This window comes from Dendronephthya gigantea, unplaced genomic scaffold (assembly GCF_004324835.1).
Source record: "Dendronephthya gigantea isolate DGI-Jeju-01 unplaced genomic scaffold, DenGig_1.0 000300F, whole genome shotgun sequence".
NCBI lineage: Eukaryota > Metazoa > Cnidaria > Anthozoa > Malacalcyonacea > Nephtheidae > Dendronephthya > Dendronephthya gigantea.
Window position 1 is genome coordinate 4,101 of NW_021163310.1, and position 72,089 is coordinate 76,189.

At 34.6% G+C, this 72,089-nt stretch overlaps 3 protein-coding genes and 1 pseudogene across 3 annotated transcripts; 2 read left to right on the forward strand and 2 right to left on the reverse strand.

Moving 5' to 3' along the window:
• The first annotated feature begins 20,983 nt into the window (after window positions 1-20,983).
• On the forward strand, window positions 20,984-22,442 carry LOC114541652 (annotated as a pseudogene).
• Window positions 22,443-22,750: 308 nt separating this feature from the next.
• On the reverse strand, window positions 22,751-23,860 carry LOC114541653. Its single transcript, XM_028561449.1, has one exon. The coding sequence runs from the start codon at window positions 23,741-23,743 to the stop codon at window positions 22,751-22,753; it is 993 nt and encodes a 330-aa protein (XP_028417250.1). The 5' UTR covers window positions 23,744-23,860.
• Window positions 23,861-23,882: 22 nt separating this feature from the next.
• Window positions 23,883-24,975, reverse strand: LOC114541655. The gene is made up of 4 exons (XM_028561450.1): window positions 24,563-24,975; window positions 24,282-24,437; window positions 24,077-24,207; window positions 23,883-23,932 (listed from the first exon to the last, which is right to left on the reverse strand). The coding sequence occupies exons 1-4, from the start codon at window positions 24,973-24,975 to the stop codon at window positions 23,883-23,885; spliced, it is 750 nt and encodes a 249-aa protein (XP_028417251.1).
• Window positions 24,976-37,280: 12,305 nt separating this feature from the next.
• On the forward strand, window positions 37,281-40,723 carry LOC114541656. Its single transcript, XM_028561451.1, has 2 exons — window positions 37,281-37,677; window positions 39,900-40,723. The coding sequence occupies exons 1-2, from the start codon at window positions 37,281-37,283 to the stop codon at window positions 40,721-40,723; spliced, it is 1,221 nt and encodes a 406-aa protein (XP_028417252.1).
• The last annotated feature ends 31,366 nt before the right edge of the window (window positions 40,724-72,089 follow it).

Below are 72,089 nucleotides of genomic sequence, written 5' to 3' on the forward strand. Positions count from 1 at the left end.
ACAAAATAAACCACATTGAGAAAGATGCATGTATAAACAAACGACATCCGAGCATGATTTTTGTAAAATTGTCAAGGATTAGCGATTTGGCCGTTGACTTACGCACGCGACCGTTATCTTTAAAAACCATGATTTTCACCACTGTAGATTCTTTAGCTAAGAAAAAAAGCTTGTGGCTGAACAATGACGTTAATGTAACGCATTCATAATGAGATAATCCAAGAAAAACAATATGGACATACAGAAAAAACAACAATTTATGGAAGTTTAAAAACATCCGCTTAACCGCCATCGCTGATGACATGCTAAATATGATCAAAATGATCATAATGAAAATTATGGTTGCTATGGTAACCATCATTTATCATGAATAATATGCTAAATATGATCAAGATCATCATAATGAAAATTATGGTTGCCATAGCAACCATCTTTTATTATGTAGAATATAATAAATATGACCAAGATCATCATAATGAAAAGCATTATTGCCATGGTAACCATAATTTATAATAATTGATATGTTAATTTTAATCATTATCATCAAAATGATCATCATTATCATCAAAATGATGATAATGGTTGCCATAACAACCATCATTTATCATGAACAATATGCTAAATATGATCAAGATCATCATAATGAAAATTATGGTTGCCATAACAACCATCATTTATCATGAATAATATGCTAAACATGATCAAGATCATCATAATGAAAATTATGGTTGCCATGGCAACCATGATTTATCATGAATAATATACTAAATATGATCAAGATCATCATAATGATCATCATGGTTGCAATTGCAAACATAATTTATTATGATTGATATGTGTAATTTTGATCATTATCATCAAAATGATGATAATGGTTGTCATAGCAAACATCATTTATCATGAATAATATGCTAAATATCACCAAGATCATCATAATGAAAATTATGGTTGCCATGGTAACCATAATTTATTAGAAATTTTTACACTAATGATGATCAAGATCATAACAATGATCATCATGGTTGCAATTGCAACTATAATTTATTTTGATTGATATGTTAATTTTGATCATTATCATCAATATGATGATAATAGTTGCCATGGCAAATATCATTTATCTTGAATAATATGCTAAATATGATCAAGATCATCATAATGAAATTATGGTCGCCTTGGCAACCGTCATTTATCATGAATAATATGCTAAATGTGATCAAGATCATCATAATTAAAATTATGGTTGCCATGGTAACCATCATTTATCATGAATAATATGCTAAATATGATCAAGATCATCATAATGAAAAGCATAGTTCCCATGGTAACTATCATTTATTATGATAGATATGTTAATTTTATCATTATCATCAAAATGATAATAATGGTTGCCATAGCAACCATCATTTATCATGAATAATATGCTAAATATGATCAAGATCATCATAATGAAAATTATGGATGCAATGGTAACCATGATTTATCATGAATAATATGCTAAATATGATCAAGATCATCATGAAAATTTTGGTTACAATAGCAACCATCATTTATCATGAATAATATGCTAAATGTGATCAAGATCATCATAATGAAAAGCATGGTTGCCATGGTAACCATCATTTATTACGATTGGTATATTAATTTTGAACAAATATATTAATATCATCAAAATTATTACGATTGATATATTAATTTCGATTAAATATATTAATATCATCAAAATGATGATAATGGTTGCCATTACAACCATCATTTATCATGAATAATATACAAAATATGATCAAGATCATCATAATGAAAATTATGGTTGCTATGGTAACTATCATTTATTATGATCATTATAACAATGATGATCAAGATCATCATAATGATCATCATGGTTGCAATTGCAAGCATAATTTATTATGATTGATATGTTATTTTTGATCATTATCATCAAAATTATGATAATGGTTGTCATGGCAACCATCATTTATCCTGAATAATAGGCTAAATATGATCAAGATCATCTTAATGAAAATTATGGTTGCAATTGCAACCATCATTTATTATAAATAATATGCTAAACATGACCAAGATCATCATAATGAAAAGCATGGTTGCCATGGTAACTATAATTTGTTATGATTGATATGTTAATTTTGATCATTATCATCAAAATTATGATAATGGTTGCCATGGCAACCATCATTTATCATGAATAATATGCTAAATACGATCTAGGTCATCATAATAAAAATTATGGATACTATGCTAACCATGATTTATCATGAATAATATGCTAAATATGATCAAGATCATCATAATGAAAATTATGGTTAACATGGCAACCATCATTTATCAAGAATAATAGGCTAAATATGATCAAGATCATCATAATGAAAAGCATGGTTGGCGTGGTAACCATAATTTATTAGGATTGATATGTTATATCTGATCATTATCATCAAAATGATGATAATGGTTGCCATGATTACCATCATTTATCATGAATAATACGCTAATTATGATCAAGATCAAAATAATGAAAATTATAGTTGCCATGGTATCCATCATTTATTATGATTATTATACTAATGATGATCAAGATCATCATAATGATCATCATGGTTGCAATTGCAACCATAATTTATCATCATGGATATGTTAATTTTGATCATTATCATAAAAATGATGATAATGGTTGTCATAGCAACCATCATTTATCATGAATAATATGCTAAATATCACCAAGATCATCATAATGAAAACTATTGTCGCAATTGCAACCATCATTTGTTATGATTGATATGTTAATTTTGATCACTATCATCAATATGATAATAAAGGTTGTTATGGCAACCATCATTTACCATGAATAATATGCTAAATATGATCAAGATCATCATAAAGAAAATTATGGTTGCCATCGTAACCATCATTTATCATGAATAATATGCTAAATATGATAAGGATCATCATATTGAAAATAATTGTTGCTATAATAACCATCATTTATTATGATTGATATGTTAGTTTTGATTATTATCATAAAAATCATGATAATGGTTACCATGGTAACCATCATTTATCATGAATAATATGATAAATATGATCACGATTATCATAATGATCATTATGGTTGCAATTGCAGCTATAATTTACATGATTGATATGTTATATTTGATGATTATCATCAAAATGATGATAAAGGTTACCATGGTAACCATCATATATCATGAATAATATGCTAAGTATCATCAAGATCATCATAGTGAAAATTATAGTTGCAATTGCAACCATCATTTATTATGATTGATATGTTAATATTGTCATTATCATCAAAATGATAATTATGGTTGCAATGGCAACCATCATTTATCATAAATAATAAACTAAATATGATCAAGATCATCATAATTAAAACTATGGTTGCAATTGCAACCATAATTTATTATGATTGATATGTTAATTTTGATCACTATCATCAAAATGATGATAAAGGTTGTTATGGCAACCATCATTTATCATGAATATTATGCTAAATATGATCAAGATCATCCTAAAGAAAATTATGGTTGCCATCGTAACCATCATTTATCATGAATAATATGCTAAATAAGATCAAGATCATATTGAAAATTATTGTTGCTAAAATAACCATCATTTATTATGATTGATATGTTAGTTTTGATCATTGTCATCAAAATCATGATAATGATTACCATGGTAACCATCATTTATCATGAATAATATGCTAAATATGATCAAGATTATCATAATGAAAATTATGGTTGCCATGGTACCCATAATTTATTATGAATATTACACTAATGATGATCAAGATCATCATAATGATCATCATGGTTGCAATTGCAGCAATATTTTATTATGATTGCTATGTTAATTTTGATCATTATCATCAAAATGATGATAATTGTTGCCATAGCTACCATCATTTATCATGAATAATATGCTAAATATGAACAAGATCATCATAATGAAAATTATGGTTGCCATAGCAACAATCATTTATCATAAATAATATGCTAAATATGATCAAGATCATCATAATGAAAATTAAGGTTGGTATGGTAACCATGATTAATCATGAATAATATGTTAAATATGATCACGATCATTATAATGATCATTATGGTTGCAATTGCAACCATAATTTATTATGATTGATACGTTAATTTTGATCATTATCATCGAAATAATTATAATGGTTGTCATGGCAATCACCATTTATCATGAGTAATATGCTAAATATGACCAATCATCATAATGAAAACTATGTTTGAACTTGCCACCGTCATTTATTATGATCGATATGTTAATTTTGATCATTATCATCAAAATGATGATAAGGGTTGTCATGGCAACCATCAATCAACCTGAATAATATGCTAAATATCATCAAGATCATCATAATGAAAATTATGGTTGCCAAAGCAACCATGATTTATCATGAATAATATACTAAATATGATCAAGATCATCATAATGATCATCATGGTTGCAATTGCAACCATAATTTATCATGATTGATATGTTAATTTTGATCACTATCATCAAAATGATGATAAAGGTTGTTATGGCAACCATCATTTATCATGAATATTATGCTAAATATGATCAAGATCATCCTAAAGAAAATTATGGTTGCCATCGTAACCATCATTTATCATGAATAATATGCTAAATATGATCAAGATCATATTGAAAATTATTGTTGCTAAAATAACCATCATTTATTATGATTGATATGTTAGTTTTGATCATTATCATCAAAATCATGATAATGATTACCATGGTAACCATTATTTATCATGAATAATATGCTAAATATGATCAAGATTATCATAATGAAAATTATGGTTGCCATGGTAACCATAATTTATTATGAATATTACACTAATGATGATCAAGATCATCATAATGATCATCATGGTTGCAATTGCAGCAATATTTTATTATGATTGCTATGTTAATTTTAATCATTATCATCAAAATGATAATAATGGTTGTAATGGCAACCATCATTTATCATGAACAATATGCTCAATACGACCAAGATCATCAGAATGAAAATTATGGTTGCCATAGCAACCATCATTTATCATGAATAATATGCTAAATATGATCAAGATCATCATAATAAAAATTATGGCTGCAATAGCAACAATCATTTATCATGAATAATATGCTAAATATGATCAAGATCATCATAATGAAAATTATGGTTGCTATGGTAACCATGATTTATCATGAATAATATGCTAAATATGGTCAAGATCATCATAATAATCATCATGGTTGCAGTTGCAAAAAAAATTTATTATGATTGATATGTTAATTTTGATCATTATCATCAAAATAATGATAATGGTTGTCGTGGCAACCATCATTTATCATGAATAATATGCTAAATATGACCAAGATCATCATAATGAAAACTGTGGTTTAATTTGCAACAATCATTTATTATGATCGATATGTTAATTTTGATCATTATCATCAAAATGATTATAAAGGTTGCCATGTCAATTATCATTCATCATGAATAATATACTAAATATGATCAAGATCATCTTAATGATCATCATGGTTGCAATTGGAACCATAATTTATTATGATTTATATGTTAATTTTGATCATTATCATCAAAATAATGACAATGGTTGTCATAGCAACCATCATTTATCATGAATAATATGCTAAATATGACCAAGATCATCGTAATGAAAACTATCGTTGCAATTGCAACCATCATTTATTATGATTGATATGTTATTTTGATTACTATCATAAAAATGTTGATAAAGGTTGCCATAGCAACCATCATTTATCATGAATAATATGCTAAATATGGTCAAGATCATCATAATGAAAATTATGGTTGCCATGGCAACCATAATTTATCATGATTGACATGTTAATTTTGATCATTATCATCAAAATGATGATAATGGTTGTCATGGCAACCATCATTTATCCTGAATAATATGCTTAATTTGACCAAGATCATCATAATGAAAATTATGGTTGCCATGGCAACCATGATTTATCATGAATAATATGCTAAATATGATTAAGATCATCATAATGAAAATTATGGTTGCCATGGCAACAATCATTCATCATGAATAATTTGCTAAATATGATCAAGATCATCATTATGAAAATTATACTTGCCATGGCAACCATGAATTATCATGAATAATATGCTAAATATGATCAAGATCATCATAATGAAAAGCATTGTTGCCATGGTAATTATCATTTATTATGATTGATATGTTTATTTTGATCATTATCATCAAAATGATGATGATGGTTGCCATAGCAACCATCATTTATTATGAATAATATGCTAAATATGATCAAGATCATCATAATGAAAATTATAGTTACCTTGGTAAACAGCATTTAATATGATTATTATACTAATGATGATCAAGATCATAGTGATCATCATGGTTGCAATGCAGCCATCATTTATTATGATTGATATGTTAATTTTGTTCATTATCATCAAAATATTGATAATGGTTGCCATAGCAACCATCATTTATAATGAATAATATGCTAAATATGATCAAGATCATCATAATGAAAATTATAGTTGCCATGGTAAACAGCATTTATTATGATTATTATACTAATGATGATCAAGATCATCATAGTGATCATCATGGTTGCAATTGCAGCCATAATTTATCCTGATTGATATGTAAATTTTTATCATTATAATCAAAATGATGATAATGGTTGTCATGGCAACCATCATTTATCATGAATAATATGCTAAATAAGACTAAGATTATCATAAATAAAACTACGGTTGCGATTGCAACCATCATTTATAGACCTTTCTTATAATTCTGGCGTCAGCATAAATAATGCTCTCTCGTGACGTCAAACGCAGATAAACTAAATCGCTTTGCGTTTCTTCCGCTTCCTGTTTGATTTGTTTTGATGAGGGAAAACCCTGCAAAAATGGTAAGTTTCGCTAATATTTTCATTTATTTTGTGTTTGTGTGCAAGACATGATGATTTCATTTAAATATGTGATAAAATTTACAAGATATATCCATCTTATACGCTGTAAATACGACTGAGCAGCAAAGCTGCTATGGCTACAGATACAATAACAAAAACTAGTAGGGTCTGGTTGGTTGTTGAGTTAAAGCCCATGTCTTCGTATTTTAAGACATTTTTTTGTATTTTACTAAAACTCAATAGTCTAACCACTGTGTATGTGCTGTGCCATACTGCAAATCCACTGGAAAATGCTATAACTCTAAGACGAAAAAGAAAATATCTTACCACAAATTTCCTGCTGACGGCAAACTCAAACGAAAATGGCTTGCAAACATTAGGCGAGATGAAAATAGATATTTTCAGGTATCTCAGAGTTTTTATCGTTATAAGGTATTGTTAGATATATGCTTTTTGGATATCTTTACCAGATTGAAAATGGAAATCTATCCTAGGTTTTAGCCCTGTGTTACCTGTACGTGGATAAACGCATTTAGGATATGGGGATAGATATATTGTGATATATTTGCACATTATTATGGTATACGAGAGTATACAATAATACAATATCACAATATATAAGAAAGGAGAAACATTGCCAATCTGGTTAAAACTATAGATTGAATACTGTCAACTATTGGCAAATTTACTTCACTTGGATATATCAAGTCTCAAAGGAATGTGGTCCATACTCTAATGGCATTCTTATTACTATTAGGTAAAAGACCACACTACTGTATGTTCAGAGCACTTTAAAGATGAAGATATTGAGTACCATCAATTCAGCAAACGCTCACGCTTAAACCCAGAAGCCATCCCATCCATTTCAATTGTTGGAAAGATCTTCCCCAAGGCAAAGTGAACAAAAGCAATGAAAATATCCAGAGACCTCCAAATAAGTTCACAGCAAAATAAACTTTGTCAAGTGACTTGGGTCATTCACCACAGTCTAAGTCACCAGTGCTCAGCACTGCTATTAATTCCATTGATAATAATGATGAGCAATTTCCACTACAGTCACAGGACACAACTCCTCCACTTTGTGAAAGTTTTTCCACAAGTTAAGGACAAATGCAAGAGTTAAAAGATAGATGTACCAAATTGGTGTAAATCTGTCAATCTCTACATGTTAGAAACAAGCAGTTGAGAACAACTATGCAACAACAAAGTTCAGAATTTGAGGCAAAATTGGAGGGCATAAAATTTTCAGTTGACAGAATATCAAGTAAATGCTTTACATTTTACACAGGATTTCCAAACAAAAAAGTATTTGAAAGTGTTCTAGATTTTCTGAATCCTGGTCCAAACGGGGAGAATGTAGTATTCGTTAGGAATGAGGCTAAAGACGAAGAGAAATTGAAGGACTTTTTGAAACAAGGTAGACCTCGAAAGATCAGTCCTCAAAATCAGTTCTTTTTGTTTTTATGTCGGGTGAGAGCTAGCATGTTTGAAATGGATTTAGCACAACGTTTTGATGTCTCAGTCAGCTGTATCAGTAACATTATTATTTCTTGGGCCAATTTTCTTTAACTAAAGCTTGGCTCATTGAATATCTGGTCCAGTAAGGAAACCATATGCCAGGCTATGCCCTTATCTTTCAAAGATCAATTTCCAAACACCAGAGTCATAATCGATGCCACCGAAATCAAGGTAGAAATTCCATCCTTACTTGTGTTACAATCCCAAACATATTCGAACTACAAAAGTACTAACACTCTCAAGGGTTTAGTTGGTATCTCTCCAAGTGGTCACATTACATTTGTTTCTCAATTATACACTGGCTCGATTTCTGATCGTGAATTGACAGAGCGTAGTGGGTTTCTGAACTTACCATTTGACCATAATGAGACCTAATGGCAGACAAAGGTTTTGACATTCAAGACATTCTTGACAACTATGGTCTAAAACTTGACATCCCACCATTTTTGCGCAAGCAAGAACAAATGTCCGCTGTTGATGTTGCAACAACCCAGCAAATAGCAAATAAAAGAATTCACGTTGAAAGAGCCATAAGTAAAATAAAAAAATTCCATATTTTCGATAGTTCTAAACCTTTAACTTTGGCTGGAACTGTAAATCAGTTATGGACAGTATGTGCATTGCTTACTTTGTTTCAAAACCCAATAATTTCTTAAAATAAAGATAATAGTTCGTAACTTTGTACCATCCTGGTTCCCGAGGTTTTTATATACTTCAATGTGGAAGACGTTTCAGAAGCAAATACATTCTCACTTTAGAGTTTACACACTTCTGTGAGGTGAGAATTACAATATCACTAACCCATTAAGCTCCAGCACTTGTCCCATGATGAGTAAAATCATCCTGCATTAGACAGAGTAAATAGTAAAAGTAGGGTGCATCAGGGTGCAATGCAGCTCAATGGGTTAAAAAAATATGCAAATGTGAAGGAAATAAATCGGTCTCTTAGACATGGATACATTAATATTATTTATTCAAATTTTACAATTTCATTCAATTTAAATTAAATTATATTAAATTATATTAAATTAACAGATTTGAATGATAATTAAGATATAATGATAAGATAACGTAGAATTCACAAATATGCACATCTTATTGAAATCCTGCATTAAATAAGAAAACCTATATCTCAAAATTTGGGGGTATACTAGTTTTGCACTTTTGCTCAACACTTCAAGTACTGTATGTACACTAATTAGCTGTTGTTTTTGTTAAGATAGGAATTCTAATGAGAAGTGCATTAATGTCCTATGTACAGATTTATATCATTTTAACAATCAATATTTCAATAAATAATGTAACATATGTACATGATAAAAAACAGTTAACTCTGCAATCATTTTATTCCAAAATTCATTGTCAAATTTAATCCTCTCTATTATTATGCCTTTCTGGAAAAACACTACAAAATCACACCATGCAAGACCATAAATTCCAAGTTGGCCTTGGATTTGATAATAATAGTCATGTTTGCGTTTTAATCTAGGTTTCCCATGAACTATTTCACAATAAAAACTTGGATCCTTACATGCATCTTCTGCTCTCAGATTTTTTAAAGTATATGGACACTTAATTTCAACTAAGCCAAACCCAAAATCCCTATCAATTACCTTTCTGTCAGGTGAAGAACATAACCAGGGCATTTGGGGACTTATTACTACACCACAATTCAAAATTTGTAAGGGTTGCATATAATTTGCCTATGTACTTGCAGCATTACTCTCATTATCAATACCATTCTTCACAGCAGGAACATGAGAAATATCCTTTTCATTCACTAATTCTCTGACAAAATTCTCTTGCGACATATTATCCTTACGCTTACATGCTCGCCCAAAATTGCTACTACTAATCCTATTACTTCTCATTTCAAACCACTTTGCATTATCCTTTTGCCCCTGGGTTTCCCCCTCAACCACTGCTGGATTTACTATGGGTAGTATTTCATGAATAAACCTCTCTTCTTCTGCTTGCAGTGGTCCATAATAGGAAACAAATTGATACTGAAAATATGGTAAGTCGGGAAATGTATTAAAAATTGTTAATGGGCGTGACACTGCTGGAATATTTGTAAATATTTCAATGTTACCTTCTGTAAGAGAGAGCTGGTAGCTTAATACACTCCCTAGGGGTACCTTGGTGTTAAGTTTTGTCTGAACTGTAGGTTCAGTATCAGAAAATACTTTTGCAAATCCAAGTTGGGAAAGTGTTGTTTGATCTTTTCATTTAAACTGTTTGCACCACAACTATTTTGTGTGGAACCTTGCCTGGCTTCAAAAAGGGTACTCTGTATTCCTTAAAATCTTTTCTTCTCATGCTTAGGGTCTATGATATTAATGCCCATAACAGGTTCAGCTTTAATGCCTAGTGTTCTTGGTTTATGCCATTGCTGGGGATTATCAGTGCATGAACCCACTCTAGGAAAGTTTTCTAAGTTTAATTTTAGAATATCATCAATAAGATATAATAATGCCATGACATGTCAACAGAAACCACTTGCTCCAGCAACACAATTACATTTTGCATTGACAATATGACCATCACTAGACAGATTAAGACTCATGTTATGAGGGGCTTGTGATTTTTTTTGAGATCGATAACACTTTCCCTTTATACTGCAGCTACTCACATTTACCTCAACTACATCAAAAACATAGTTTTCAAAGAATAATTTATACCCTTTTCTGATTGGCTTTTCTGTGGTTTTGCCTTCTTTTGCACTTTTTTGTGTGTATGCCCGGATGTTACAGAACGAGAACTTCTTTGGCAGGATGTCTGTTGAGCTTGTCCATTTCTGTTAATCTACTGTGCTAGCTGTGCTTGCTTCCTCATTGACATCGCAGTTAGCTTCTTGCTCTATACTACCTGCTGGACATTCTGCCTTGATCTTCTTGCTGTAACATTTTCCTGGATCAGGATCAACCAGTTCATGGTCAACAGTAAGGTTGTTTCTCACTCTATATGTTGAAACAAACGTTAAGATTTAACGTCAGTAATGATATTGCATAAATAGACAATAATCTCCATTATGTGCTGCAAAATATTTGCTGTATGACCTTGATAGCAGTTCTGCCTTGGTTTCTGAGCATTTAAATTTAAGTCCTCTGCATCGAAGCCAAAACTGAAGTTCTTTTTTTGTAGCTCTGTCAATATTTTCTATTTTACATCCTGGGATATCTTTAACAGTTAACTGGATACACATTATATAAAATATAAATATAAAATCAACACAATGCCCATATCAAGATAATTGTAGCCTGTAATACTGTGCCAAAAACGTACAAGCTAAAATAAATAACGTTAAGTTCATCACCAGAGAGGTGCTGAAATCACCTAACGCTCGCCTGCACTGTTTGTCTAGAATAAGGCTAAACTCTGTATGAAAGGTATCTGTATGAAGCACAAATTACCGATCTTTTTATTACAATTAAGGCCTAAAATCCGCGTTGGAGGTAATATTAAGCACAAACTTCAGATATTAGTTGTGACCTCAGAATACTGGCCAAAACTGGCCGGAATTACATTAGTTTTTTTGTGACCAATATTTCTTCCGTTTCTCGCAATCCGCGCACGTGATATCAACAGGTAAGTTAACGGACCAGGCAAAAGTCCCTGCTTTAAGCCGGGCGCACACACAACGATTTTACGGTAGTTGGTCCATTCAGGTTTAGACATATAGGCAGCCCTTGCCCAGACATGTTTTCCTTCTCGCGGCGCTCGCGCCTCGCGCGTGTACGCGAGTCTACTTGGTCTAATCTGACCAAGTATAGATTGCCAGTCGCCACATTTTGATGAAAACATCCATCTAGACAATCTAGACAGGAATCGGCCGACTAAAATCGTCGTGTGTGCGCCTAGCTTTATGAAAAAGAGAAGATTGGATTTTTATATCTACACAAAAAAGGATTATGCATCAAACAACGAAAAGGTATGTACATAAATCTTATAGGGCCCTGTCTGCAATTTAACTGGCTTTAATAATATATTTGCATGTGTATCTACATAAATAATATGCAAATATATGTCACATGCGTTGCCATTTGCCTTTGCATTCCGAGCCTATCGGCTTTCTACTTATAAATACTTATGTGCTAAAGCTTGTAATTGCGAATTATCTGACAATATTCTTTAAACTTTAACGTTGGACTATGTTTTATATATATTCACTCCCTGAATGATTTCTATATTAAGCGATTGAATTTTGATACGGCATGTCACAACACAATCTCATAATTTATAATTGTACATGTACAATACAAACATATGGTAGCATACAGGTGAAAATATTTGAAAGTTTCTCATTTGGCTTAGGGTTGTACAAATACTTTCGTTAAATATGATTCAGCTACAACTTTGAATTAAAAAAGACAGGGCTACACAATAGCCCTGAAAATCGTAATGAGCGTGATAACTCTGGATAACTCTAACATTGACCTTATCATGATGCTAATAAGCTTAACATTTGCCTTATCATTTGATAATTTTGAGCAAAGCTCTCTTTATTATTGTATAAATGTGTACCAAATGGCACTGAATAGTCACAATGCATATCAATGACTTATATTTATGATGATTCCTCTGATGTAAAGCCATAATATTTAAAAAATATAGCATCTTAACATTGACCTTATCATTATGCTAATTAGCTTAACATTCACCTTATCATTTGATAATTTTGAACAAAATTCCCATTATTTTTGTGTAAATGTGTACTAAATGTCACCATATAGTCACAAGACATATCGATGAGCTATATTTATAAAGAATCTTCCAATGCAAAGCTATAATATTTAAAAAATATAACATCTTAACATTGTCCTTATCATTATGCTAATTAGCTTAACATTCACCTTATCATTTGATAATTTTGAACAAAACTCTCTTTATTATTGTATAAATGCGTACCAAATGGCACTAAATAGTCACAATGCATATTGATGTCTTATATTGATAATGATTCCTCTGATGTAAAGCCAAAGTATAGAAAAAATATAGCATGTTAACATTGACCTTATCATTATATTTTGTTGTATAATGTTCACTCCCCCCTGGTAAACGGTTCTTTTGCAACAAATAGACTCCTTAAGTAGATAAGTTGAAAATAATGGGAAAATAAAAGTGGCATCTCAACATTCTACTTATCATGTAGTGTGGACGCGGACGGGGACAGTGACGGGGACGGGGACGGGGACGGGGACGGGGACGGGGACGGAGACGGGGACGGGACGGGGACGGGGACGGGGACGGGGACGGGGACGGGGACGGGGACGGGGACGGGGACGGGACGGGGACGGGACGGGGACGGGGACGGGGACGGGGACGGGGACGGGGACGGGGACGGGGACGGGGACGGGGACGGGGACGGGGACGGGGACGGGGACGGGGACGGGACGGGGACGGGGACGGGGACGGGGACGGGGACGGGGACGGGGACGGGGACGGGGACGGGGACGGGGACGGGGACGGGGACGGGGACGGGGACGGGGACGGGGACGGGGACGGGGACGGGACGGGGACGGGGACGGGGACGGGGACGGGGGGACGGGGACGGGGACGGGGACGGGGACGCGGGGACGGGACGGGACGGGGACGGGGACGGGACGGGGACGGGGACGGGGACGGGGACGGGACGGGACGGGGACGGGGACGGGGACGGGGACGGGACGGGGACGGGGACGGGGACGGGGACGGGGACGGGGACGGGGACGGGGACGGGGACGGGGACGGGGACGGGGACGCGGACGCCAAGACTATAGCAATAGCTCTCTTGCACTAAAGTGCAGGCGAGCTAAAAATGAAACCAACCTTTGTACATGTACATTACTGAGGTCCAATCTAAAAAGGAAATAGTTGCATGGTTATAGCATTTTCCAGTGGATTTGCAGTATTCTCCTCTTTCACAAATACCATAATGCTTTGCGCTTTGGGGGGTTATTTAAAAAATATTTCCTTTGTACCATTTGTTTACAATTTTACATTGTTAATAATGGGTAAAAAAGACTATTGTTGTGCTCCTGGATGTTCAAATAACCGAACGAAAAACCCTGAACTACAATTCTACAGAATTCCGAAAGAGAAAACTAGGAGAAAGAGCTGGCTGGCTAGAATTAGGCGTGATTTTGACCCTTCTGAAAACACACGACTGTGTTCTTCTCATTTCGCTGACGGCGTCAAGTCAGATGAAAGAACCAGTCGAAATTTTATTCCTTCGATTTTTGAATACTCTCACTTGGCACAAACAACTCCAAGGACCACGAACAACAGTGTCACCAAAGATACAGCATTGGAAGTTATTACAGAACCGAAGCTGAAGAGGCAACGAAGAATGCCGGTAAGCCTGTCTAAACTTCCTTCTGATTTATCTTTTCCTCAAAGGTTTGATTGGCATCTTTTTATTCATAGACGAATCAGATACGCTTTTTAAAAACCAGTTGTGAATTTTAATAATTCATAAACCTGTTCGGTAACATTCACACTGCATGAAAAGCGCCGTATTCCAAGGTATTCACATGTGAATACGGGTGTGAATAAAACACATATTGCAAGCGTATTCCGACATGGAATATTAGTGTGAATACGGCATCGTATTCTTCAGTATTCTAAGTGTGAATACGCCGTGAATATGCCGCGTATTCTGACCAATATTCACACTTGGAATATCTCACTTCTCACTTAATCCGTGTTTCCTCAAATAAATTCATCAGCTGACATTTTTAAACTTTATTTTGAATGCTGAAAAATTGAAGTGGAATTTTATTAAATAATTGGCGCAAAAACCAAAAAGCGCGCTTTCGAGTTTAATAAACATTGAACGAGGAGATCGTGCGTTTGTGGCTGTAAGAAATCTTTTTGGCGCTTATAAATAAGGGAAGAGAGTGAAGGATGCCAAGGGCTTGGTAAAGTCTGGAAACTCTGGTCGCAGTTAAAGAGCATGCCGGCGAGTATTTGTATGCTACGATTCCCACGAAGTCTGATGAAGAAAATGCGCGAAATAGAAATGAGATTGCATGGCGCGATTTCCACAGCACCTTATGTTCGCTAATAAGTGTAAAATGATAACGAATATTAACCGTATTTGAAGGATTTTTTATTGTTCAAAACCGAAAACGCATATACTGTTTGTGCGTAAGGGACCTCTTCGGCAGGGGCGGATCGAGCATATTCTCTGACCGGTGCATCGTCCTGAGTCTCGCATAAATAGGGGGGTCCGGGGGCATTCTCCCCCGGGAAATTTTGAAATCTAGGACCCCGCAAATGCGATTTCCTGCGTTTTGAGCGAATAGTTTGCAAAAAATACACGAATAAAATGAAGAAAAAAACCACTGTTATTTCGCACAAACAGTCAACCACACACGGACAAACAGCATGCTCTTATCTGGATTTCATCACCACCGATCTCAGCGACAACCACGAATCACGAGTTCACCTAACACAATCTCCACTCATTACCACGAGGTATGCTTGGAGCGTGATGAGACATAACTACAGTTTTGAACAAAAAACAAACGAAAGGGACTTGTCCGGAATGGCAATAACGGGCATTCATTCTGGCCATAGCATTCCACACATATCCACATTGCACCAAGGTTTTGCAAAATAAACAAACAAACAGATTCGTACCATATTAAAATTATAATTTTCAAACCATAACAATTTACATTCCACAATTCCAATTACAGACTCACTTCAACTGTTATAAATAAAAAATCTTCAACCTTGCAACATTGCCAATCATCTCACTTTCAAAAAGCACCCAACAACATTTGGAATAACAATTTTTTACTAAAACAATGCATAAAACTCCTGTTTATTAAAGAGCTCAGTGCTAGTAAGGTCTCTCCAATGCTGGTGAGGTCTCTCCATAAATAACAAAGATCCTCTTTGCCACAAAGTAACTTGGAACAAGCCCTATATAGACAAGTTCCATTGCCTTTGGTCCTAAATGCATAAAAATGCATTATATATTATACGCCATCATAAAATTCTAAGGATTAAGATCATTTAAGGAACATGCACAATTTAAATTATCTGCAATATTTTTTAATTATTAACAAGATCAAAAACACATATAATAGTTTGAACATAAACCTTCTACAGTAATTATGATATTGTTTTAAAAAGGCATAAGTTTAATAATATTACCTAAAGGACATAAGTTGTTCTAATGTTCATTTATATACTGTATGGTCCTTGACAGTAAATTTATAATCACCGTGTACTAAGGACAAGTCAACTATTGTCAAATGTCAATATTGCTACAACCTTCTGGGTTCTTACCATGATATAATTCTATTGCAAAACATTAATATGAATTTAATATTGATAATAAATAGAGTGTTAGTTGTTATAATTAACAGCAATATATATTTAATCATAGTATATATTTTTGTTTATTTAATGCTTTTGAGTAATATCTAATGTAACTAGATTTGAGCAGCTGCAAGCCTGTGGCTGTGCCTAGAACTAAAAATATGCCACACTGTTGACTGCCCTCTACATATATCAGAATATGAATCATATCATATATACAACAATATAATATATATACAACTACATACAGCTTAATAGTTAATAGACAATAGTTAATACTATATAATATAAAGCTATTGTTAGGCCAATGTTGGCAAAATTAGAATATTATTCTTTACTTATTATCATTACTGCAATAAATAGTCAATAATACTAGGATACCAAAATAACCAAACTACCCAAGTATACTGACAGTAATGTAAACAAATACTCACTTTAGACTCACTCTAGAGCTCGGTGTTACCCACGCTGTCACGTTTCGGTGATATGCTTCGGAATATAATTCACTGGCAATATCTCTTTCAACTTTGCCAACTTTAAAGGGATTCGAAACCTTCGATTTCGACAGGGGAGTGGAAACTTTCATTTCAGCACCACGCCGGTACTGCCTCAATATCGGACAGCTTATTGTGTTCAAGCAAAGAGCAAAGATCGCACTCATTTGCATCGACATTTGCATCAACATTTGCATATCTTCACTTGCCGCCATGATACAGCATGGCAATGAACAAAATACGACGTCACAGTGGCTGAGATGCACCGGTGCGTGTGCCCACGGTCTCAAATTTTTGGCGAGATGCACCGGTCAGCAGCTTAAAAACGGCCCCAAAACAATAGATTTGTGATGTCACAGTGGCTGGCTAGCGATGCACCGGTGCATCAACCGATGCATCGCTAGCCACTGTGACGTGAACCACAGATAGCTCACTGACCTCTATACATATTTATGCATATATATTATGAGATATATCCACTGGATATATCCCGCGTCAGATTTCCCCAGATATTCTTGGCGCGACATTTCAAACGCTTTTATGTTATTATGCGATTTTTTGACGGCGGCAGCTACTGCCCAAAGAGTAGGCGTTGTTAAAAAGCAGTCAAAGCAGGCTATTCGCCGATTTTTTCTCGCAAAAAGATTTAAATATTATTTAAAACTATTTTGGCGCACCTATCATTTAGTTTCGCTATAGTTTGAAAGTTTTATATTTTCAGAAGGTTTGAGAAATCTGACCGATGCATTCGCATCGGATGCACCGGTCTAGATCCGCCCCTGCTCTTCGGTGAGTGACTAAATATCGCGCAGTTGAATTCAATAGCCGGCCTATAGACTATACCCTATGACCATGTTGGGAGTAATCTCAACATTTTATTAACAAATTACCTGGTGATAAGAGGTTAATGGGTTATGCGTTCGCAGCCTGTGCGAATGTTTAGGCATTTATTGTCCCTCAATTCTGTCCATTAAGGAAAATATCAATATGAACAAACATGCATAATCTTTAGGTTGCCATGTTAATTTGAATAGCAGTCATACACATTGCAATGGTAGGTTTATCCACAGTTAATGTGTTTTATCAAGGTTGATCAAATGCAATACTAAGATTTCAGTCAATTATTTAAATTTTATACAGTCCTTAACAGATCATGTACATGTGATGGGTTACAACATTTCACATTTTATAAAATATTATTGGAACATCACAAATTGTTCAAAAATATGTAGCAAAAACACAGCCTATCATGAACTTCTACTAAGCTGTTATGATTTTCAATCTTTCATCAGCTGATTGTTAATTTATAAGCAATGTTATTTTAGTATATATCAATCCAACATTGCTCCTGGAGTATGTCAGAAATTATACTTAATAGTAAATTGTTGAGCAAAGCAAGTGATTTTTTCACTTGGTAAGATATTAAAAACTATAGGTGAGCAGATAATGAATCAGGAACTTCTTTCACAGGGTGAAAAATCCTCTTCATCTTTAGCAAAGTTAAGGCCAACTCTTTTGGGAATTTTCTCAATCTTGCAACCCCTGATGGCTAAAAACAATTAAAACCACCTTAAAGCAATTATTGAACAAAATACATATTAAACTTTCTTAAGCTATAATAGATTATTATCCGAAAGGTTAATGATAATGGTAAAAGCTGATGTTGAATGCATGGCCATTTGTTTTTATTGTTGTGCATAGAATTTATGCAGTAATAATTATAATATTCCTAGGAGAATGTATATGTACAATGTACAATGTACACACCATTCATATAATTTGGAAGCTAATCAATTAGGTAAAAATGGAAACAAATTCTTCCATGAACTTAAAGCTTATATACACATAGCTACTCCTAGTATGCAAACATCGAGAAGCTGTAGTAAACTCATCTACACTTTAATGGTATATTCTTTAAGTATTGTGATTATAATTTATGTACGGAAAAGTAATTGCAAATAAATCAGTAAACAGTCTCAGTGATGAGGGCAATGTTAAAAGGCTTCACTTAAAAACACAGTCTAGCATGAACTTCTAAGCTGTTAAGATTTCTGTCTTTGGGCAGCTGGTTGTTAAGATTCCTATCTTTTGGCAACCAGTTCAATAGCTATTCTGTGGTAAATATTAGTGTAAATATAATTCATATATGCTAAAAGGAAAAATATAGGCCATTATTTTGTTAAAAAATATGTATTATATATAACTAAAAAAACACAGTCTGGCTTTGATTTCTAAGCTGTTAAGATTTCTGTCTTTGGGCAGCTGATTGTTAAGATTTCAATCTTTTGGCAATCAATCATTAGCTATTCTGTGACAATTATATAACAATATATATCTATAATATATAAATTTTGCCTAAAATATAAAAAACCCTCATGAAATGCACCAATGCACCTCATTTCAATGCATCTTGAAACGTCTATCTAAGGGTTATGTTATGTTAAAGTTATGATTACAGCAGCTTTCTGAATATTTGTGGTAGGTAAGAAAGTAATGTCCCTTTTCATTTTTTTCCAGTATTGGCAAACTTTTAAATTTTGTTTGTGTTGAGTATGGCTTTGAAATGGCAAACATTTGTACCTACTATAATTAGTGTGTGATGGAGGTAGGATTGATGAAAACCATCATACAATTTATTTATTTACAAGCAGGTACAGTTAGCTGTGTACAAATTAGCTACAATAAACACAATCGTAATCTATTTATATTAATAAAAACAAAAAAAGTGATGAGCCCAGCCGTAAAAGCGTTGGCCTCGCACTATTGTTGTTGTGTTGTGTTGTTTCAGGACTATAGTATGACATAACTCTTGTTATTATTAAATAACTTACCTGATTTTAGCGCCGCCACAAGAATTATTTTGGGGCATCGCGAACATCTTTAACAATTCAAAGTTGAACAGCTTGAACTTCTGTTGAAACCACGCATTGATATATAAGCGCCCTGGTTGAAACCAATTGACATTTGTGCCATGTTATCGTTTTGTAAACTGGACAAGTGGACAACTGTCCAGGGAACTGCACAACTTTTGCGAGGAACATTTTTAAAAAGACATTTATTTGTTATTGTTATACGACCTCCGAATTTCGCCATTTATTCGCAATTTCGCCGCAATTCCTTGGCGCAAAAATTGTCACTAACATGTCGAAGAGGAAATTTCCCAAAGGAAATTTCCTACGATTTCCCAACACTGAACTGTATATATTACGGATGCTTTTGACGATACAGAATCATCAACTTTCTACCCATGTGTTTACGTATCCAAGCAAAAATAAAAGTATTTCTTTTATATATAACTTCTTTTACACAGGTAATTAAAGAAATTGATGGATATTTCTCTTTTTATACAGCTTTTTTACGACTTACGAGGCTACTCAGCGCTCATCGACTGAGGATATACGATACTCGACATCCCTGCGGCAGCAAAAAAATTAATCAAATAAAAATCATCGTGCGTTTGGTAAAATTTATTCTCTTTATTGTCTGTCGCCTAAACAAATCAAGTGCAATTTCAATTTGTGACCGTGATGAGAAGAAATCTGGACAGTTGACACCGGCATTGAACTGAAACAATCTTTGCCTATTCCGTGGTATATAAACGCATTTCCTGCAATATTTACACAATATAACTCGTTGATTATCCCGTATTCATGCGTACAATCACATTTTGTATGCCGAAGTGTGAATACTTGGTCTTGAAAAATATTCACAGAGTATTCGAAGGTATTCTAGGTCAGAATACGCGGTGTGTTTTATTCACAGGTATTCACATCGGAATACCCCCAATATTCCGAGGATATTCACAGTGAATATCTGTGAATACGTGTGAATATGGACCATATTCGAACTCATATTCGCACGTATTCACCTGTGAATACGCGGTTTTTCATGCAGTGCAACGTTTGCGCACTGTGCAGCAATTGTTAAAATCCTTTATATTTTAACTTAGGTACCCACTCGAAAAGGGAGGCCTAAAGCTAATCCACAAGATGATAACTTTGGAAGGCACAATGTTCGGGGAGTATGCCTTCCTTCGAGCCATCCTCTGAAAGCACATGATTATTGTAGAACACAGGCTTATCCAGACAACCTAAACTTTGATTCAGAAACCTTAAAGCATATCAATGACTTAGAAAGTAGAGTACAGAAACTTGAAGAAGAAAACAAAAATCTTCGCTCACGATGCCTCATTTTAGCCCAATTGAAGCATGATGATTCTAGCTTTCAGTTTTGGACTGGATTTCCTAATTATGGTTCTTTCAGTGCTTTGTTTCAGTACCTGGAGTGTGCTTTAGTAAACAAGAGAAACTGGAGGGGATCTGATTTGTTACGCAAGGTAAATGTAACAGAAAGAAAGAGAGGGGCCCCAAGCAAGTTATCACTTGAGGAGGAATTTTTTATGGTTCTGATTCGCCTCAGACTTGGACTCACCTTGACTGACTTGGCATCGCGTTTTATGCTCAGTGAAGGCAATATTAGCAAAATATTCACTACTTGGATCAATTTAATGTACTTTGAATTAAAAGACCTCTGCCAAATGCCAGAATCCCTGGATGAAGGAAAGGCCAAGCACTTTTCCAATTTTCCAAATGTGAAGATTATCATTGATTGTACAGAAATTTTTACAGAGAAGCCATCATCATTGCAAGCATGCAAAGAAATATATTCCAATTATAAAGGGCACACAACATTCAAGTTTTTAGTTGGAATTGACACACATGCAGCAGTTGTTTATGTTTCTCGAGCTTGGGGTGGGCGCACTTCGGACAAACATATTACATCAAACTGTAATGACTTACTAGATGCAATGAAAGAGGGGGATGAGATAATGGCTGATAGAGGATTTGACATAGATGATGTCTTAAGTGTTCCAGGTGTTAAAGTTATCATCCCAGATTTTAAGGGGAAAGACCGCTCACAAATGAGGGCCGTTGAAGTAGAAGGTCAGAAAATATAGGAGTGGTACGAATACATGTGGAGAGGGCAATACAGAGAATCAAGATTTATCGTATTCTTCGAACTGAAATACCTTTGACTATGACACACTTAGCTGAGCAAATATTTACTGTTTGTGCCTATTTAGTTAATTTCCAGTCCCCAATACTACAATGGTTGACAGTTAAATATTGAATAGAGCATTGGAAACAAAACTTTTCAATATCAAATATTTCAGAATCATACTTTGATATATATTTCCCTAACATATTATTTGTCTGTACAATAAATTACAGTATAAGTAAACTATATGTACAATTCAACTATTTAAAGTTTTCATTAATGGATAAATAAATTATTAATGCATTTCATTAATATTACCAGTGGGTAAATAACTTATTGTAAATTGTGCTGCACATATATATGTGGTACTATCAAATTACTCCATTACATTTAGAAACCCTTGGGGCAGCCCTAATAATTCAATGGTATTTGTATAATAATTATTCCTCTCTTACAACAGTGCTGAGAGATTCATATGTAATTCCAAGTTTACCAATTCTACTGTGTCCAAACATAACCCGAGGATATGCAAGCTCCAATAAAATAATGTCATAATAAAATTTCCTAAGCCTGGGTAGTTGCTGTTCCCAAAATTTCTGGCAGTAAGCAGTGTTCAGAACAAATATAGCCTTTCCATCTGAAGCAACAAAATCAGCCCATAACCTTCTTGAACAAAACAGCTGTTGTTGAATTTGGTAATAGTAGGGGTGATTGTTATTAAATGAGACTTGATCACCTGTTTCCTTTAATATACATTGCCTTTTGAGGGCATCCAGTAAGGATTCTGCAGTGTGTGGGTGGATCTTTTTTACTTCAATTGTACCCTCATCCCCAACCAAACCATCTGGTGTTGCACCAAAAAACGGATGGGTGACAGATATGAAAAATCCACATGGTTGGACATTGACATTGTTTCTTTGTTCATACATTTCTATAATTTTGTGTTTTGAATCCTTTCCATCTTGCATGTATGATGTTTGGATGCGCTTGTTGTAGCCCAATATGTCACGCAATGCTTTAGTGGGACTTGTAGTCACTTTTTGAATTGCCCGCTTACACTTTGATGCAGTTATCCTTGGCATGCGGTGTGTAAACCACAGTGGATTGTTGTGCTGGCCTCTGGTTTCCCGTTCTATTGACTCAACTTCCTCTTGGCTTACACATATTTCACTCAAAACATTTTCTGCTTTTTCTCGAATTTCTTGCAAGCAAATTGTATTACCAAGATTATGCTCTAAGATTTCTTCAATTTCATTATTGTCAGCATTTGCATATGAGCTAGTCTGTACCTCAATATCACAACAAATAGCTAAACTTGCATCATAATTCTCACAAATATAAACGTCTGGTAGATTACACTCAGATGCAGGTTGGGCAGAATCATTTTCCACCTTGGATAACAGGTAAACTATGGGAGGCATTGGTTTACCCATATTTGCTTCTAGAATTGCCTGCCTCAAGTTTGATTTTCGTTCTTCCTTTGTTAGGGGATTTTCATCACTGTTTTTGTACAAATCCTCTGTTATTGCAGGAGATGGTCGGAATTTCTTTTCAGGTGGTTGCTCTCCCACTTTAGCTTTGTAAATTTATATTTTCAACCATTGCTGGTTTTACTTTGGCACCTGGAAAAAGAGCAAAGATTATTCCATAATAATTCACAGGCAGCTGATAGCAAAAATTCTTAAGATGATTCTACAAAGAAAAATGTGCAGAAATATGTATTCTATTTCAGTGCTGACATGTTAGATTATGTAGGATTATTTTACCTTTAGGTTCTGTCCATGAGCAAGGTAAGTCCGTACAAGTAGGGTCTGAAGGGATTTGCACTTTTCCTTCTGCAATAATGTCAGCCAAGACAAACAACAAAGCACCAACATGGCTGCAATTACCTCGCAAACTTTATGATGGAAAAAACACATTTACTACCATCACACTTACTACCATCACACCAAATTTGCAAAAATAGCTTACCCAACTGTGCAGGTACAATATGCAAATAATGGCTTGCTGGTCTCCATGTGCATGACAACATACATCGTCTTCATTTCTTCTGGATCGGTGGAGAATGATGGGTTGCAACAACCTCTTAAAACCCACATATTTTCATACTCTGGTAATGAATGAACCCTAATTTACAGCAAAACAGCCAAACGGAAATATATTAATATTTATATTGGTATAAATTTTTAGGAAAAAATGTTTCTGCTACAGACAAAGAATTGTGCACTAGATATGTTGTTGTAAATACTTACTTTAAAGAGTGAACTCCTTGTTTGTGCTCCCAAGCACGAAGGGTTTTGTATTTCTTGACGTCCGCTTTGGTATAACCCGCTCCAACTAAAAAGGTCTTTACCATGGACTCGTCCACAACTTGCGGTAAACCAGTGAGACTCTTGCTCCAGTTTTTTAGTTTCTGTAGCTGCCTTATCGACGGTAAGCTTTGGTCTTCAGCAGGTTGGGGCAACGGCACAGACGAACTCGTAGACGAAGTTGATATGTTTAAACCATTACAGACAAGATTAAGTATGGCTTTCTTTCCAAACGACTTTTCAACGTCAATGTCCAAACTTTTAGCGATATGTTTTAATTTTGTTTTGGACAGTTGTGCAACGTCCTTGAACGTCTTTAACGAGTTTACAATTGATACTTCCTGTCTGTCCCCCATTTTGTTTACATCGCAGTCCCCCCAAAGCGCAAAGCATTATGGTATTTGTGAAAGTGGAGAATGGCACAGCACATACACGGTGGTTAGACTATTGAGTTTTAGTAAAATACAATAAAATGTCTTAAAATACGAAGACATAGGCTTTAAATCGACAACCAACCAGACCCGACTAGTTTTTGTTATTGTATATGTAGCCAATTTTTCAACATTTTCAACAGTACAAAATTTGCCAACTTCGCGTGGCTATATTTTCCGTATTTTACAACATTTCGCAGCCAAACTTTGCATTTGCACTAATTTAAGTAAGATCTTTCAGAAAATGTCCTTTTTATCGCCGAGGTAAGAAATTAGTCTAAAGCGCAAGTCGTCCATTTATGCTCCAAGCAACGCGTTGTCCATAACACCAATATATATCTAAAAATGTATACATTTTCGCATTCACCATACCCCCTTTTGTTCTTCCAAATTATCCCCAGCCTGGTAGATTGTGCCGTAGTCTAACTTGATAACAATTTTTCCTTACCCATAATGCTTGTAGGGGACCATTTCCTCTCGTGTTAGTATTGGTAGAGCTTGCGAAGACGTTGGGAATTTTGTCATGTTGGCTTGTTCTTCCTGCATTTCCTGTTTTACTTGCTCCCGTAGATGTTTAATGGAACATATGTCCATATTCGCGGGTTGGGACGCCCAGTCAGCATTCGGCCTTATAGTGCCATATAAGGCCATATAGGGCCCAAACGGGCCTAATAAAATTCCTGACCCACGAAAAAATGAGCCAATTATTATTAGGAATTTTTTGAGCAATCATCTAAATATGGGTCGCACGCGTAGGAACTGCCCTGTGTTTGGCTGTGGTAGTACAAATTTAGCAAGGTTAGCAAATCATCTCGACCAAGTACACGGTATGGAAACAGAGGAACGCAAGAAATGGTTAAAGTGGAGTAAGATAGGAATATGTGTACCTCGACAGAGTAAAGAACCAAAGGAATTCAATATGGAGGAGTGTCTGGAAAATTTATTAGAGCGCCAAGAAGAGATGGAGAGAAACTTTAATGTTTACTTAAGCACTGCAAAATTAAAGCATGTGCAGCCTAGTCGTAAACGAAGAACCTCTACCTCGCGGGAAACGAAGAAAGTACATAAGGGATGGTTAACATTTTAGTTTGTGTGCATGCACTGGACTACGAAATTAAAGTACCGCGTAGATATTTAATGGAATATTTGTCCATATTCGCGGGTTGGGACGCCCAGTCAGTAATCGGGCCATCTGGCCTAATAGTGCCATATAAGGCCATATAGGGATTGAACGAATGCAAGTTTGAAGATGAATAGTAAAATAAAGAAAGCGATTTAAAAGGTTTACTAATAGAGCGTTTGTTGAAGAATCCATGGCAAACGAACAAAAAGGGATACGAAATGAGATTTTGATGTATTACAATTTATTGCTGTAATTAATCGTTAGATGAATAAATGTTAAAAACGCAAATCTATATCTGTTTTAATACAACTATTTCCGGCGTTTAACCCCCACACAGCAGTTTACCCCGTGTTGACACTTCGGTTTCGGGAGCTCAAATCTGTTACCCCATTGCCAAAAGTTACACGGATTTTTACGATCGCAGCAAACAAAGAACGGTCTCCCAAAGTTACGTTTACTTAGATCCTTCACAACTTTCATCTTGGTCGGCCTTTGGTGTGTGTCACACAGCGGATGAATCGCGCCATTCGCCCTCCGCATCATCATAGCCGTATCAAAGAGCGAATGAACTTGCTCACGGCAAAATAATTCACAACATTTAGGGTTGTTCTTGTTACAAACCCAAAACTTTCCTCTCTTGGTAGGGATTGCGGTCGCAGGCACTCCATGTAAGCACTCCATTGCTGTGTTTTCTCGGGCAATTTCTGTTCGATGTGCGATATTTATGTGCAAGCTACTCTTTGTTTGGAGGCGAACATGTTCAGGTTCGTCCTGTCATTAAAACCTATTACCAGTAATGTATGCATAAACGCGTTTGGACAAAGTCATCAACGGACTCATAACTACGCGTGGGAGTAGCGCACACCGTAGCGCTCACAAATTACCTTTTGTAAACAATATGTTTGATACGAGAAGGATCTCCTCGCAAACCTGAACATTCCCTCCATCAATTTGGAGTGTTTTGGATGCCCGAAAGCGCAAATACTGATAAAAAATCTAGTATGGCTGGAGACCTGCGGAAAGCATTTGGCAACCGACGCATATCAACATTGTCCTAAAGTTGAAGTAGAAGCGTACGGGTCATGCCTGGAGAGAGACAAATGTAATCACAAACAAAAATAAAAAACCTGTTCCCTTATAAACCAATGCAAATAATTCAGACTAACGGTGGGGAAGCATCGCCAACAAACGAACTTTTAAAATAAATAGTCATAATACTATGGAAAGAAACATACTATTAAAATGTTGACATACTAGATGTGTATAACCTGACAAATCAAATATTTTCCTCGCAAATCCTTACTGTGTACTTAATTACGGTTTAATAACGTCACACTCTCACCCTGCGTGGAGACCACGCACATCTTCGGAAAAATCCGACAGTTTTCGACGTCCCGCGTGGGAATCACGCGTTACGTCATTTTGCCGCTATATGGGGGAGGTTACCTACTTTTATGCAGACGCCACAATTATAAGAAAGGCCTATTATTATTGATATGTTAATTTTAATCATTATCATCAAAATGATGATAAAGGTTGCCATGGTAACCATCATTTATCATGAATAATATGCTAAATATGATCAAAATCATCATAATGAAAATTATGGTTGCCATAGTAACCATGATTTATCATGAATAATATGTTAAATATGATCAAGATAATCATGATGATCATCATGGTTGCAATTGCAACCATAATTTATTATGATTGATATGTTAATTTTGATCGTTATCATCAAAATAATGATAATGGTGGCCATAGCAACCATCATTTATCATGAATAATATGCTAAATATTATCAAGATCATCATAATAAAAATTATGGTTGCCATAGCAACAATCTTTTATCTTGAATAATATGCTAAATGTGATCAAGATCATCATAATGAAAATTATAGTTGCCATGGCAACCATCATATATCATGAATAATATACTAAATATGATCAAGATCATCATAATGAAAATTATGGTTGCCACAGTAACCATCATTTATTATGATTGGTATGTTAATTTTGATCACTATCATCAAAATGATGATAAAGGTTGCCATGGAAACCATCATTTATCATGAATAATATGCTAAATATGATCAAGATCATCATAATAAAAATTATGGTTGCCATGGCAACCATCATTTATCATGAATAATATGATAAATATGATCAAGATCATCATAATTAAAATTATAGTTGCCATAACAACCATCATTTATCCTTGATAATATGCTAAATATGATCAAGATCATAATAATGAAAATCATGGTTACCATGGTAACCATCATTCATTATGATTGATATGTTAGTTTTGATCGTTATCACCAAAATTATTATAATGGTTCCATGGTAACCATCATTTATCATGGATAATATGCGAAATATGATAAAGATCATCATAATGAAAATTATGGTTGCCATGGTAACCATCATTTATCATGAAAAATATGCTAAATATGATCATGATCATCATATTGAAAATTATGGTTGCTATGGTAACCATAATTTATTATAATTGATATGTTAGTTTTGATCATTATCATGAAAATGATGATAAAGGTTACCATGGTAACCATCATTTATCATAAATAATATGCTAAATATGATCAATATCATCATAATAAAAATTATGGCTGCTATGGGAGCCATCATTTATCATGAATTATATGCTAAATATGATCAAGATCATCATAATGATCATCATGGTTGCAATCATAACGAAGTCTATGGTTGCAATTGCAACTATCAATTATTATGATTGATATGTTAATTTTGATCATTATCATCAAAATGATGGTAAAGGTTGCCATGGCAACCATGATTTATCATGAATAATATACTAAATATTATCAATATCATCTTAGTGAAAATTATGGTTGCTATGGCAACCATCATTTATCATGAATAATATGCTAAATATGATCAAGATCATCATAATGAAAATTATGGTTGCTTCGGCAACCATCATTTATCATGAATAATAGGCTAAATCTGATCAAGATCATCATAATGAAAAATATGCTTGCCATGGCAACCATCATTTATCATGAATAATATTCTAAATACGATCAAGATCATCATTATGAAAATTATGGTTGCCATGGTAATTATCATTTATCATGAATAATATGCTAAATATGATCAAGATCATCGTAATGAAAAGCATGGTTGCCATGGTAACCATAATTTATTATGAATGATATGGTAATTTTGATCATTATCATCAAAATGATGATAATGGCTTCCATTGCAACCATCATTCATGATGAATAATACGCTAAATATGATCAAGATCATGATAATGAAAATTTTGGTTGCCATGGTAACCATAATTTATTATGATTATTATACTAATGATTATCAAGATCATCATAATAATCATCATGTTTAAAATTACAACCATAATTTATCATGATTCGTATGTTAATTTTGATCATTATCATCAAAATGATGATAATAGTTCTCATGGCAACCATCATTTATTATGAATAATTTGCTAAATATTACCAAGATCATCATAATGAAAACTATGGTTGCAATTGCAACCATCATTTATTATGATTGATATGTTAATTTTAAACATAATCATCAAAATGATGATAAAGGTTGCCATTGCAACCATCATTTATCATGAATAATATTTTAAATATGATCAAGATCATCATAATGAAAATTATGGTTACCATGGCAACCATCATTTACCATGAATAATATGCTAAATATGATCAAGATCATCATAATTAAAATTATGGTTGCCACAGCAACCATCATTTATCATGAATAGTATGCTAAATATGATCAAGATCATCATAATGATCATCATGGTTGAAATTGCAACCATCATTTATTATGATTGACATGTTAATTTTGAACACTATCATCAAAATGATGATAATGGTTGCCATGGAAACCATCATTTATCATGAATATCATTCGAAATATGATCAAAGTCATAATAATGAAAATTACGGTTGCCATGGAACCATCATTTATCGTGAATAATAGGCTAAATATGATCAAGATCATCATAATGAAAAATATGGTTGCCAAGGCAAACATCATTTAGCATAAATAATATGCTAAATATGATCAAGAGCATCATAATGAAAATTATGGTTGCCATGGTAACCATCATTTATTCTAAATAATATGCTAAATATGGTCAAGATCATCATAATGAAAAGCATAGTTGCCAAAGTAACCATCATTTATTATGATTGATAAGTTAATTTTGATCATTATCATCAAAATGATGATAATGGTTGCCATTGCAACCATCATTTATCCTGAATAATATGCTAAATATGATCAAGATCATCATAATGAAAATTATGGTGGCCATGATAAATATCATTTATTATGATTATTATACTAATGATGATCAAGATCATCATAATGATCATCATGGTTGCAATTGCAACCATAATTTTTTTATGATTGATATGTTAATTTTGATCATTATCATCAAAATCATGATAATGGTTGCAATGGCTACCATCAAATATCATGAATAATATTCTAAATATGACCAAGATCATCATAATGAAAATTATGGTTGCCATGGTAATTATCATTTATCATGAATAATATGCTAAATATGATCAAGATCATCATAATGAAAATTATGGTTGCCACGATAACGATCATTTATTATGATTATTATACTTATGATGATCAAGATCATCATAATGGTTATCATGGTTGCAATTGCAACCATAATTTATCATGATTCATATGTTAATTTTGATCATTATCATCAAAATGATTATAATAGTTTTCATGGCAACCATCATTTATCATGAATAATATGCTAAATATTACCAAGATCATCATAATGAAAACTATGGTTGGAATTGCAACCATCATTTATTATGAATTATATTCTAAATATGAACAAGATCATCATAATGAAAATCATTGTTGCCATGGCAACCATCATTTATCATGAATAATGTGCTAATATATGATCAACATCATCATAATGAAAATTTTGGTTGCCACAGCAACCATCATTTATCATGAATGGTATGCTAAATATGATCAAGATCATCATAATGATCATCATGTTTGCAATTGCAACCATCATTTATTATGATTGATATGTTAATTTTGATCCTTATCATCAAAATAATGATAATAGTTGCCATGGAAACAATCATTTATCATAAATAATATGCTAAATATGATCAAAATCATCCTAATGAAAATTATTGTTGCCATAGTAACTATCATTTATCCTAAATAATATGCTAAATATGATCAAGATCATCATAATGAAAAGCATGGTTGCCATAGTAACCATCATTTATTATGATTGGTTTGTTAATTTTGATCATTATCATCAAAATAATGATAATGGTTGCCAAGGCAACCATCATTTATCCTGAATAATATGCCAAATATGATCAAGATCATCATAATGAAAATTATGATTGCTATGGTAACGTAATTTATTATGATTATTATACTAATGATGATCAAGATCATCATAATGATCATCATGGTTGCAATTGCAACCATAATTTATTATGATTGATATGTTGATTTTGATCATTATCATCGAAATGATGATAATGGTTGTCATGGTCACCATCCTTTATCATGAATAATATGCTAAATATGACCAAGATTATCATATTGAAAACTATGGTTGCAATTGCAACCATCATTCATCATGATTGATATGTTAATTTTGATCATTATCATCAAAATGATGATAAAGGTTGCCATAGAAAACATCATTTATCATGAATAATATACTAAATATCATCAAGATAATCATAATGAAAATTATGGTTGCTATGGTAACCATCATTAATCATGAATAATATGCTAAATATGATCATGATCATCCTAATGAAAAGCATGGTTGCCATGGTAAATATCATTTATTATGATTGATATGTTAATTTTGATCATTATCATCAAAATGCAAATTATGGTTGCCATGGCAACCATCATTTATCATGAATAATATGCTAAATATGATCAAGATCATCATAATGAAAATTATGGATGCTATGGTAACCATGATTTATCATGAACAGTATGCTAAATATGATCAAGATCATCATAATGAAAATTATGGTTACCATAGCAACCATCATTTATCATGAATAATATGCTAAATTTGATCAAGATCATCCTAATGAAAAATATGGTTACTATGGCAACCATCATTTATCATGAATAATAGGCTAAATATGATCAAGATTATCATAATGAAAATTATGGTTGCCATGGCAAATATCATTTATCATGAATAATATGCTAAATATGATCAAGATCATCCTAATGAAAAGCATGGTTACCATGGTAACCATTATCTATTATGATTGATATGTTAATTTTGATCATATCATCAAAATGCAAATTATGGTTGCCATAGCAACCATCATTTATCATAAATAATATGCTAAATATGATCAAGGTCATCATAATGAAAATTATAGTTGCTATGGTAACCATCATTTTTTATCTTTGATATGTTAATTTTGATCATTATCATCAAAATTAAGATAATGATTACCATTGTAATCATAATTTATCATGAATAATATGCTAAATATGATCAAGATCATCCTAATGAAAAATATGGTTACCATGGCAACCATCACTTATCATGAATAATATACTAAATATGATCAAGATCATCATAATAAAAACTATGGTTGCCATGGTAAGCATCATTTATCATGATTAATATGCTAAATATGATCAAAATTCTCATAATGAAAATTATGGTTGCCATGGCAACCATCTTTTATCATGAATAATATGCTAAATATGATCAAGATCATCTTAATGAAAATTGTGGTTGCCATGGTAACCATCATTTATCATGAATAATATTCTAAATATGATCAAGATTATCATAATGAAAATTATGATTGCAATGGTAACCATCATTTATTATAATTATTATACTAATGATGATCCAGAGCATCATAATGATCATCATGGTTGCCATTGCAACCATAATTTATTATTATTGATACGTTAATTTTGATCATTGTCATGAATTTGATGATAATGGTGTCCATGAAAACCATCATTTATCATGAATTATATGTTAATATGATCAAGATCATCATATTGAAAAATATGATTGCCATGGCAACCATCATTTATCCTGAATAATATGCTAAATATGATCTAGATCTTCATAATGAAATTTATTGTTGCCATGGTAACCATCATTTATCATGAATAATATGCTAAATATGATCAAGATCATCATAATGATCATCATGGCTGCAATTGCAACTATAATTTAGTATGATATATATGTTAATTTTGATCATTATCATCAAAATGATCATCATGGTTGCAATTGCAACCATAATTTATTATGATTTATATGTTAATTTTTATCATTATCATCAAAATGATGACAATAGTTGCCATGGTAACCATAATTTATCATGAATAATATGCTAAATATGATCAAGATCATCATAATGAAAATTGTGGTTGCCATGGTAACCATCATTTATCATGAATAATATGCTAAATAAGATCACGATCATCATAATGAAAATTATAATTGCCATGGTAACCATCTTTTATCATGAATAATATGCTAAATCAGATCACGATCATTATAATGATCATCATGGTTGCAATTGCAATCATAATTCATTAGGATTGATATGTTAATTTTGATCATTATAATCAAAGTGATGATAATGGTAGCCATTTAAACCATCATTTATCAGGAATAATAAGCTAAATATGATCAAAATCATCATGATGAAAATTATGGTTGCCATGGTTACCATAATTTTTTATGATTGATATGTTAATCTTGATCATTATTATAAAAATGATGATAATGGTTGCCATGCCAGCCATCATTTATCATGAATAATATGCTAAACATGATCAAGATCATCATAATGCAAATTATGCTTGATATAATAACCATCATTTATCATGAATATTATGCTAAATATGATCAAAATCATCATAATGAAAATTATGGTGTCAATTGCAATCATCATTTATTATGATTGATATGTTAATTTTGATCATTATCATTAAAATAATGATAATGGTTGCCATGGCAACTATCAATTATCATGAATCATATGCTAAATATGAACAAGATCATCGCGATGAAAATTATGGTTGCTATGGTAACCATAATTTATTATGATTGATCTGTTAAATTTGATCATTATAATCAAAATGATGATAATGGTTGGCATGGCAACCATAATTTATCATGAATAATATGCTAAATATTATCAAGATCATCATAATGAAAATTATGGTTGCCATGGCAACCATCATTTATCATGAATAATATGCTAAATATGATCAAGATCATCATAATGAAAATTATGGTTGCCATTGTAACCATCATTTATCATGGATAATATGCTAAATATGATCAAGTCGTCATAATGATCATCATGGTTGCAATTGCAACCATAATTTATTATGATTGATATGTTAATTTTGATCATTATCATCAAAATGATGATAATAGTTGTCATGGCAACCATCATTTATCATGAATAATATGCTAAATATGACCAAGATCATCATAATTAAAATTATGGTTGCAATGGTAACCATCATTTATTGTGAATAATATGCTAGATATGATCAAGATCATCAAAATGAAAATTATGTTTGCCATTGCAACCAACATTTATCATGAATAATATGCTAATTATGATCAAGATCATCCAAATGAAAATTATTGTGTCAATTGCAATAATCATTTATTATGATTGATATGTTAATTATGATCATTATCATCAAAATGATGTTAATGGTGGCCATGGCAACTATCAATTATCATGAATAATATGCTAAAAATGATCAAGATCATTATGATGAAAATTATGGTTGCTATGGTAACCATAATTTATTATGATTGATCTGTTAAATTTGATCATTATAATCAAAATGATGATAATGGTTGCCATTGCAACCATCATTTATCATAAATAATATGCTAAATATGATCAAGATCATCATAATGAAAATTATGGTTGCAATGGCAACCGTGATTTATCATGAATAATATGCTAAATATGATCAAGATCATCCTAATGAAAATTATGGTTGCCATGGTAATTATTATTTATCATGAATAATATGCTAAATATGATCAAGATTATCATAATGAAAATTATAATTGCCATGGTAACCATCTTTTATCATGAATAATATGCTAAATATGATCACGATCATTATAATGATCATCATGGTTGCAATTGCAATCATAATTCATTATGATTGATATGTTAATTTTGATCATTATAATCAAAATGATGATAATGGTAGCTATGGCAACCATCATTTATCATGAATAATAAGCTAAATATGATCAAAATCATCATGATGAAAATTATGGTTGCCATGGTAACCATAATTTTTTATGATTGATATGTTAATCTTGATCATTATAATAAAAATGATGATAATGGTTGCCATGGCAACCATCATTTATCATGAATAATATGTTAAATATGATCAAGATCATGAAATAAAAATTATCGTTGCAATAAAAAACCATCTTTTATAATGAATAATATGCTAAACATGATCAAGATCATCATAATGAAAATTATGGTTGCCATAATAGGAATTATTGGCATACCAATAAAGAATTTATTGCTTCCTGCACTTGAGACTTTATAATAAAGTAGATTAAATACTTTAGTTTGACGCGCAGGTAATTTCCCTGGAATTCTGATGACATATAGGTAATGTGTGGGAATGCGGAGATGAGGGTCAGTATAGATAAAGAGCAAAATGTGCTGCCAATTCATTCTGCTCCTCGCTTCGACAAGGTCATTACAGATCAAATTTGAATTTTTTGACACCTCTTTGAACAGGTAACTATCTCTATATTTATTCTTATTAGAAATAATTTAGAATGTCTTTTGGCTTTCCCAATATTTTAATTTTGGGTCATTCTTTTGTCCGTCGCTTACGGGATGATTTAAAGGCTAATTTCGATTCCCGTGCATCCCAAAATTTCCATATTCCCGAATCGGGTTATGTCACTATGCTGGGTACAGGTAGCCGGACTGTTCAAAAAGTGATTCAATTCGATCTTTCTTCTGTCCGATCTGCCAAACCTGACATTATAATTCTCGAGTTGGGCACAAATGATCTAACTACACATGCCCCTGAGGTAGTAGGATCGAGGCTTGAAGAGCTCGCTCGCCAACTTCGCGACGAATTTCACGTTCGCGTCATTGGGGTGTGCCAGGTGATTGACCGCAACATCGCCAAAACGCGGGAATCTGATAGTGTTTTTAACACCAAGGCCGCTCTTTTGCGCCAGTATTTGTCCGTGGTTCTTGCAGAGGAGCAGGGTATTTTTCTATGGGAACATCGGGAATTTTTCAATCCCGCCCGTGTTCTGTTATCCACGGACGGCGTTCATTGTAACACACAAGGGCAATATTGTTTGTATAGGAGCTATCGCGGGGCTATTTTGAAAGCTCTGGCACTGTTGTAGTTCATTTATCGTGTATATATTATGCATATATTATATTATATATGTGTGTATATGTTTTTCTGTATATCTCTTACTACGCATACTCCGCATTTTTATTTGTCGTTTATCATACGTTTGATTTACTCAATATGGGCTAGAGCAACATGACTGTTTACAGATGCCCACGTTGAGATTTCAACATTGGGTTTTTTGCTGCGCAGGACGAGTTCATGATTTTACTTGTTATATATGCGTTGTGTGGTTTGTGATGTTTGTCGTGCTGATGTAGTTTTATGCATATATCGCTCGTTCGTTCTGTGTAGGAAAAAATGCATGTCTTAGTGGGTAGGGCGTTTTACGTTTCCGGATGCCCACAGTTGAAGTCAATATATTGTGGGATGGTGCGGCATGTTGTTTTCAGATTGCCCGATAATTTTCAGTATTTGCAGCATCACGGGATAATCAAATGCGGCTACCCTCGTTGTATGCCATGATTATTCCGCTTTTCCATGTCTTTTTTAATATTTTTCAATTGTATTGTGCGTGGCGTGTCTCTGGTATATAGTATTTTACGTATCACCACAGACATTCGTTTCGCTCTTGCTCTGCTCTTTGTTTATTCCTTAGTTCTTGCTATACGGAATTATGCCTGCTACCACTACCAGAGCGAGTAAACGAGTGAAAGGCGAACGCAACCAACCCGACCCGGCCGCGACGATCGTCCCGCTCCGGTCCACTCACGGCTCCCAGTACATCGGTGAATACCTTGCCGCAGCCATTGTCCGCGCCAACTACTGCACCAACAACAACAACACTGCGGGGTCTACCAACCATTTTACCCTCTCAGAAGCTACTCTTGCCCGAATAATTTCGGAAACAACGCAGGCGGTCATGGCCAACCTCCAGTCACACACCATCCCATCTACACCGCCCGAGTTCTCGACGGAGACGCGTGAATTGCCAGTGGTTGCTTCGGGTGTGTTGGGTACGGCAGACGCCACGATGCAGGGGCCGGTGGCGTCTGCTTTACTCAATATATCAGGTGAGCCTAATTTAGTGCCGGTATCGCGGTCCCCAACGCCAAGCTCCAAATTTAATTCCATCAGTTTGCCTATCGGAGCAAACGTTAGTGCCAAATTGAAGTCGAAAATTTGGGCCAATGAATTTTTAGATTTCAGCCTATTGCTTGGTTCTGGGGCTTGTGATACTCGTTATCAGCTGTCGGTGGGGCCTCAAGAAGGCTCCAATGTTCCGCTTTTATCTTTGGAACCAACACACAAGTGAAGTCCATCCCTAATATCGAGGCATGGACTTCAGCGTTTCAAATTTTTGTCGGGGTGTACACAACTAAATTCCCCATGGAGGCCCCCGCTTTGATGAAATACGGCGAAGTTGTTCGCGATTTGGCTGCTCGCGGGGGTGACTGGCGTTTTTACGACGCTCAATTTCGTCTTTTGCGTCAAACTAACCCAGCCGATGCACCGTGGAGCGACACTCACTGGGAACTGTGGATAAGGGCGCAAAATTTCAATCATTCACGCTTCACTAAAACCCAGCTACCTACGCGTAATCATGGGTCTAATTCGCCAGCGTCAGTTCCTGCCCTATTTGTTCCCAGGGGATTTTGTCGCAAGTTCCATCGGGGCGGCGATTGTCCGGGCTGTAATTTTAAACATCAATGCTTTAAATGTGGTGTAGTCCACTCCGCACTCCGATGTAATTTTCGTCCCTCACGCTCAAATTCGCAGTCAACCCCTGCAGCATCCAAGTCCCGTCCTGCCAACACCAGTACAAATTAATAAACTCTCCCCTCTACTATGTGGATATGATGTGCGATTGACATCTATGTTATATAATGGTTTTCAATTTGGTTTTCCCCTTCATTTTGAAGGCATTCGTATATCGTTTTTTGCAACAAATCTTGTTTCGGCCCTGCAGAACCCGGAAATCGTTAGTGCTAAACTTTCGAAAGAATTAGCGGCGAATCGCATTGCTGGGCCCTTTGACAATCCCCCTTTTCCCAATTTTCGAGTCTCTCCGCTAGGCGTTGTTCCTAAGAAAACTCCAGGGGAGTACCGTTTGATTCACCATTTGTCATTTCCGAACGGTGCTTCTGTTAACGATGGGATTGCTCCCGAGCATACCTCTGTGAACTATGCTCGTGTCGATGATGCAGTTTCTATGATCAAGCAGCTTGGGCGCGGTTGTTTTCTTGCGAAGACAGATATCAAAAGCGCATTTCGTATTATTCCCATACGCCCTGCCGATTACGATCTCTTGGGTATTTTTTGGCAAGGCAAATATTATTATGATCGAGTTATGCCTATGGGGTGTGCGTCGTCATGTCGCACTTTCGAGATGTTTAGCACTGCTATCGAATGGGTTGCTAAGACACACTTGTCAATCGCGCATCTAATCCACATTCTCGATGATTATCTAATGGCCGCACCTACTTATCACCAATGTCGCATTGACCTTGTTCGCTTTTTGTCTCTCTGTGAACACGTAGGCGTGCCAATCGCTCCAGAAAAAACAATCGGCCCACACAACGTTCTTTCCTTTGCCGGCATTGAATTAGATACTTTGTGCATGGAAGCCCGCTTACCTTTGGATAAAACTGACAAATGCAAGCAGTTGATATCGGCTTTTCTTTGTCGCAAAAAGGTCACATTACGCGAGATACAATCTTTAACCGGTTTGCTCAATTTTGCTTGTTCAGTCGTTGTCCCTGGGCGGGCCTTTCTCCGACGTCTTATTGATTTAAATAAGGGCGTACGGTGTGCTCATCATTTCATTCGCCTAACTAAATCGGTAAAGGCTGATCTCGAAATTTGGCAGTCGTTTTTAGCCAATTTTAATGGCCGATCGTTTTTTCTCAATGACATGTGGCATGACTCTGCTAGCCTTAACCTGTACACTGATTCTGCGGCTAGCTTCGGCTATGGCGCGCTTTTTGGTTTTGAGTGGTGTTACGGTGCCTGGCCCGACAATTGGAAAACTTTTAACATAACGATTTTGGAATTCTACCCAATCGTATTAAGCGTTCTTCTGTGGGGAGACCAGATGCGTAACCAGCGTATAACTTTTTTCACCGATAATGCGGCATTGGTTGATATTATAAATAAGGCTACTTCTCGTGATGTGACTGTTATGGTGTTTGTTCGACGCCTGGTGCTGGCTTGTTTGCAATTTAATATTCTCTTTCGCGCTCGCCATGTAGCGGGGGTTACAAATGTTTTGGCTGACTCCTTATCTCGCTTGCAGGTTTCGAAGTTCAAACGGCTAGCTCCGGTGGGCGTTCGGCCAACACCGACAGTCATACCGCCTCACCTTCTCCCACACAATTGGCCGCTATTACCTCGCGGTTAATTCAATCTAGTTTGCAGCCTTCGTCAATCCCTACCTATCGCAGGGCATGGAAACTCTACAATCAGTTTTCTTCTGCAGTTTTTCAATCTGCTTCAGTCAAACTGCCCATATCGCCTTCAGACTTGGGTTTATTTATCGCATTCATGTTTCAGCGCAATTATGCAGCCTCGACCGCGAATACATATGTTTCTGCATTAGGTTATTGTCACCGTTTAACGGGCGTGCATGACCCTACAAAGGTATTTTGGGTTCTCGAAATGTTGAAAGGATATGGTAAGCTTGGCTCCGGTGTTGATGCACGCCTTCCAATCACTATTTCTATCCTCCGCACAATTTTACAACAGACTTCTCTCGTTGCATCTAGTGAATATCGCGCACTTTTATTTAGGGCAATGTGTACGACAGCCTTTTTTGCCTTTTTGCGGGTTGGTGAAATAACGACTTGCCCACGGTCTCCCGGCGTGCTTCAATTATCTCAAGTGGTTCAGCTTGTTGATAATTTGGGCAATATTTCCGGTTTGAAAATCAATTTTGCGAACTTTAAACATTCCTACAATCAACCTCGTGTTTCTCTTACACTTCACCGCCGTTCCGATATTTGCCCTGTGCAGACATTACTCGACTATTTTGCGCGTCGCGGTTTATCCGATGGCCCACTTTTTCGCACTCTCGATGGGCGCGCAGTAACACGCAACTATTTACTGAGCATTTGGCTTTGATTTTTCGTGCATGTGGTCTTGACCCTACTAAGTATAAGGGGCACAGTTTTCGAATTGGTGCAGCTACTTTCGCTGCGGAATGCGGTTTTTCTGACGCTCAAATCAGAGTAATGGGTAGGTGGAAATCCGACGCATTCCGCAAGTACATTCGTAGTCCAAACTTATCTTCGCGACCTATTTCGCATCATATGTCGACATGAGTTTATTGCCGTGCCTGGCGGGGGTTGACCTTGGCTGCACACTTCTTAGTTCGTACTTATTTCGTTATATCCCATATTCGTTGCAACTACGATAACTACGATGAGACTCATTGGTAATCGGGCGCAATGCTGATACAGGGGTAAAGCTAGCGCTCCTCTACCTCATATCACTATTTTCATATTGGCGACTCAGGTTGCAGATACTCGGCCGGTCAATGCAGGGGCACGACTGGTTGGAGATCTGTACCTTTTCCTTGCTGCGATTCTTATATGTGGGTTTCTTATATGCATGTTTTATATATTATTTGTTTTGCTGATTTTACAAGTCTGTCTGTGGATACCTTGTCATGACGGGGTGGGGTTTGTCTCCTTTACCCAAGGAGCCTTGTGGCGTTTAAATTAGCCCCACCTTTTCTGTGCAAATTGTTTAGTAATTGAATTTATTGTTTGTTGATTAATAATTAATTTGTTGTTAAGTAAAAATTAATAAATCGGCATGTGCGTTAGACAATTACGCACATTGCCAAAATTATTCCAACTCTGTGTCTGAGTTGTTTTTGTACGAGATCTAGAACACAGAAAACAGAGCTCGTCATGACAAGGTATCTTTTAGATATGAATGGAAGCGATAAAGGAATTATTGGCATACCAATAAAGAATTTATTGCTTCCTGCACTTGAGACTTTATAATAAAGTAGATTAAATACTTTAGTTTGACGCGCAGGTAATTTCCCTGGAATTCTGATGACATATAGGTAACGTGTGGGAAAGCGGAGATGAGGGTCAGTATAGATAAAGAGCAGAATGTGCTGCCAATTCATTCTGCTCCTCGCTTCGACAAGGTCATTACAGATCAAATTTGAACCCGCCCTCCTCCCCGTTTTCTCACGCGAGCTTAATGTAAAGGTATATTAGTATATTCGGTAGGGCGTTTAAATTAGCCCCACCTTTTCTGTGCAAATTGTTTAGTAATTGAATTTATTGTTTGCTGATTAATAATTAATTTGTTGTTAAGTAAAAATTAAAGTAACGTATTGGGAATCAATGGCTACACATGCCCGCGTCATTTTAGGGCAAATTCACACTTCGTTAGCGTTAGTACATGTCCCACAACATTGAAATAGGGGGAAGGGGGGCATAATTTGAAAAGTCTCAATATATTTTTTGGACGATTGTAGTTATATCTTCAATTACAATGAACTAATTAAAAAGTATAAAATATCAGTAGCAAAATATAACAAATTAATTTACAGATTTGAAATATTCCTTTAAGCCTTCCCTAAATTTTTCTAAAGTTCCCACTAATTTTGCTCCACCAAAATAAAACCTCTCTTTTGCTACCTCTAGTTTTACCCGTGGTAATCTCAACATGTTATTGTTGTTTCTTGTTCTCTTCTCGTAACTGATCATTGTAAAATACTCGTCAAATATAGGGTTGTGTAGTTCCTTCTCTAAACACTTCCTCACGAGCAAGCAAGATTTGCTTCTGATGACGTCAATTATGTTTGGTACACTTTTACCTATGACGCTCTTTGCGCGATTTTGAAGTGATGTTAACTTATTCATTTGTGTTTCTGTGAAGGTCATTTTCATTGTACTGCTGTAAGTTAATACGGGAAATATTATCATCTTAAAAATCTTTTCTGCTGCGTCAACTGTTAGATACTTTCTGACCCTTTGCAACAATCTTAGACGTCCACTTGCCTTTTTGTATGCACAATCAAAGTTGGAGTTTATAAGTTAATGACTATCCATAGTATTGCCCAGATAAACATACTTGTTCACAAAAGATATTGCAGAGTTTTGATACCGGATTTTGAGATTTCCTAACTTACCAATCCTCTTAGATGTTCCATATAACATTACTTCTGTTTTCCCCTTCTTAAGGTTTAGTAAAAGTTTGTTTTTCCATACAGTAATTTCCAATGCATTCCATTTTCAAGTTTTGTATATCCTCAATCACGTTCAAATCTTAGTTTGAATAATAGACAACAGTATCATCGGCATATGTAATCACCTTTGAATGTTGTAACCTGTCCGCAATATCATTAAAAAATATGATGAACAGTAAGGGCCCAAGAATTGAGCCCTTGGAAACACGACAGGAAATGGGCTCTTTATCGGAGTATACGGTGTTTATCTCAAATATCTGATTTCTGTTAAACAGGTAATCATTGAACCAGGCTAATTCATTACCAATAATACCATAAGATTCCAGCTTCTTAAAGGACATTGGCAACGAAAATTTTATTCGCTAAATCTGTTTAAATCATCTAGGAAATACTTAATTTAATGTTTTTGTGTGTCTATCGTATTTAGTTCTTGAGAAAATTTCCAAAAATGTTCATCGGGGGTCCGCCATTTTGAAAATAGAGCCTTATGCTAATTTACTTGGAAGAGAACATTGAATATGAACTATGTACACACATATTCACACGCGTAGTGCACGTCGATACACAATACGACGTTACGATGACAACACAACACAACTAATAACCAATCTCCCAAAGTTTAGAATTCTACTTATATTCATATTTATACTAAAGCGGATATTATGCGATTTTAAATCGATTTCCTTCGCGCAATTTATGCCCGTCCCAGGATGTTTTTCCCCGCAACGCGATTAACTTTCTAACCGCACTGCCCCGATTCTTCCGTGTGAGACAGGTGGTTTCCTTTCTCGTGCGTATGTTTGCGCGCATGTTTTCCCCTGTTTACAAGTTTACTATATTTTAATATAAATGAATATGTATGTATACTACACCACAATTCTACAGACAAACATGACATATGACACATTTTCACGACAGAATATTATTTGAGTTCACCACACGACGAAGCGCGTGTTTGTGAAATCGCTCACAATAGGCACGGCGGAAGGGCGAAGCTGTTGACTAGATAGCAGCAATTAAACACATATGATGTCGGCTAGGGTAAAAACAATACTATCCTGGCACGTTATAGAGTAACGGCATAGATCAGTGTGCTTTTTTCCGGTTTGTCCCCTCGCCTAAGAGCCAAGTTGAAAATACCGCCGCGTCGGTACGGAAAGATTTTAGAGAAAGCTGTCAGATATAAGGCAATAAACAAATGTAACTTTCTCATTGCTGCAAGACATAGCCTCGTGTAATCATATCGTATTGCCCGGTATATGGCTGTAATAGCGACGCAAAAAAATCCTTTTGGGCTACATTTCTTTTCGTTTCCATCTGGAAAATCTGCATCTCAGCAAAAAAGAAGAAAGACCTGGGTCGAATTTTGCAAACGCAAAGCATTTAAGCCGTTATCAAACAGTAGAATATGTTCCTTGCATTTTGTTGAAGACGCTTTTGAACCTGGACATTCGCCACAGTTTCTGAGTCGTTTAGGATGTGAAGAAACGTTTCGTGTCCAGTTAAAAAGAGATGCTTTACCAACCTTGAACAAACCCCTAACAGATGCAAGCACTAGTAAAGCAAGGACTCTTACAGAGAAAAGGCAGCGAAAAAAGGTACTGCATGATTTTGAATTTCGACAATTAAATTTCACTTCAGTGCTACAATCTCAAAGCTGTACGGTAAATATTTACAATTTTTGTCAACATTTACAGGGAATATCTGAACTTCTGAAGCCAGAGGCAGAGGGGTGTTCAACAATAGAATCAGAAGACTTAACTGATGAAGAACTAGGTAATGAGCCAGGCACATCGGGGACATGCGACATATCGATCGAATGTCCAACAATGAGCCCTCAAACCTACAGCCGAGAAAAATGCACCCAAACGCGCCAGAAACTAGGGAAAAGATCAGTGAAGATCCAGACCATTATTACTGCAACATCCACATTTTTTCAAACAGAAATTATGTGCCTGTGACTGTCTCCGGGTCTGTCTCGCAACAGTCACAACTCGAAATTATAGCCAATGAAAAAGAACTTGTCGAGATAGAGGAAGAACTTGTCCATGAAAGCGCAACAGAAGTTGAAGAGTGTAGTCGAAAAAGCGACGAATCGCTAACAGGACAAACTAGCGAGTTTGTTCCAGTTGACATCGAGGCGTCATCCACAGAGAGCGAGGAAAGTAACGAAGATCTGGACTCGAACAGGCGGACATTGCTAGTCAAAGGCAAATCCTCCCAAGACCAGATTAAATTGATTATTTTTGAAGACGCGATAGTCGAGGCGTTTGGGAAGTGTGGTCAATGCGAATCAGATTGTTGTGACGATGGAAAATCAGATTGGCGCATCGTGCCAAATTAGCAGCCTCTGTACAAGTGAAAGAAATCACCATTTTGAATGGATAACTGGTCCGTCGCTGTCCAAAATGCCAGCATTTCATCTGCTGTTGGCATCTGGAATCTTAGTGACAGGTATGGAAACATCGAAAGTTCTTCGACTATTTAACGCCTTGAATATACCTAATGTGAAGCAAAGGGAGATGTCAAATATTCTGAAGAATTACACCATTCCCGCGGTATACAAAGTCTGGCAAGATGAGCAAGCTGCTAGACTGCGAGAAATAGAAGTCGAACCCATTGTGATCGCGTCGGATATGCGTGTTGACAGTCCTGGCCACACAGGTTTATTTGGGTCGGGAAGCACTCTTGACATGGGAAGAAATCTAATATTAGACACGCAAGTAATCAAGGTGAGCAAATATTTAGTTTTTGATTTTGTATGGCAGCTTAGAACATTTAATGAAAGTTGTTTTGATTTTTTTTATAGTCAACAGAAGTAAAAAATTCAAATGCCATGGAGCTGGAGTCTCTAAAGAGGCAATAAAACTACCTAGAGGACAGAGACATCCAGGTAACCAAGTTGGTAACAGATCGCCATACCCAGGTGTCAGCATTCATGACAAATGAGAAACCTGGAATTGAGCATTCCTATGATGTGTGGCACGTTGCAAAAGGTAACAAATTTATGTATGGCTATTATTTGAATTTCAGCATAACTGACAGTTCAGTGAACAATTGCATACCAGTATGTCACCCTCGCTGATAAGTATATGAGAAAAATGTTTTAATATTTTTAAGATGAGAAGAAAAAACTTACAAAGATTGCAAAAAAAAAGAAGCTTAAATCAATTGGGCCATGGATTGGGGTAAGTCTGACATATAATTAGTAGAAAAATATATAGAATACATGATGTATAGTATAGAACGTACTTCAGATGTTACAGATTGTTCAGTATATTTTAATGTCCCTCTTACAAAAATATATTTGTTCATTTTTTTGACAGTCAATCATCAATCACATCTACTGGGTTGGTGCTTCAGGAGCGACAGAAGATGAAAGGGAAGAAAAGTGGCTTACAGGCTTAGCATCCTCAATCATATAGTGGACATTCACAAACATGAAGGTCATAAAATTTTTACGGAATGTCTACATGGCACACTTGAAAGACAGTGGTTAAACTCCGAAAGAACAAACAGTTCTTCATATTCAGTCTCATTACTCAAATATGTGTCTCTGAGAGTGTAATGAGATTGATTTTACCATGGTAAGCCACAAACTCATGAAGCATATCAAAGTTACTTGATAGATTTCTAATATTTTGATGCACAAACTTCATCCCCTATTCAGAAGGAAATTTTCAAGCTGTTCTCTTGTAAGCGAACTTGGTCTAGGGCAGGATTCGATATCTCCACACATCAGCAATATCACCAAGAGCAAACTTCGATGTTGATATTTCATAGCAATACCTTTCCGCTGGCGATAAACAAATAATGACGAGTAGATATGGGTTTCATTTATTTCTTCTCCATATGAATTAATATTTAACCAATGTGAAAGACTATCAGTTGAACAAAAACTACGTTTTCTAGGCATAAAAACAGCACTCAGAATCGTAATCCACAACATGCTAAGCGCGAGAATTACAGCGACCTTACCACTGAACTATATAATAATTCCTGCAGGACCGGTTCGTCATTTTTCGGTATCTTCGCTGCCATCTTTTTGCACAAAAAAACATGGCGGATTTTGCTGGTCCCCTTTGCCCAGGGTAATTACCACTGACCAGGCTCAAATCTGAGCCCGCTACAACAGTTGCTCTCCCCTGGTTTATCTAAATAACAGTATTTCCCCCCTGGTTTTTTTATGAATACCTTTTGCCGTGAAACATTTTGGAAACCTTGTTGTTTTGTATTTTTCGATTTATTTTTGTGCTACAAAGCGTTGCAATAAGGCGTTTATTTCAGTTCTATACAATCGTGGACGCTGTTTTGCCAATGCCAGAGAAAACTAATATTAAAACTTAAAAAAAAATTGTGGACGAAGGATTTTTATGTACGATAAGCTGACAGGTTATTTTATTTATTTATTTATTTTCATTATTCATACATTTCTGTATAAAATTTTTGAAAATACTTGAATATTTTTCGAGTCTTGTCAGAAATTTGGATTATCTTTCGAATATCAATCGCCGACTAAGGGTTACCGGCAGAAAATATGTTATGTGATGTTTTCCTTAGAACACCATGCTTATGCATATCAGCCCATAACTCAAGGAAAAAAAGGCCAAACCTCATGCAAGATGCTGGGCGGCTGATTATATAGTAATTGTACTTCAAGTCATATTTGCATAGGATATTTTCATTCAGGTCATTATAGATAGCCTAAGTTACCCCTATCTTACTGTATCCCAAGTAATGCACTTTCAAATGATTCCCTGCTTGACTCAAGGATTTGATATGGAATCATATTCCAGATAATGCAAGGAAAGGCTATGGTAAATAATAAAAATTGATTATATATGGTACCAAGAAGATTATGGTACTAGTTGTGCTATTAAACAAATGTCTCATGAATTCATGATAATTCAACTAAGCCTATTCATTCCTCTATTAGTCTATAATCTAATAATCTTCAATTCCTGATTAGCCCCATGATAATATTCCTTTGAATGGTGGGGAGGGTAAAACTGTCCAGAAAATTATAAAAGTTGCTGCAAATTGAAAACAAACTGCTCGGTCAATGCATGTCTGTATAAATTTATTTTCCATTTAAATAAATATCTTAACTATGAATAACAAAGTCAACATGGTAAAATTAACAGTTTAATGTTCCAGTAATTTGCAAAAAGCTATCCCCAAATTCAATAGCATCTTCATCCTAAAAAAGAGAGATATGACCAAGTTTAACTGTATTCTATAGAGTACACCCAGAGGGAGGTAGAAATCATTGTAAATTAACAAGATTGAATCAAGCTTGTAGCTTGATTAACAAGGTGCAAGATGCAAAGAAGTCTATTAAGCTATGATTGTTGACTTTGCATTTTACAAGGCAAACAAGATAACATACTAGACTTTTAACAACCACTGTTGAAATCTGACAGAAAAATATTTTGTATCAGCACTCACACAGTCATCGTGTTTAATGTTTTAAATTCATCTAAAATAGACTAGAAGTGATCGATAGGTAGACTAGTAGATTCACTGGGAAGATTGAATATTGATTCATCTTAATTGTTTGACTGAAAATATTCATGAATTGGCATTAAATATGAGTGAAAGCTGCAGTGCAAATCCCATAAGAGTTTTATTCAAAAGCCAAAACATAGCCAAAACTCAAAAGATCAGTTATTGATCCTTTTTCATAAGATATAGTTTTTCATAGCATAACTAAGTCATGACCATTGATAAAAAAGGCTGCACTTTGCCGCATATTTGCCGTTTTTAACATTAGTTTCAAAAGAAATAATTGCAACAGACGCTTTGGTAGTTGCTATCCCAAAGGCGAAAAACGAAAATGTTATGGAAACCGACTTACCTGAGGTAAAAATTAATACCCCGATAGGTGAATTAACCATTCACAGCATCATATGTAGAGCAAGAAATCACTTCTCCATTTAACTTGTTGAACAGGAAAAAAGAGTTTTTTTAGATGAAATGCGGAGAAAATATATGCCGAAAACAATACCGAAAACCTAAAATATTTTCATAAAAATCGGGAGGGTGATCGACACGTTTTTGACTTTGTATCGCGGTATGTCAGTGGTAATTACCATGGCCAAAGGGGACCATGTGGCGTCAGCGAAGCTGAAAATCCGCCATTTTTTTGGTACGCTTTTAGGTGGCGATCCGGTCCTCCAGGTATTATTATATAACTCAGTGGACCTTACCAGTGAACTCTAAAAAGACTGGAACGATAACTTGGCCGCCATCTTTGAAGCCAGCACTGATGGCCGCCATGAAGGCCAAGAGTTGAAATTACACCACCAAAACAACGCCGGTTATTATACACAAATCCATGTCATCTGATCATGAATTAAAGCTTAAAACAAGCATTGACACTTAGATTTTACTAAAAAACAAGTTTTATGAACGTGAAAAGGTGCACACCTATTTTTTTTGCGAGTTGAAGGCGAAGTTTTTTTCTGGCCCGTTCAAATTCTTTAAATATTTCAAGTACAAAGCTGGTACCTCGCCGGTTTTTACAGTAAGATGATGTGGATTACTTAGGTCTATCCAAAAAGGGTAAATTTGTTGTTTAAAGTTGAAGTGGTCAAATAAAAATTGCACTTTTCTGGCAATTTATTGCCAAAAAATACGATTTTCACGGAATTCTTAATCTCTCAAGTTCTTTTGAAGGCTTGATTTGCTCGCGCGGCTGCTGCCTTAATAAGCAAATTATATTCAAATCGGCTTCATCCAATGACTAGTCTTTATTGTTGAGTTATCGTTCCAGTCTTATTAGAGTTCACTGGACCTTACACGACGCCATCTTGTATTTGAACTGTTGAACTGTTTGCATGGCAACCATCATTTATTATTATTATTATGCTAATTACGATCATGATGATCATAATAATGATCATGATTGCCATAGCAACCATAATTTATTATGCTAAATTTGATCATTATCATTATAATGATCATCATTGTTGCCATAGCAACCATAATTTATTATGATTATTATGCTAATTATGCCAATTATGATCATAATGATCATCATAGTTGCCATGACAACCATCATTTATTATGATTATTATGCTAATTATGCTCATTATGATAATAATGATCATCATTGTTGCAATAGCTACAATAATTTACTAGGATTATTATGCTAAATATTTTATTTATGATCATAATGATCTTCATAGTTCCTATGGAAACTATAATTTATTATGAAAATTATGCTAATTTTGATCATGACCATCATAATGATCATCTTGTTTGACATAGCAACCATAATTTATTATGATTACTATGTTAATTATGCTAATCATGATTATAATGATCATCATAGTTGCCATTTCAACCAATCATCATTTATTATAATTATCAAGCTAATTTTGATTATGATCATTATAATGATCATCATGGTTGCCATAACTACCATAATTAATTATGATTATTATGCTCATTTTAATCATAATCATCACAATGATCATCATGGTTGCCAGGACTACAATAATTTATAATGATTATTATGCTAATCATGCTTATTATGATCATAATGATCATCGTAGTCGTTATTGCAACCATAATTTGTTACGATTATTATGCTAATTTTTATCATTATCATCATAATGATCATCATAGTTTCCATTACAACAATCATTTATTGTTATTTATTATGCTAATTTTGATCATGATCATCATAATGATCATCATGGTGGCCAAGGCAACCATCATTTATTATTATTATTATGCTAATTACGATCACGATGATCATAATAATAATCATGATTGCTATTGCTAATTGCTATTATGCTAATTTTGATCATTATCATCATAATGATCATCAATGTTGCCATAGCTACTATAATTTATCATGAATATTTTGAAAATTTTCCTAATTATTATCATAATGATCATCATCGTTGTTATAGCTGAAAAATTTATTATGATTATTATGCTAATTTTAATCATGATCATCATAATGATCATCATGGTTGCCATAGCAACCATCAATTATTATAAATTATTATGCTAAGTGCGATCATGATGATCATAATAATGATCATGATTGCCATGGCAACCATAATTTCTTATGCTAATTTTCATCATTACCTTCATATTGATCATCATAGTTGCCATAACAACTGTAATTTATTCTGTTTATCATGCTAATTATTCTAATTATGATCATAATGAACATAATGGTTGCCACTGCAACCATCATTTATTGTTATTTATTATGCTAATTTTGATCATGATCATCATAATGATCATCATGGTTGCCATAGCAATTATAATTTCTTATGATTTTTATGCTAATTATGCTAATTATGATCATAATGATCTTCATAGTTGCCATGACACCTATAGTTTATTCTGATTATTATGCTAATTTTGATCATGATCATCATAATGATCATCATGGTTGCCATTGCCACCATAATTATTTCATGATTTATATGCAATTTTGATTATGATCATCACAATGATCATCATGGTTGCCATAGAAACCATAATTTATTATGAATATTATGCTAATTATTATCATAATGATCATCATTGTTGATATAGCTACCATAATTTAGTATGATTATTATGCTAGTTTTGATCATGATGATCATAAAGATCCTCATGGTTGCCATGACAACCAACATTTAATGTGATTATTATGCTAATTATGCTAATTAGAAACATAATGATCATCATTGTTGCCATATCAAACATAATTTATTAGGATTATTATGCTAATTTTGATCATGATGATCAGAATGATCATCATTGTTAATATAGCTAACATGGTTTATTGTGATTATTATGCTAAATATTCTCATTATTATCATAATGATCATCATAGTTTCCATTGCAACTATCATTTATTATGAATATTATGCTAACTTTATCATGATCATCATAATGATCATCATAGCTGCCATAGCAGCAGTAATTTATTATTATTATTATGCTAATTGCGATCATGATGATCATAATAATGATCATGTTTGCTATGCCAACTATAATTCATTATGCTAATTTTTATCATTATCATCATGATTATCATCATAGTTGCCATGACAACCATCATTTATTGTGATTATTATGCTAATTTTTATCATTATCATCATAATGATCATCATAGTTGCCATTGCAACCATAATTTGTTATAAGTATTATGCTAATTTCGATCATGATCATCGTAATGATCATCATGGTTGCTATGGCAACCACAATTTATTATTATTATTATGCTAATTACGATCATGATAAACATAATAATGATCATGATTGCCAAGGATATAAGGATAATCATAGTTGCCATAGCAACCATCATTTATTGTGATTATTATGCTAATTATGCCAATGATTATCATAATGATCGTCAATGTTGCCATACCTACCATAATTTTTTATGATTATTATGCCAATTTTGATCATAATCATCATAATGATCCTCATGGTTGCCATAGCAAGTATTATTTATTATGATTATTATGCTAATTATGCTAATTATGCTTATTATGATCATAGTGATCATCATAGTTGCATATGCAAGCATGATTTATTATTATTTTTTTGCTAATTTTAACAATGATTATATTAAGGATCATCATGGTTGCAATAGCACCCAGTATTTATTATTTTAATGCTAATTAAAATAGTGATGATCATAATAATTATCATAGTTGCAATGGGAAGCGTCATTTATTACAATAATTTTAATCCTTATCACCATAATGATCATCATTGTTGCCATAGCAACCATCATTTATTAGGATTATTAATAATTTTTGTTAATTTTTATCATGATCATCATACGGATCGTATTTGTTGCCATTTCAACTGTGATTTATTGTGATTTTTATGCTAATTATGCTAATTATGATCATAAAGATCATCATAGTTGCCATTGCAACTATCATTCATTATAAGTATTATGCTAATTTTGATCATGACCATTGTAATGATCATCATGGTTGCTATGGCAACCATAATTTATTATTATTATTATGCTAATTACGATCATGATGAATATAATAATGATCATGATTGCCATGGCAACTATCATTTATTATGCTAATTTTGATCATTATCATCATAATGATCATCATGGTTGCAATAGCAAATATCATTTATTATGATTATCATGCAAATTATGCCAATTAATATCATAATGATCATCATGGTTGCCATATACACCATCATTTATTATTATTACTATTATGCTAATTACGATCACGATGATCAAAATAATGATCATAATTGTAATAGCAACAATAATTTATTATGCTAATTTTGATCATTATTATTATAATGATCATCATTGTTTGCATAGCAACCATAATTTGTTATGATTATTATGCTAATTATGCTAAATATGATCAAAATGATAATCATAGTTGCTATGGCTACCATCATTTATTATAATTGTTATGCTAATTATGCTGATTATGATCATCATATATGCCATTGCAACCATCAGTTATTATGATTAAAATGTTAATTTTGATCATGATGATCATAAGGATCATAATGCTTCCCATAGCAACCATAATTTATTATGATTATTATGCTAATTATGCTAATTATGATTATAATTATCATCACAGTTCCCATTGCAACCATCCTTTATTATGAATATTATATTAATTTTGATCATGATCATCATAAGGATAATTATGGTTGCCATGCCAACCATCATTTATTGTGATTATTATGCTAATTATGCTAAATATGATCGTAATGATCATCATTGTTGCTATAGCTACCATAATTTATTTTGATTTTTATACTAATTTTTATCATGATCAACATAATGTTCATCATATTTGCCATTGCAACCATAATTTATTATGATTATTATGCCAATTTCTATCATGATCATCATAATGATCATTATGGTTGCCATAGCGAATATTATTTATTATGATTAATATGCTAATTATGCTATTATGCTTATTATTATCATCATAGTTGCAATGGTAAGCATAATTTGTTATCATTATTTATGCTAACTTTGACCATGATCATATTAAGGATCATCATGATTGCAATGGCACCCATCACTTATTCTTATTATGCTAATTACGATAATGATGATTATAATAATTATCATGGTTGCGATGGGAACCGTGATTTATTACGCTAATTTTCATCCTTATTATCATAATGATCATCATGGTTGCCATAGCAACCATCATTTATTAGGAATATTATTAATTTATGCTAATCTTGATCATGATTATCATAAGAATATATATATATACTTTATTTCAGTTGTGAAGTCTAAATATTACACTTGACAACAAGGGAGATTGCGACAGAGCACAACCCTAACCAAGGCATTCTCCCAATAGCTACAAGGTTAACATATATAACTATTTACAAATTTGGACAAGATATACACACAATACAAACGTGGATTCAGACGATTAACAACATAGTCTGAGGTTATCTGAAGAAAGATTACGTATAGAGTTACATTTAAGACAAATAGAACGCCACGTACAAAAGACATCCACATCAAATACATGACGCACACCCAAGAAATACTTTTGCTTCAAAAGATTCTTAAAAATACGTGGTGATTTTACTTCCTTTACAGAGGTTGGTAAACTGTTCCATAACCTACACGTTCTGATGAAATAGCTGTGCTCGAACTGCTTGGTTTTTGTTTTTGGTAGCGCGAAATTCATTGCCCCGGAATTCCTCAACTGACGGTCTTGCAATTGTGGTGTGAATTTGACGTACAGTTCAACATCTACATCAAACCTATCATAGATGCACCCATGCAAAAACATCAAATCTTTCATCTCGTGCCAATAGCAGATAGGAAGGAGTTGTAGCTTGACCAAACGTTCTCGATACGATGCAAGACTACCAGGCCAACCAAGAATGATTTGGAAGCCCTCCTTTGTACACCTTCCACATAACGAGTCAACTGGATGGATTGACCTGACCATGCTTCGCTGGCGTAATCAAGGTTGGATCGAACCAGAGCTACATAAAGAAGTCGCTTTGCCAAAGTGGAGAAGAACTTGTTGGAGTTACGTCGTAACAGGCCTAACATGGAATTTGCCTTCTTAACAGCCTTGATTGTGTGTTCTTTCCATGTTAGTGTGTTGCATACAATCAAGCCAAGGTCCTTCTGGCAAGACGAACTCTTCAAAGAAACGTCACCAAGTTGGTAAACAGTTTCCACACGATTCTTCTTCCTAGTGAAGGATACATTCTCACATTTGCCAACGTTAAACCGTAGATACGCCGATGTACTGGCGCGATGTAGGAGGTCGAGGCCATGTTGAAGTTTCTCCGCGTCGCTCTGGTCATTAACAGCTCTGTAACACTTGGTGTCATCGGCGTAGAGGAGCATGGAGCAGTTGGTTGAGACACTCTTAGGTAGATCATTGATGAAAATCACGAATAACAATGGTCCAAGAATAGAACCCTGCGGAACACCAGATAACACAGGAAGAGATTTGGAAAGTGCGCCTGCAACAGCCGTTCTTTGCGATCTGTCTGTAAGATAACTGGTGAACCAATCCAGAAGAGCGCCATTGATACCATAGCAATGTAATTTCTGGATAAGCAGCTTATGATCGACGCTATCGAAAGCCTTGGAGAAGTCTAGGTAAATTACATCTGTTTGCGATCCATGGTCTAGGGCTGACCCAATTTCATGAAGAAAACATAAAAGCTGGGTGACCGTTGACTTTCCTTTCATAAAACCATGTTGAGAATTATGGATGGCGGAAGATACATGACTGAGTACTCGGTTAAAGACACACCTCTCCAAGACTTTAGACAACACACTCAGTAAAGAAACCGGACGATAGTTGGAAACCAGTTCTTTATCTCCTTTCTTATATATTGGTACAACATGAGCGTGTTTCCATTGGGAGGGGAACTGCCCAAGACGCAATGATTTGTTAAACAGTTCACATAAGGAAGGAGCTACTTGATCAGCACATTCTTTTAAAATTCTGGCGGAAATGCCATCAGGACCAGAGGCTTTTGAAACATCAAGTTTACGTAACAAGGCTGCTACTTCAATTGGCGATATCATAATCTCACTTAACGAGAATTCGAACGAATTGTTTTGCGTTGGAATTGAACCACTGGTATGTGCATCAGGTTGAGTAAAGGAGGTGAAGAAAAAGTTATTGAACGCCTCAGCTTTTGCTTCATTCGTTGAGTATTTAACACTGTTATGGGTGACTATGTTCGGGATTGATCCTGATTTGGTTCTTGCCTTAATGTACGACCAGAAACGCTTCGAGTTGGTGTTCACTGAATGAGACACAGCTTCAACGTAGTCTCTATGTTTCTTGTCAATCATAGCCTTGACTTTGCGTCGTAGATTGCGATACTTCTCCCACGCAGGATTCGCAGTTGATCGAGTTCCACCATTACTAGCCAAAGCCTTTCTTCGAGCAGCATCTTTCTTGTGAATTAGATGTAACACTTCACCATCAATCCAAGGTGGACTATTGATGTCTCTAATTTTGACTTTGGGAACATGTTGGTCGACGGCTGCGTTAAATAGGTCCAGCCAACACTGCCAATCGTCATCGATGTTATCATTATCCAAGGCGCAATGGAAAGGAACAGTTTTTAATAAATTCCTCAAGCCAGGAAAATCAGCTTTCTTGTATGAGTAGCAAATCCGGTGTTGTTTTGGAGGTCGTTTGCATTTGGAAACGAGTTCGAATGCCACCAGAGAATGGTCACTTGGGAACAGCGAATCAGCTGAACTGATGACATCAAGGTGTCTAACGCTATCCGGATGGTTTGTGATAACCAAATCCAGTACATTGTTCGTATTATCTCCGGTACATCGTGTTGGTAAAAACACAACTTGACTTAAGAAATATTCTGTTAATAGATCACAAAAGTTAAGGTTTGTTCCAGTTGGCAAAGAAATATCGAGATTAGCCCAATCGATGTGAGGAAAATTGAAGTCGCCCAAGATTAATAGTTTCTTTCCGTACTCACGAGAGTTAACTTTGTCTAAGAAGGTCGTGAAGTCCCCAATAAAACCAGATGAATGAATATCAGGAGGCCGGTAAAACACAGCAACGATAAGATTTGGTGAATTCGACGATTCAATTTCAATCGCAACCATTTCAAGTTGATCAAGTTCCAAGTCGCAACGACGATATGAAGAACATTTATTGTTCACAGCAAGCAAAACTCCGCCACCTCTCCTGCCGTCTGAACGATCTCTACGGTAACAAGTATAAGGTAAACCAGCGGTGATCTCAGCGTCATGTATATCAGCATTAAGCCAAGTTTCCGTCACGGCCAAAATGTCAAAATCAAACACAGACATCAGTACCTGGAATTTGGCAAGCTTGCTTTGTAAAGAGCGCGCGTTTACTAAACCAAATTTTAACGAGTTTTGAGGCCGTCCAGGCCCGGGATTTGTTTCAATATCACCAGATAACAAAATAAACCACATTGAGAAAGATGCATGTATAAATAAACGACATCCGAGCATGATTTTTGTAGAATTGTCAAGGATTAGCGATTTGGCCGTTGACTTACGCACGCGACCGTTATTTTTAAAAACCATGATTTTCACCACTGTAGACTCCTTGGCCAAGAACAAAAGCTTGTGGTTGAACAATGACGTTAATGTTACGCATTCATAATGAGATAATCCAAGAAAAACAATATGGACATACAGAAAAAACAACAATTTATGGAAGTTTAAAAACATCCGCCTAACCGCCATCGTTGATGACGAATCATAAATTGTTTTTATAACAACCATGATTTTTTGAGATAATTATGCTAATTATGCTAATTATGATCATAAGGATCATCATAGTTGCCATTGCAACCATCATTTATTATCATTATTATGCTAATTTTGATTATGATCATCAAAAAGATCATAATGGTTGCCATTGCAACCATGATTTATGATGAATATTATGCTAATTATGCTAATCATGATCATAATGATCATCATAGTTGCCATTGCAAGCATAATTTTTTATGATAATTATGCTAATATTGACCATGATCATAATAAGGATCATCATGGTTGCCATCGCGACCATCACTTATTAGTATTACGCTAATTACGATCATGATGATCATAATAATGATCATGATTGCCATGGGATGGGAACCATAATTCATTACGCTAACTTTGATCATTATCATCAGAATGATCATCATAGTTGCCATGGCAATCATCATTTATTGAAATTATTATGCTATTTATGCTAATTATGATCATAATGATCATCATTGTTGTTATACCGATCATAATTTACTAATATTATTTTGCTTATTTTGATCATGATCATCATGATGATCATCGTTGTTTTCATAGCAACTATCATTAATTATAATTATTTTGCTAATTACGATCATAATGATGATAATAATAATCATGATTGCCATAGCAACCATAATTTATTATGATCATTGTGCTAATTATGCTAATTATGATCGTAATGATCATCATAGTTGCCATGGCAACCATGATTTATTGTGATTATTATGCTAATTTTGATCATCAACATAATGATCATCATGGTTGCAATAGCAACCATCAATTATTAGGATTATTATGCTACTTTTGATCCTGATCATCATAAAGATCATAATTGTTGGCATGGCAACCATGATTTATTGTGATTATTATGCTAATTATGCTAATTATGATCATAGAGAACATCATAGTTGCCATTGCAACTATCATTTATTAAGATTATTATGCTAGTTTTGATCATTATCATCATAAGGATCATAATGGTTCTCATGGTAATCAACGAACTTTCTGGTTGTTTAAGACAGAAAGTTTGTATTTTAATGAGAACGTCAGCAATTCAACTGTCATTTCGTAAACATTTTTGTAAAAGCGTTTCATAAACTTTGTGCAAAGAAAATAAAACGAGAAGAAACAAGATATATGAAGCATGACAGTTAGCAAAGATAAACGTGGATAGAGTCAAAACAAAGCCGTGTAAGAGGAATAATTCATAATCTGCAAGCTTATAAATGTTTTCAAAGACAAATGGTACGTGTTTACTCTGTTTATTTCGTATTGTTTTCGCGGTAAGAATGAGCCGTATTTTTATACTTTTGAGCTTTGTATTCCGTATATTTGTTAAATATGCAGCTTTTTATGCAAACGCATAAACCTGTGAAGGGCTATTACACCTTTGCTTTAACTTCAAAAAGTGTTTTTGAAAGTGTAATTTGAATTTTGGTATCAAAAATACATAATATATTTATAAAGTATACTGAAACTTTTAGCCCCCGGCGTTGACTGCAATTACGGAATAAAATAACATTTGAAGTTTTTTCTTTGTCTGTGTAGATTTTGTACTGTTTTAATCGTTTGAAACTTCGATTTTAAACCGTTACTTAATTGCTGGCATGGTATAATGCAGCAAAATTGAACGGGCAATGTTTACACGAGCTTTATGATTATTTTTGTATTGAATGATGGAAACTTTAAGACTGATTTGAGTTTTGTGTCATTTCATAATATAAGTTTAGGTCAGGCTAACTCAGGAAATTGTGTACTTGGTTTGAAATAGCGAGGGTTGCTGCATGCATGTACTTCTAGTTATGATGATATGGATCATCATAGTTGCCATTGCAAGCATCATTTATTATGATTATTATGCTAATTTTGACCATGATCATCATAAGGATCGTCATGGTTGCCATGGCAACCATCTTTTAATGTGATTATTATGTTAATTATGCTATTTATGATCACAATGATCATCATAGTTGCCATGGCAACCATCATTTATTATTATTATTATTATGCTAATTACCATCATGATTATCATAATAATGATCATGATTGCCATGGCAACCATTATTTATTATTTCCGATTTTGATCATTATCATAATAATGATCATCATGGTTGCCATAGCAACCATCATTTATTATGATTATTATGCTAATTATGCTAATTATGATCATATTAATCATCATAGTTGCTATAGCAACCATTATCTATTATGATTATTATGCTAAATATGCTAATTATAATCATAATCATTATCATTTTTGCAATAGCTACCATAATTTATTATGATTTTTTTTACTAATTATGCTAATTACGAAAATAATAATCATCATAGTTGCCATTGCAATTATAATTTATTCTGAATATTATGCTAATTTTGATCATGATAATCATAATGATCATCATGGTTGCTATTGCAACCATAATTTAATGTGATTATTATGCTAATTAGGCTAATTATGATCATAATGATCATCATTGTTGCCATAGCTAATATAATTTATTAAGATTATTATGCTATTTTTGATCATGATCATCATAATGATCATCATGGTTGCTACAGCACTTTTAATTTATTCTGATTATTATGCTAATTTTGATTATGATCATCATAAGGATCATCATGGTTACCATATCAATCATAATGTATTGTGATTACTATGCTAATTACGCTAATTATGATAATAATGATTTTCATTGTCGCCATAGCTAATATAATTTATTATGATTATTATGCTAATTTTGACAAGGATCATCATAATGATCATCATGGTTGCTATTGCAACTATAATTTATTCGGATTATTATGCATATTTTGATCATGATCATCATAATGATCATCATGGTTGCCATAGCAACCGTCATTTATTATGAATATTATGCTAGTTATGCTAATTATGATCATAATGATCATCATAGTTGTCATTGCAAAATATAAAAAATATAATGATATTTTAAACCAGTTAATTAATTAGTTATTTTTCCCGGCTATACTAAGCCATTCCCAATAATTCCGAAACTATTAGTATATTTACGTGCATCCACGTATAAATAGAATGATGCAATAAAAATAATTAACATATGACATGGGTGTTATTGTGGGGATCTGTAATAGATCTACAGGGATGATGAAATCGTATATACCTATTTACGGGTAGGCTCACTTGCATCAGTTGCCATTTGTGCTCAACTCCTGACTAGCCACCTTTGTTCTCCCCAAAGGGGTGTATGCGGTTATGAAGTATGGTTTGGCAGATGTTCAGGTTTGTATAATATCTCTACACTATGTGTGTGAGTAGTCCTGTCTTGAAAGGGTTATCTCAGCACCTGGTCTATGACTGATTGGATCTAATTGGAATTAGTCTACAGCTGCTCCTGATAAAGATCGTAATTGTTTACCGATTCTTGCTAGTTTATGCTACACTGCATGGAAGACACCGTATTCTAAGGTATTCACATGTGAATACTGGTAGGAATAAAACACATATTGCAAGCGTATTCCGACGTGGAATATTAGTGTGAATACGGCATCGTATTCTTAAGTATTCTAAAGGCTAATTTCTACTCCTGAAAACGAGCAGCGGATCGGATCGGAACGAAAGATAATTCGCGCGTGCGCCGTCTGTTGAAATTTTTTGCTTATATTGATCCGAAAGCGTCCGAGACCGGATAAAAAAAGTTCAAATAGTTTTAACTTTTTTTGATCCGATCCGAAATCACTTCATGGATCAGACCAGCTCGGAAAAAAATCCGATCCGATCCGCTGCTCGTTTTCCGGAGTGTAAATTAGCCTTAAGTGTGAATATGTGAATATGCACGTATTCCGACCAATATTCATACTTAGAATATCTCACTTCTCGCTTAATCCGTGTTTCTACAAGATAATTTCTGAAGCTGGCATTTGTTAAACTTTATTTTGAATGCTCAAAAATACAAGTGGAATTTTATAAATAACTTGGCGCAAAAAGCGCGCTTTCAAGTTAATAAATATTAATCGAGGATCGCGAATTCGCACATGTAAGAACGCTTTTTAGCGAAAATTAAATATGGGGCAGTCAAAAAGAGAATCAAGAACGCCAAGGGCTTACTAAAGTCTCCAAACTCTGGTCGCGGTTAAAGAGCATGCCAGCGAGTATTTGTATGCTACGATTCCCACGAAGAAAATGCGCAAAACACAAATGAGATTGCATGGCGAGATGTACACGGTACATTATGTTACTTGTTCACCAGTTTAAAATAATAACGAATATTAACCATATAACAAGGATTCATTTTTTACTGTCCAAATTTTGATCCCAACAAGCAAATTATACCGTTTGTGCGTATAAAGGGACCTCTTCGGTGAGTGACTGAATATTGTGTAGTTGAGTGCAATAGCCGGCCTATAGACTATACTCTATGGCCTAATAACCATGTGGTGAGTTCTCTACATTTCTTTCACGAATTACCTTATAAAGTATATGATAAAAAGTTATTGGGTTATGCGTTGACAGTCTGTGCGAATGTTTAAGCATTTATTTTCCTCCAAGCTTATCCATGAACAAAAATATCAATATGAACAAACATGATCTTCAGGTTGCCATATTAATTTGCATAACATATGCCATGATAAGATTATTTGAGATTTTGTACAGTTCTTAACAGATCATGTACATGTGATATTTTACAACATTTATACATCTATTATTTCAGTCTGTAATTAATCGCAAAATTAATTATCTAAATCATCAAAAATTGGTTGCATACAGTCTGCTATTAACTTGGAAGCTGTCATGACTTTCAATCGTTGGGCAGCTAGTTGGGATTGATACACCGTGCTATACACTTATTATTATCACAGCACTGCTGTTGTAGTATATATGAAACATCATTGCTCCTGGAGTGTCTCACACTTCTGTCTGTCTGTGTGTTTGTTCTGTCTGATTTTGATACCACATATTGAGGTCGTGGCATCCCAGGACGGCAGAATCTTTTAATAGACAAAGATATGGACGAAAGCTGTTGTCAATGGTGGAATCAGACCTGTGGCATGCCTGTTGTATAAACATTCAGAACAAATCATTCCATGGTTGCGAACTTTTGTATAGTTTCAATACATATGTACCGCCGATATATTTCTTTTTGTCTGCATCTTATTTTGTGCAACGAACTGAACATAGTTAAAACATTTCCAACTGAAGTTTGTAGGTGAGTTACAGTATTATTTATTTCATTTTTTATATCCGCATTTTTGCGCTGCTATTTCCTAGCTAGCGCCAGAAATGTCACCAAAATGATGGTAAATTTCTATTATTTCCAAAACTGTTCATGTTACATTGCTATCTTTATACAAAAACGAGAGATAAGCCACATAAAATTCACACTGGGCTTTATGCTGTATTTTTATACACATATGGGACTTGAATGTTAATCTTATAACATAGGAGCGTACAGGAGTTAAAATTTATACATTCAATACAAGGGTATGTTCGAGCGGATTAACAATGTATGACAAGGTCAAGGCATTGCAAAGGAGGAAAAATCCGATCAAAATTTGCCATTGAAAATCAGAAAATATAGGTCCTGGTCATGTGTTTATAAGTTTATTGGCGATCAAAGACACTAAATAAAGTCTTGATTTTCGATAATGTAATCTATATCGTCAAAAGCTGACACTAGCAGGCGATTGCAGTATCACAACAACTCATAGTCACACGTATTCACCTGTGAATACTCGGCTTTTCATGCAGTGTACGCCCAGAGATTTTGTGCTTCACACTGCCGAGACCCTCTCCAACGGATTACAGCCTCCAATGGTTTCCAAGTTATTATTTTTTTATTTCTTAAGCTATTATTATTTGTCAGATGTTAATCTAATTTGAAATACATATACCTGATTCACTGACAAGACCATCATTGATAGCTTCCTTCATTTCATTTATTATTTTCTTGTACATTGGCTTGTCACTAGACTGCTTCATGTATGACAAGATTTTGGGAATCCAAGTGTCAACCAGAGAAATCTTCATATTCTTGCAAAACTCTGCATCGTCGAAAATTCGGCAAATCTCCACTTTATATATATAAGCAAAAAAAAACATTTTCAAACACCTGTGTAAAAATCTACAGGACATTGATTCATTTACTGCTGTGAAATGAGCTATGTACCAATTACAGTATGTAAAGGTACTGAATATTTCCAAACACATTTAATATTTATTCAATTCAACTATTCTGCAATATAGTTAACTATATGCATAAACATCAAATGAAAGCGTATTACATACAACATTTTCTGAAATATACAAATATATCTTCCCCAAACTGTTGTTCTCGACCATCATTTGACATGACAGTAAAACAGTGCATGCAACAGCAAGAAAACTTACATGTGCTGGTTTAAGGAATACAGGGTAACTTTTTATGAAACCTTAAATAGTATCCGTCCCAGCCAATATTGTCGCATTAAATTCTTTACCACTTCATGGTCAACTTTTCCTGCTCGACAAACTTTTCGCAGTTGACCAACCTTGTGTTTCATTGCATCTTTTTGTTTTGCATCGAATGAGGGCACATCAAGCCAAGGATGATCGGTTTTCTGCTTCTTCTGAACTTGCACTTCTGAAGTTTCCTTCTCAATATCAGCCAATAACAATGATCAAATAAACAAAATTGTCAAAGCAGAAAAAAATTATTTAGTTTGACTGCAGCTTACATCAGTGGGGAAATATTTGAAAATGATTTTACTCGGGCTAATATGTATGACAGTTTGTACACAATACTGTAGGTGCGGTAGTTAAATTGCGGGGATAGGTAATAAAAATATTTATAGAATTATCACTTTATAACGACTTCGTTGTATAGATGAAATAATGGCAACTTTCGGAACTTAATAATCGTTACTATTATACTTTTCTTTTTCAGCCTGCGACTAAACGCGGTGTATGCGATTGTAGATGCAAATTTGATACTGGATCTGACCCCCATCACTAATAATGTGTTAGGCTACTTCAATTAAGTATAAAGGCATACTTTGAGAAATACTGATTAATCATATTATAGCCTGGTGTCTTAACTCCGCGAACCGATAATGGTTTAGTAGAAATCTTTCGCTAAACCTTCCGTGGTTTATTAAGGGATGGTTTGATCACTAATAAAACATCGTCAAGTGATGTCATCTGGTTTTATGCTGAAAGTTATGCATAAACCTTGTAGAGGACAGACACTTAAAATCAGTAATTTGTTAAACAATTAATATTAATCACACATTAAAAATTATATATGACCGCATGGAAATGATGTGATGCATATAACGTGGTAGCTGTGGAAGCCAAATAATCCAGCTTACCCTGCCTAATCCATTTATTTTGTAATGATCGAATTTTTGCCCGTCGGAACTACAGGATACAGAATAGGTCTTCACCCACTGATTATAATTACGGCGACTTTGTGTGACAATCCCTCCGACAACATCTTTCTTGCCGAGGTCAATTTGAATCCATTGGTCGTGGTCATTTTTCCGTGCAGACCAGGAAGCTGCCTCATCTATATGACCGTGTGTGTCGACTTATCCACATTCCCAAAACTTGTTGCTGTTATCTGGGAATCGTTCTATTTTCCATGCCTAAAACGACCGCTTCACAAGGCACTAGACGAAAGGACGATAACATTGAAACCTTGATGCTTAAATAATATAAATATACAGATTATATCAGATATATACAGATTGCAAATAATATACAGATTTAATCATTGTGATTTGTCTTCAGTATGTGGGCTAATAATTAGTATTAATTATTCTATCTTCTGGCACCAAAACACCATGGAACCCATCATCAACAAAAATCAAATGATAATGCATATAATTTTGCTATATATTGCTCCTCCAAAATTGAAATCAGTCAAGGTACAGCGCTATTTCAATTGATTTTGTGAAAGTTTTACTGGGGGTTAACATAGAATTTTATCACATTTCCATATAGGGGAATTACTGAATAAAAAAATCCTACCAGTCCTAATATAACATAATAATAAACTGAACATATACCATGTAGCCTGCAATATTTAACTTGCCTGGTATGCCAGTCAATCAAATCCATGTATGGTAAAGCGATGGATGGAGGTGTAGTCAGTGATAAGAGAAAGGTAACAATTGTTAGCAACTCTTGGGTTGCCATAATTTATTTGATTTAATATTGAGTTACAATTTTATACAATAGTAGATTATTGTCCTGGGTTGTGAGGCTATCAGCATTGTGATATCCCAGGTTCGTGCGTACAGCTGGGCAGTGGGCAACATTCCTTAGTGAACGTGCGGGAAAACATTCCTTAGTGAACAAAAATTGTATTTCAGTGAATTGCTAGAACATACCTGAAGAACTGCTATAAACTTCAATTCTCAAAGATATGTTGCCGTACCAATTCGACTGTATATTCAATAGAATATCTACAATTGAGATTACAAGAACATCACTATCACACAATTGAAACTATAATTGTAGATGAATCACAGAGGGCCTAAACTTTATAGTAACAGCATGTATTTTGTGAACTAAACCACTGCAACCAGTTTTCGTTTGCATTTTGTGCAATATTTTAAGGTTTAGGCGGCGTTGATGTGTATATGCACTTTCTCATTCCTGACCGGTGTAGATCAGGGCCGTAGCTAGACCGCTTAATTGGGGGGGTGTATATTCATATATTCATGTTTATATACCATAGGAACAATAGCATACAAAAGAAATCATTCGGGCATAAGACGAATAAATGAATATGCACCCCCCCCAATTAAGCTTCTAGCTACGGCCCTGGTGTAGATTAATCTCGGACGTTGGAGTCCGACTTTTTTAAAATTCTGATAACTCTGCAAATGCGCGAGCAAAAAACACAAAAATACCACCAAATTATAACTTGAGAAAAGTACTATAACCCAATCGCTTCTGTTATAATCCGGAAATTAAAAAATATTTCTGTTAACCTAACACCGCAGTGGAGCTGTTAAAATTATATCAAATAACAAGGTGATGACAACCGGAAATATGACTCACCTTTGGAATTTCGTTATTTTCTCGGTTATTTTCTTTCTTTTCGTCTTTTAACCGTTGTAAATGCTCTAGTTATCCTCCTGATAGTTTTTAAGTCAGGATGGGCAAAAAACAAGAAAAATATCGATTTTTCTGAATTGTTATTGTTTATAGCGAGACGCCTTGCTCACCGCACGCACAAGCGGTTTTCGCATGAGATTAGAGGTGTCAAAGACTTAACGTTGCCTACCCCTTAGTGGTAAAATAAGCTCATAAATCCATTTCTCGGGTAAAATTGTCCCTAGAAGTCATACACTTGGCCTTTTTGGAGCGAATTTTTTTCCGATTTTTTGTCAAATTTTCGCTAATATGGTGATAATTATATGCAAATTTTCGGATTTTCCATTTGTAAACACGTTTGTTGGAAATACCACTACAAATCGCCAAAAACGACTGTATTTCAAGCAAAATAGATGGAAATATTGCACTTCTGAAGAGCGAATCAGCACCATATCGATCTAAAAAAACATGTATCCACTGAGGACAATTTTTTCTTCAAAGTGGTCTCATATTTATTAAATTTGGTGAAGTATTAGCACAGTAATCACAAGTTAAAATTAGCGCACCACTTTAAATTGTCATTTGATCGGACAGCTAACTGAGAAGATCCCTTAAACATCGAGAGTACTTCATCAACAAGAGCCTGTCCTGTTTGAGAAGGTGCGAGAACTTCTTGGGTGTTGGTTACTCCTTGCTCCGTTGGAAGTTCAATTCTGTTGTATGAGGACCGCACTTGTGGTTGATGTGGCGAAAGAATGAAGATTGTCCGTTGGATGTGCTTTTGTATTAGAGACGGACCACATTTAGCCATGGGCCAAAATCGAATGCATAGAGAACCGGAAATTGGCGCAAAATTGACACATGCATGGGACTCGAACCCCTTCCCCTGAAAAGGAGCTACCAGATGTGTTCTTTGTGCGGCCAGGAAAAGCAGAGAAGCTACAAGGAAAAGCAAACGACTGGCAGACAATACAACACAACACAAACAAAACACACAAACGACAACCCACAATCCAACAACCCAACAACCCACTAACTGTGTATCTGAAACGACAAAAAATATGGTGAGTTGTTCCTAGAAAACTAAAATCATACACTTGTTAGCGTGAAGTAAAATTGTTGGCTAAGGGTCTAACTGAGGGCAGGGACTGGGGCGGCTTTCTTTGGGTGGTATACTGAAACACTACACTAAGATCGTCTTTGTCTGAAAAATACAAAAAAATCATTTAGTACCTCCCTAGAAAAAAAAGCAACACAATTAAAACAAACAGGTAGCCGATTTTCCAGATAGGGGGGAGTTTCTTAACTAACAGAAGGGGCATGGGAACTAGATCTATTAGACAAATATTTATACATACCTTGATCCTGCCTAAAGAAAGAACTAACTTACCTGAAAAAAACGGTCGCAAACAATATGTTTTATAGCCTGTAGGCTCTTTCATAATTCAGCAAAAATAAGACAACTTGATTGGTTTTTTCCGTACACGGGTCAATTTGTCATTGGTCAATTTTTGTACTCCACGATTAGTTCAATAAAAACAAATCTGATTGGTCAATCTGTATTCCAAATTTGATCCCCTTTCCAACTAACCTAACCTTTGCAAACTAGTTGATTGCACAACAATTGTTCGATTTCACACGTTTTGGAACATATTCCAAGCCAATATATGACAGTATATGAGTGTATTTGTTCGAATATTTTTCTCATCAAGTTCACAATCATCAGTGCAATCGTTATTTAAATGCTTTTTTTCCACCAGCTTTATAACCCCATCAAACATGAAAGTCGGAACTTAAATGCAAGTAAATCTTTCAAACTGTTGCAGCATTTCAATTCTGTGGTACATTTAACTACTGAACCTTTCAGAATATTGTCAAATTGGGCATGGCATGGAATAATAGTAAATATAACAAACTGACAAACTCGCAAATGTAGTAAATTTCAAGGATAAACATTGCAAATTTCAGTGGCAATATGGCGTTTTACGATACTCGCTCATAAAATGGAGTTCCCCTTCAACCAAGTTGTATACGACATTGACGATTTGTAAATAGCTATTCACAGCTATGATATTCACGCGTAATATGACCCTTAGGTCTCATTCGAGCTTGCCGTAAGCACCCGCTTAGCAATATTATCGCTTATAAAATGCTATTTTCCCGATTTTTTTGCACATCCTACCTAAACAATTAATCAGAATTATAACAGTATGATAACATGTAAAATTCAGACATTTTAAAGACAACAGAGAAGCAAAAAAGCGAAAAAATATGGAATTTCTAAAGTATATGCTTGCTATCGGTGAGTGATTTGAGTAACAAGGCAACCTATTATTTTGATTCTTGTTTTAACTTTTAATTCAAATGCAGGTTACAACTATATGCTGCTTGGAATATGCTATTTTAAAAATCGTTTCCCCCCCTATCGTGTAGTGCTATTCCGGGGCCTTTAGGCCAAATACTTGCTGAGATCTTCAATATTTTGCTTCTCCCGACAATAATGTGGGGAGTAATAGGGGCCAGACGGGAATTAGATATTATAGTAATCATACATCATAATTGTTGGAAAAATTATTCCCTGTGATATATCTTGATAGGAAAATGTATAAAAACGAATAATAACATGTAAAATTCAGACATTTTGAAGACAATCGAGAAGAAAAAAGCGAAATAATATGGAAGTTCTAAAGTATATGGGTGAGTGATTTGATATAACAAAGCAACCTATTATTTTGATTCTTGTTTTCACCTATAATTCAAATGCAAGTTATAACTATATGCTGCTTGGAATATATTTTAAATAATCGTTTCAACCGCTATCGTTTAGTGGTATTCCGGGGTCTTTAGCCCAAATACTTGCTGAGATATTTGATGTTTTGCTTCTCCCGGCAATAATTATTGTCGGGAGTAATAGGGACCAGACGGGAATTAAATATTATAGTACTTGTATATCATAATTGTAGGAAAAATTATTCCCTTTGGTTCCTATTCAGCCATTACATCTTCTTGTGCAAGAGGGAGAAGCTTTCAAGAAGGAGAATTCCACTCTCCACCTCGTTCAGAGAGGGTCTGCAGATTTGAAGAGCTTGCCACCAGAATGTGATCACTCAATCTCTACCAATGGTTTGGTTATATTGATCTTTAATGGCCCTGAACCTTTGTTTTGCATAGAATCATCAGTCATTAACAGAAGACTCCATGCGTTGGCAAAGACGGCATTCAAATGTTTCAGCCTGTTCATCACATCCTTCAATGAGCAGTAATCTGAGTAACTCTGACAGTAATAGAGGACACAAGGCATCTTTCTTGTATGTAACATGACCAACTCAAAACCCAAATATTCATATACTAGTCACTAGTCTGTGTTTTACTGTAATCAATATATAGTTCATCAAAGAGAATCTTTTTCCGCAGGAGATTGTTGTCTTTGCTGACAAGCGTTCTGAGAAGTTGTTTTAAATTATTTTTTCTGATGTGTCCAACGATCCTGTGATAACTTCATGTGGAGTAAGTTTAAATTTTCTTTCAACGGCACACCCTCTTACCATATACTTGAGCATGAAAAAAACATGTATCTTGTTTTGTTAGTTCATGCATCTTGTTCTTCCAACTTTGTTGACAGCTCACTTATTATTTGTGTTTGGATAAATTTTTCTAGCATTCATTCTGTCATAGCTGTGTTCTTCTTCACAAGGGAGAACATTGTCCTGTTGACAACAGTAACCTGGTTGTTGTTGTTTCGAACTTGGCGGTACGATATATTGACATGACATGTTCATTCTTTAATTGGATATCGGTTGTGCAAATTGAAGTCCAACTCTCAAACATCTCTAAATCATTCACACCTTAAACCACGTTCATTCAGGTGTTGGAACAGATTGGTGAGTTATTAGTTCATTGTAAATATGACTGTATGCCTTCTGCAACAGATGAAAGAAAATATGAAGTCAATTCTGCAGGTAAAATATTGTAGTTTAAAACTACTAATTGCTTATAATATTAATTATAAACATTTCTGTTATACAGGTTGCCCAGTCAAAGAAAAACTGAATTCAAGCAGTAAGTGTCAGCATTTAAATTATCAAACACCAGCAAAGACCTCAAAGTGCCCTTGGATTCACATCTAATAATTCTGTTGTTTTCCAGGGAACATGAACAAAGCTGTCAGAATGCTCTAATGCAATGTCCTAACAGCACTCGTTTTCCTGCTGTTTTGAAAATGGTACATGTTTTCTGTAATAAACACTACTTATTATTAAATAATATAATAATATTATTTTAATGTATATATATATATATATAATATATATATATAATATATATATTTATATATATATTATATATATATAATATATTATATATATATATATATATATATATATATATATAGACACGGACAGTAATAGCTAAATATAGACTTGATATTGATTAAGGGATTGATTGACATTAATTGGGGGGGGGTCTAGTTATGTAAGAGATATAGAAACATACATAGAGAAAGCGTAAGAAACAAGCAAAATTACATTGGCGACGAAGACTACACTGCATGAAAAGCGCCGTATTCCAAGGTATTCACATGTGAATACGGGTGTGAATAAAACACATATTGCAAGCGTATTCCGACATGGAATATTAGTGTGAATACGGCATCGTATTCTTCAGTATTCTAAGTGTGAATACGCCGTGAATATGCCGCGTATTCTGACCAATATTCACACTTGGAATATCTCACTTCTCACTTAATCCGTGTTTCCTCAAATAAATTCATCAGCTGACATTTTTAAACTTTATTTTGAATGCTGAAAAATTGAAGTGGAATTTTATTAAATAATTGGCGCAAAAACCAAAAAGCGCGCTTTCGAGTTTAATAAACATTGAACGAGGAGATCGTGCGTTTGTGGCTGTAAGAAATCTTTTTGGCGCTTATAAATAAGGGAAGAGAGTGAAGGATGCCAAGGGCTTGGTAAAGTCTGGAAACTCTGGTCGCAGTTAAAGAGCATGCCGGCGAGTATTTGTATGCTACGATTCCCACGAAGTCTGATGAAGAAAATGCGCGAAATAGAAATGAGATTGCATGGCGCGATTTCCACAGCACCTTATGTTCGCTAATAAGTGTAAAATGATAACGAATATTAACCGTATTTGAAGGATTTTTTATTGTTCAAAACCGAAAACGCATATACTGTTTGTGCGTAAGGGACCTCTTCGGTGAGTGACTAAATATCGCGCAGTTGAATTCAATAGCCGGCCTATAGACTATACCCTATGACCATGTTGGGAGTAATCTCAACATTTTATTAACAAATTACCTGGTGATAAGAGGTTAATGGGTTATGCGTTCGCAGCCTGTGCGAATGTTTAGGCATTTATTGTCCCTCAATTCTGTCCATTAAGGAAAATATCAATATGAACAAACATGCATAATCTTTAGGTTGCCATG

Excerpts from the sequence above, each read along its gene's own strand:
- LOC114541653 (XM_028561449.1), bottom strand. The coding sequence starts at position 23,743 with ATGGGTAAACCAATGCCTCCCATAGTTTACCTGTTATCCAAGGTGGAA.
- LOC114541655 (XM_028561450.1), bottom strand. The coding sequence starts at position 24,975 with ATGGGGGACAGACAGGAAGTATCAATTGTAAACTCGTTAAAGACGTTC. Across the intron at positions 24,438-24,562 it reads CAAGGAGTTCACTCTTTAAA|GGTTCATTCATTACCAGAGT; the intron begins GTAAGTATTTAC and ends GCTGTAAATTAG. Across the intron at positions 23,933-24,076 it reads CTCATGGACAGAACCTAAAG|GTGCCAAAGTAAAACCAGCA; the intron begins GTAAAATAATCC and ends CTCTTTTTCCAG.
- LOC114541656 (XM_028561451.1), top strand. The coding sequence starts at position 37,281 with ATGCCTGCTACCACTACCAGAGCGAGTAAACGAGTGAAAGGCGAACGC. Across the intron at positions 37,678-39,899 it reads TGCTTTACTCAATATATCAG|GTTTCGAAGTTCAAACGGCT; the intron begins GTGAGCCTAATT and ends TCTCGCTTGCAG.